Raw genomic sequence first — 68,807 nt, 5'->3', positions numbered from 1 at the left:
ATTCACCAGTGCTGAAAAGGATAAAAATTCAGAATCCAAGGTATCATTCATTCTTTATTCGTACCACTTTTGCACCATTCTCAAGTCAAAGGATTTTAATGAATCACTGAAAGAGACCAATTTGCAAATAAAGATTATTTAAGGCTGTACTAAGTATATTCAGACATAGGAGTACTGACTTTGGTCTGCCTTCAGTTAAAAGTCTTAGTACAGTTGTTGGGTTGGAGTGGGGAATGAAGAGACTGACGGCACTAATGCTTGTTCGGTCCCCAAGCCTGCTAAAGTTAGGCCAGTGGCCTGAAGTCTCCGGGGACCATTTTTCTGAGTCATCTTAGGGACACATTCTAGAACCTTCTTGGGACTAGTGAGATAACTCCGTGGATAAAGGTGCTTGTGGCCAAGCCTGATGACCTGAGCATGATCCCAGGGACCCACTTGGTGAAAGGAGGGAACTGACGACCACAAGTTGTCCTCTGACATCCACATGTGTGTGCACACACACACAAATGGAGTTGAATGAATGAATGAATGAATGAGTAGAGTGAAAATAAATAAAACCTCCACCGAGCCTTTGTAAACACTGTTACCTCTTAGAATCTCCCCTGTTCCCTGGATTTTTGTCTGCTCTCTGCAGTTCCACATCCAGTGAGACTGTTAACTGCTCCCTACAGCTTGGGGCTGTGTCTTTTCAGCATTTACAGTCATGTTAACACTGCCAGGTCCAATTCCCTGCTGGCGTCTGGGGAAGCACCTTCAGTCCCTCAAGGCTGCTTGGAGTTGGTGGAGACTTGAAAAGCTCACAGCGAGCATGCTCCAGAGTTAGCAGGACCCCTTCTTACAGTCCTTCAAGCTAGGAACTGCAGAGTCCCAGGTGGTGGGACTCAAGCTGGGGCGCTCTCCATGCAGCGGCATCCCTGGCAGCTATGAACATAGTGTGCCATTATTTTCCTTGGTTTGGACTTCCTCGGGAGTACAGCAGCCGGCACTCCGCATGCTACATGTGATTGAAACAGGGAGGTTTGGCAAGACTCTAGTGTGAAAATCAGCCTCTGAAAATGGCTCGTATGTAGCTCACTCTACACCATATGTAAGAGCCAGCAGCCCTTAAAGCATCTATTGGTTTTCCAGCCAAGGGCCGGGATAACCACTGAATGAAGACTGGTCTCCTGCAGAAACCAAGCAGCTGCAGAATGGACAGAGCACTCTGCAGGTACTTGCAAACTGACATGAGGTGTCATAATTGCAGATTGCTGGGTACTCCCCAGAACTACTGACCAAAATTGTGATGGGGCTTGGATTATGCAATTTTTCTGAAGTTTTAAAAATTTGTTATTTGAAAAAGGATTTCATACATGTATACAATGTATGTTAATTATATCCACCCCTCATTCCCCCCCTCCAACTCCACTCTTATCTACTACTTCCCAACTTCATGTCCTTTTCTTTCTTTTTCTTTTTTTTAAACAAGGTTTCTCAGTGTAGCCCTGATTGGAACTCGCTATGTAGACCAGGCTGGCCTTGAACTTATACAGATCCACTCGCCTCTCTTTTTCTTTTAAAAATATTTATTTATATGTATGTGCGCATGCCTACATGTGCACGTGTGTGTGCAGGGATCTGAAGAGGTGCTGGATCCTCTGGAATTAGAGCTACAGTCAGTTGTGAGCCATCTGATGTGAGTGCTGGGAACCACCCAAGGGCCTCTGCGAGAGCAGTAATTCTTAATGAGCAGGATGGAAGAAGAGCTAGCTCTGAGGAGTCAGGCACACGGGGCCAAAACAGGCAGAACAAGCTGCAAAAACACTTTCATAAGATTGGCCTATAGGTAAGTCCATGGGAATATTGTCTTAATTAGTGATTGATGTGGGATGGTCCTGCCCAGTGTGAGTGGTACCATACCTAGGCAAGTGGTCCTGGGGTGTACAAGGAAGCAGACTGAGCAAGCCATGAGGAACAAGCCAGTGAGCAGCATTCTACCACAGCCTCTGCATCAGCTCCTGTCTCCAGGTTTGTGCCTTGAGTTCCTGCCCTGATTTCCTTGATGACGGACTGTGGTGTGGAAATGTAGTCAAAATAAACACTTTCTTCTCCAGGTTGTTTTTGGTCATCGTGTTTTCTCATAGCGTTGGCAACCCTAAGATACATGGCTTTCTCTCTTTTGTCTCTGTTCTTCTGTCTCCTCTTAAAGGAACATCAGTCGGTGGAGGAAGACCCACCCCGATCCCGTAGGCCCTCATATTAAATCCCTCACTTCTGTAAAGATCGTGTTCTGAGATAATGTCACACAGTTTGAGTGAATGTGAATTTGAAGGAACACTATTCAACCAAGGACAGAGGAGCGCCCAGGAACCAGGGAGGAGAGCCCTATATTAGCTAGTTTTCTCACTCTGAGACCAAATGCCTAACAGAAATGACTTGAGGAAGAAGAGATTTTCTGGCTCACAGTTTTCTGGTTCACAGGGTTTCAATTCAGCATGGCAGGTAAGGCATGACCACTAAAACACTCCCATATTGGTGGGAGCATGTTTGGAGGTGGGAATAACTCTTCAAAGGCCTTCCCCTCATGGCCTGTGTCTTCTGGCTAGGCATCACTTTCCAAAGGATTCACACCTTCTCAAACAGCACCCCCAACTGGGGACCTTGTTTTCAAACATGTGTAGCTAGAGTTTTCCTGCCTGGCCCACAGTCAGGACGAATCTCTGTCACCCGCCTGTCCCACAGCTGCTCAGACCCAACCAAGTAAACACAGAGACTTATATTGCTTAAACTGTTTGGCCTAATGGCTCAGGCTTCTAGCTATCTAGTTCTTACATCTTAAATTAATCCATTTCTATAAATCTATACCTTGCCACATGGCTCGTGGCTTACTGGCATCTTCACATGCTGCTTGTCATGGTGGCAGCTGGCAGTGTCTCCCTCACTCAGCCTTCCGCTTCCCAGAATTCTCCTCTCTCCTTGTCCTGCCTACTTCCTGCCTGGCCACTGGCCAATCAGTGTTTTATTTATTGACCAATCAGAGCAATTTAACATACAGACCATCCCACAGCACCATGAACCTCTGTTGGTCGGGACATTTCACATTTGAACTTTAACAAGTCTCTTCTTCTCTACTAATGATGCTCCAATCCTAGGCCAGGCAGCAGGAAGAACTACTGAAGTGTGCACACAGGACAGTGAACGGTGGCTTTGGAACTGAGAGGCAAGGGGGTTGAGTTGGCACAGCCCAGCCCTTGGTCAGTTGACATCTGCACCCTCTACATCTGCACCCTCTACACACAGTCATGTTTATGTAGAGCAGTACTTCTCTGCTTCCACCTGGAGAGACATAAGAATCTTTTGTGTAACTGGTCGAGTTCTCATCATTTCTGCATGAATGAAATGAAATGAAATTCCAAAACTTGGTCTCCTGTAATGACTTCCCAGTGCAGTCATAATCCTACTGGAGAATCTGTTAACTAAAACCTAAATTGCAGAAGTAACCCCCAGGACACACACAGTGGTTATCATCCACAGATAGGCTCACACATATAACAAGCAGAGAACACAGGTTAGGCTGGAGCATTCATTCCCGCCATTGGCTGTGAAACCAGAGTCTACATTTATGGCTGCTTATTCTGCTGTCCTGTCCATGTTTCCCTTGCCTTTAGCCAAGAACCTTGGCATCCTGGTTTCTTTTATTAGCAGAGTGACCCAGATCCTCATTCCTAAAGATGCAAGCTATTAATTATTCTGTGTTGTCGCTGGTACTGGTGCTGTTGTTTCCTGGTACCACTTACTGTGGGCACGAAGAACTAAGAGGCACCTGAAGCAATGCCCTTGGTTCTGGACACAGTTATTGCCTCCATTATATACCAGCTACTCAAATAATTCTCTAATAATTGGGATCAATCACCTCAGATGAAAGAACCGAGCTTTTTCTCTCAGTTCAGTGACATAGAGAACCCAAGAGGGCCAGGTGGCAGTCTTCTATCCCAACTCAATGGGAATACTGTTTTACTGCCCCACACCACCTTCTTACAGATAGGCCAGCTGTTTCCAGGTGGTGGGGATTTAATTCCATGGGCTTGAGTCCACTGGTGTATTCCCTTTGCTATGAAGTCATTTCCTTGATCAGGAGCTGTAAATACCCTTGGGGATGCCATTGGTGAATAAGACATTTGGGAGTTCACAGATGGTCTCCCTGGCCAAAGCAGTATGGGCCAGGAAAGTATCCAGAGTGTGTTTACACTCCAGGGAGAATGAGGAGTCTCTGCCCTCGCCAGGATGGAAAGGGGCCATGTAATCATTCTGTCACCAAGTGACATGGTGACTGCCTGAGGCATGGTGACATATGGAGGACTCCATAATGGGTTACAACATTTGCAGATTAGGTTTGAAGTAGTAGCAGTAGCCAGTTCAGCTTTGGCAGGGGGAATTCATGTCATTGAGCTCATACATACCCTCCATCCTTGTGATAGTAGCTATGTTTTGACAACTAATTGGGCAGGCAGACCCTGATAAGAGGCTGGCATTGATAGAGCATGTCACTGCATCGAGTGATTATAAAACCCTCCTCTACAGGGGGTGGGAATGCCTTCATACTGTACACAGACATCTTTATTATTTGTCTACCTGCTTCACTTTCTCCCAGACCTCGTGGTCACAAGCTTTCCCATTCTTGATCAAGGGTCTTTTGACTATCCAGGGAACCCAATACCCACTCCTCATGACTCAGTCTAGCGATCTCTCACCACAGAGTGGTCAGTCAATATTGATTTAAATGGGAATGAGTTAGGCATCATCATCCAATTCTTCCAAGTCTTTGATGGTAGCTAAATCGAATTATGAACCATCTGAGCCCATTGTAAGTCAAACTTGAGCTACGATTCCAGTTCTCACATGAGCACCACAACCTCTCACTTTCACTAACTTTTATTAATGGACCACAGTGATATTTTAGGTTTTGAGGAAATAGCTTTTGTTTTTTTGTTTTTAAAGTCCTGTGTGAATGTGTGTGTGATGTGAGTGCATGTGGAGGTATGTGTATGGAGATCAGAAGACAATTTTGTGGCAATTGTTCTGTCTTCCACCTTTATGTTGGTTCTGGGGATCAAACTCAGGTCATCAATCTTGCACAGCAAGTACTTTAAGAACCAAAGAAACTAGATATCAAGAAAACAAGCCAATTTTTAAAATGGGGATACAGATCTAAACAGAATTCTCAATAGAGGAAACTCAAATGGCTGAAAAACAAATAAATGTTTAACATTCTTAGCTATAAGGGAAATGCAAATTAAAACTACTTTGAGATTTCATCTTATACCTGTCAGAATGGCTAAGATCAATGAAACAAGTGATAGTTCATGCTGTTGAAGATATGGAGTAAGAGGGACAGTCATCCATTGCTGGTGGGAATGCAAACTCATACAACCACTATGTAAATCAGTGTGGCGACGCCTTAGGAAGATTGGAATTGATCTATCTCAAGACCCAGCTGGGGCTGGAGAGATGGCTCAGAGGTTAAGAGCACTGACTGCTCTTCCAGAGGTCCTGAGTTCAATTCCCAGCAACTACATGGTGGCTCACAACCATCTGTGATGAGATCTGGTGCCCTCTTCTGGCCTGCTGTCATACATGCTGTATGCATAATAAATAAATCTTTTTTTTTAAAAAAAAAAAAAAAAAAAAAAAAGAACACCCACAAGATGGATCATTGCTTGAGTGGTCAAGAACCTGAGACTAGGTAGCCCGGGGACCTCTGGTGAAACCAGACAATACTGGTCTAAGAGAACAAAATAAATGTAGTGATAAAATGACTCCTTATGATATTCTGCTGACTCATAGATCAGTGCCTTGGTCAGCCATCACCAGAGAAGCTTCCTCCTGCAGCAGATGGGAACAAATATGGAGACCCACAGACAGACATTGTGAAGAGAGTGAGGGACTTTGGAACACTCAACTCTAAATGGGATATCTCCATCAAATCCCTCCCTTGAATACCTCAGGGAACCCTGTGGAAGAGGAGATGGAAAGAGAGTAATAGCCAGAGGGAATGGAGGACACCAAGAAAACAAGGCCCTCTAAGTCAGCAATAGCAAAGCTCATCTGAACCCAGAGAGACTGAAGCAGCATGCACAGGGACTGTCTGGGTCTGCACCAGGTCCTCTGTGTACATATTATGGCTTCCAGTTTAGTGTTACGGGATTCCTGAGTAGGTGAATGATTCTTGTGCCTTCTTTTAGGCCCCTTTCCTTCTGTTGGTTTGTCTTGTCCAACTTCCATGTGATAGTTTTGGTTTTATTATATTTTATTTTGTTATATGTCTCAACCCCCCCCCAAGAAAAGAATGAATGAATGAATGAATGAAACCTAACCACTAGGATAAAGGTTAACAACTGAACTATCAATTATATTTGCTAGGAGAGAGAAAGCCAATTTTCTCCATGGGTATATCAAAGACTCCAGGGCAGGCCTCATGTTCAGGAATAGTCGACCAATATATAATGGCCCCACAGGTTTTTTTGTTTGCTTTTATTTGGTTACAGTTGGGTGGTTTTAGTTTTTGTTTTGTTTTGTTAGTGTTGCTTTATTTTTGTTTTTGTTTTGTTGTATTGGGTTTTTTTTTTTGTGGTTTTTCGAGACAGGGTTTCTTTGTGTAGCTTTGTGCCTTTCCTGGAACTCGCTTTGGAGACCAGGCTGGCCTTGAACTCACAGATATCCGCCTGGCTCTGCCTCCCGAGTGCTGGGATTAAAGGCGTGCGCCACCACCGCCCGGCCTGTATTGGGTTTTTTGAGAGAGAACTTAAAGCTGGATGGGTAGAGATGGGGAAAGGGTCTGGAAGGACTTGGGAGAGGGGAAGAATATGATCATAATACATTTAAAATTTAAATTTAAATATTGTCTTAAATAAAAAATACTATAAAAAAAGAAAAGAAAGTGCTGTGGTTTCAGGCTGATTTTTTTGAAGCCTTCTATTGAGGCTGACTAGGTGTTAATCACTACTTTTAGGAACACTTCACTCCAGGCATCTCTATTGCTGTTTCAAACTATAGTCATCAAAAAGAAAGAAATAACACCCTTTAGGAGATGTATCAAATGTTCCTGAGCCAGAAGCAGACATTGAACAATTACTAGGTGGTAAAGAAAAAAAGGTAAAAATTACAATTCAGCTGTCTCTCTTTTCAGTTCTGGGATAAATCATTTTCCCTTCAATGTCACAAAGTATAACAAAAAATAGATGCCGTGAAAATTGGACTTGAAAGTGGCAGCAATATCAGAACATTGGTCAGGAACATTGAGCTCGCTACAGCCGAGCACTATTCAGTCTCAATACCAGGGAAATTGGGGTTGCTGCCTGGTGGTCTTAGTCTCATTAAGAACGGACTCAAATAGAAGTTCAAGGGCAATTTTATTAGTTAAAAAAAAAAAAAAAACCCCAAACATCCGAAGGCAGGTAAGCTGTAAATCTCAGCAGCTGCTCAGAGGAAGAGAATGGAGAAGTAGGGGAAAGCTATGCTGTTTAAGTGGGCATGGAGGTCAGACACAGGGTGGACAAGCAGCCACATGGCAGGCAGGGAAGCACTAGAGAAAGAGTAAAGAAGCAGAGAATGTTGGGGGAAGCCTGAAGTGTTAGGGGAAGCATGCTTAGAGCAGAGATGGCAAGAAAAGAAAAGCTGTGTCTGTTTGTTTTTTCTGTATCTTTCAGAAAAGCAGGAAAACTTAGGAACCAGTTATGGCCATGTTCCATAAGAGACTGTGGTAGAGAGTGGGAATTCAGAGAAGGAAAGTACAGTATCTCATTAAAGGACTAATTAGTCTGCTTATCTCTTTAGTGCTGCTTAAGGTAAGCCTGCCTTCTAGGGGTAGTACTTTGGCCAGGTGATTTACACAGACCAACAGCGATGCTATGTCTCCCCAGGACAGAGATTCTATCCTCTTAAGGAGAAAAGGATTTTTCTTAAAAGGTCTTTATTGCTACTCTTACAGTATCAGGCTTATTTGAAAGATTTCACAATAATCATGTTTGGGTAAATTTTAGAGAATAACTTGCAGAAAAATATTTGATTCAGTGCTACATTTAGAACAGTCATAGTGTAAGATACATAGGCTTAACCTGGTCACTTTAAAGATGGTTCTCAAGAGGTCGGATGGGTGAGAAGACACTTTGGGCTATCTTGAATTATTAAATTTATATAGTGTTCCAGACATTGTGATCTCATTTAATTCTGCTAACAGGATTTTAAAAGATCATTTAAAAAGAAAACGGAGCACTTGCCGTGAATGGTGGCACTAGATGAAATTTAGACAGGTCTGTGGACTCAAGAAAAATTTACCTTGCACTGGGGAACCCAGACAAATAAGACATGATCCCATGCTCCGCCTTAAATGCTATGAACCAAAGTTGAGCAGGCTACAGTGGAAGCAAGGCACATCCTAGGCTCCTCATGGTTTTCAAGACAACAAGCGAATTTTATGGCTGAACACACCATGACCTTCCAACTCCCCGATCGGTCCACCAAGTTCCGGGGTACTGCGGTTGCCCTTTGCACAACAGACCAAAGATGCCAGCACTAGTTTCGGGGAGCTTACATCTTGGGGAATCTAGGCCTAGAAGACTCATCTTCATTCCCATCTCCGCCTCACCAGAGCGACCTTAGCCCCCTGCCCCTGTCCACAGTTCTGATCCTGTTCCCTCCAGCTTCTCGACCCGGCCCTTTAGGCACCGGGGATGTGGGGCGACCCGGACTCCGGGGTACACACCGGAAGCGGTGTCGGTCTGTGACGTAGGAGGAAGTGACGGCCTGTGGTTGGGCGGCACAGGAGTTGGTGCCCCACTCTGAAGGTTCCCCAGCGTCCGGAGAGCTGAGCTGTTTCGGAGCGCCGGCAACTTTCCTCAAGTCCAGCCAGGTGGGTGCAGCTCGCTCAGCGTCTGGCTTGCGGGCGTGTGGGGAAGCCAGCTCTGCCCATCACAGCAGCAGGCTGCTCCCCGCTTTATTTACCTCAACCCTGAGGGCAGCACTGACTCCTCTGCTTGTGAGGGAGAGGCTGGGACTCAGCCAGCGTTGCAGGTGGGACAGGGACAGATCTGCATTCCGAGCAAGTTCCCGCTACCGCCAGAGCCCTTGTTCTTTTTAAGGTTTTCAAGCTTTGAGTGTCAGGGTGGCGGGGACCTTGGTTAGTAGATAAATTCTAGGACTCCACAAACTAAGTCTCAGACGGCACTCTAGAGTTTTTATTTTCATTAGTTGTCCTAGACGAGGGACATCGCTCCGGGGTGAATGAGCACCAAGGTGAGCGGGTCGGAGGCCTTCGGGAACTACCGCCAGCCCTCGTCTTAGGCCTTTAAGACCTCCCACACTTTAAGACTTCTGTCACACATCTCGTAATGCTGGATTTGATTGTTTCATTAACTCTTTGGGGCAGGTGACAGCCTCTGCATGTCCCTACCTGATAAATGATAAGCACGGGGTGGGTTGCTGTTGGTGAGACAGGGTCTCAATATTTAGCTCAGGCTTCCTGAACGCTGGGATTACAGGTGCGTGCTGGTAACCCATAATTCTTACCACCTAAGGAAATTTAAGATAGGAAATTTAAGCATAGAGTCCTGAGCCCAGAGCTGTTGGACCAGAAGGTCTAGGAGATGGGGCCTGGGAATCTGTAGGCTGAGTGTCCTCTCTTTGTAAGTGTGCTCACTTTGGGAACTTGAAGATTTCCTAGACCCCAAAATTCAGAACATATGGCCCAACCCTCCCGGATTCTGTATTTGCTATAGGGTATAATTTATGGCCAGAAATGTAGGGGGTTTGATTAGCTTAAGGCTGGGACTTGATAAAAGTTGAACTTTCAGTTGATATTGACTTCCTGAGTGACTTTGTAAGTCGCTAACCCTACTGATCCCCATCCATATTCACATATCTTACCTTTCACTGCTTGTTATAAGCATAGAAATGGAATCGTTCCTGTCATAGTTTTGAAAGTGGTATGTGAATATTTTAGATTTTCATTTTAAATTTAATTTTAGATGACAAATTATTGTATGTATTTATGGGATACTGTGATGTTTTCATATATACTTGTGATGTATAATGAGTGCATCAAATTAATACATCTATTACTTCACATACCTTATTTAAAATCGACTCTTAGTAACTTTGAAATATCCAGGGATTTGGTATTTATGGTCATTGTTCTGTGCAGGAGAACAGTAAAGCTTATCTTTGTCCAAGTGAAACTTTGTACTTTGGTCCTATTCCCCATCTAGCCCCCTTCCCTAACCACAAGCAATCACATTCTACTCTGAGGGGTTCAGCTTTCTGAAGTCTTTATGTGTGAGGTCATGTAGCATTTGTCTCTCTGTGCTTTTTCTACACATGGCCAAAGTCCTTCAGGTTCCTCTGTCGTGGTGCTTTTAAAGCTTCTGGGGAAATTCACTACATCCAGTGGGAAGCAGCAATGCACTTGCATAGATCCTCCTGCCTTTGCCTCTCGAGTGCTGGGACTAAAGGCGTGCACCACCGCTCCTGGCTTGGCCTGTTTTTCAATGTTCGTGTTGCAGACTATGGGGATGTTACAGTTGCTCGTGTTCTACTCTTGAGACTAATATGAATAACACAGTCTGGGACAGACTGATAGATTGCCTATTGAGAAAGTGCTGTGATTGCCAGCAGTCCGGGTGAAGTCAGCCCTTGACAGAGACGTCGTACAGACAGTTGCCTTTATGACTATGTGCTGGTGGGCTGTCTCTTCTGACCAAAAGGGCCATCTATCATTGCCCTTTGATGGGCCAGGCCCTCGCAGCCTTTAACAAAGCACTCGTTTCTTTTTGAAAACAGGTAACCAACCATTCCATGGTCTGAATCGGGAATGAGATCTTCTGGAATCTCAGAACAGAAAGCTTTTTGTTCAACATGGAGGACAAAAGACGGCGAGCCCGAGTGCAGGGAGCCTGGTCTGCTCCTGCCAAGAGCCAGGCTCCTGCCCAGCCAGGCAAGAACCTGCGGGGACTGTGTGTGTGGATGTGGACGGCTGCCACCATCTCGTTTATATCCTTTGCTCTGTAATGAACTCCCGCTTGAGTTGGTAACGGTTTTCTTTAACTGTGACTGGCATTTTGTCTGATCATATTGATGGTGAGCTAAGGACTTGAACTCAGTTCCTCCTGTGTAGTCAGTACCCTCAGAGTGTGTTGATTCTGTTCGTTGCCTCTGCCCATTACATTTGAGATCATACGTCATCTTCAAGGAGGTTTATTGGCTCATGTTTGAGACTCTTCTCTGCCATTTCAGCTACTGCTGCTCGGAGCCATCTTTCCCAAACACCGGGGCAGGCCTGGAAGAACAAGGAGCAGCAGCTGCCTGACAGAGAGTTTGTGTTCCAAGAACCTCAGCTGGTAAATTGTTGTTTACCCTTCAGTAGTAACAGAGGTGTGCTTATAAAAAGCTGTTTCTGTAGCAGGTACTCCAACAGGGGCTGAATAAATTTACTTAGGAGTAGCCGAACAAAAGGATTCTAATAATAATGAAATATGAACTATTTTAGTGTTCTTGTATGTCTGAAGATTCTTTGTATTCTGCCTTTTTTGGGGGGTGGGGGCAGGGAAGCTGTACCATCACAACCACCTTAAGGCTATACTGTGACTAGTGGGCTAGCTAAGACCTAACAGTTCTGTAATGATGCTCTCTTCAGAACTGTTACAGAAAATCCTTCTGAAAGTTCAGTGATTGTAGCAAAATGCCTGATTTTTAGCCCCCTACCTCCCATGGGAAGTAAGTATAAAAACCATAGACGATTCAGTTTTGGGGGGACAAGGGTGTTGCAGGACTGGGGGTCAAGCTCAGAGTCTTATATATGCTAGACAAGTTGAGCTTGAGCTCAACTCCCAGTTCTTTTTTTATTTTCATGTGTGTGTTATGCAAATGCACGTTCATATAAATGGGTGTGCATGTCTATGTGCCTGTAGATGTGTGTGCAGAGGCCAAAGGTTGACATCACGTATCTTCCTCAATTGCTCCTGACCTTATATCGAGTCAGGGTCTCTCAGATGAATATAGAACTTTCTGATTCAGCTGGTCTAACCAGCCAGTTTGCCCTGGGAGTTCCCTGTCTCCACCTCCCGAGCTCTGGCTTTGCAGAGAAGCCTCTGCACCCTCTCAGCATTCACACGGTGTGGAGGATTTGGACTGAGCCTCTCATGCTTTTGTAGCAAGTGCTTTATCAACTGAGCCAGCTCCTCAACTCCTTCACTTACAAAATTAATAATAAAATGGAAAAAATACAGTTTGAAAATTAGGCATCTTAGTATAATAACAACCTTATAAATCAGTGGTTCTCAACCTTCCTAATGCTGCAGCCCTTTAATACAGTTCATGTATGAGGACCTCAACCATAAAATTATTTCATTGCTACTTCATAATTTGCTACTGTTATGAATCATAATGTAAATGTATGTGTTTTCCAATGGTCTTAGGCGACTCCTATGAAAGGGTCGTTCAACTCCCAAAGAAGTTGTGGCCCACAGGTGATATAAATAATTATCAAAACTCCTCTTAGAATGTATCTTCTACTTAAAAAAAAAAAGTCTTCCTTATCAATAAAAGGTTTCTTCAGTTTCTGGGCAACAGGAAAGTTGATGAGTTCTAATTGTGTCACGTTTTCTGTCAGCTGGCCAGTGTGACAGAGTTGTAGGAATTGCAGGAACAATGCTCTGTTGGGGTAGTGGGCATGGGGCTGGAAAAAGGCTAGCTGTAAACCTGCCTTGGTTTTGGCTAGAAATGAGAGGTATGGGGTTTTTCTTGACCCTGGGGAACCATCCCAGAACTCAGATCTGCCTGTTTCCTTGCAGGTTGTACGTACAGCCCCAGAACCCAGAGTGATTGAGTAAGTAAGCATTGTCGACGGTGAAGTGGGTGGCCAGGATCTTTCCCTCCATGATTTTCCCATTAAAAAGAGAATGGCTCAATATCTCTAAATTTTTAGCTGGAAGGAATAGTTCTACCTCAATCTTTGAACTTGATCTTTCGAGGAGACTTTCTGGGGTTGCTGATGGTATAGAAAACACAGCAAGATCTCTGCACATTGAATTCTGCCTCTGGGGTAGATTTCCTGGCCCTGTTTCATTGGTGTCTGTTAGAGTAGGCTGGAGACAGAAAAGGCTTTTTCCTGAATCCTGGGAGCTTGGTTTGTTGAGAAGCCTGTAAGTACCATTTTACTAGCAGTCCTTCTAACTGCTAACATCTAGGTTAGCTTCTCTAACCTAGATGAACCTACAGCCCATTTATTAAAGCCACGTTTTTTGGTTGTTCCTGAGCGATTTAAGCAATGCTAAATGTTCCTCTTGTATTGATCAGTGTCTGAAATGTTCTCCAAAGCTGATAGATATTTTGGCTTCTTTTCTCCTGCCTCCTACTTTCTACCTGATGTAAATAAATTATCAGTACGAACAATCCTTTTATGTTAGCAGTTAGCATCAGATGGATGTTCTTGCCCATGAGCAGTCTATTATGCTATATAGATATTTTAGATTGGATTTGAAACTAACACAAATGTCAACATAATTTCAAAAAATATCTAGTCACATCTTTGCAACTAGTTAGCTATATAACTTGTCCTGAGTTCTTTCCACATGTGTAGAGTTTGATTTTTTTCTTTGTATGTTAAAGATTAGTATTCCAATTACTTAAGCCCAATCTAGGTCTACTAGTCTTTGACAGTTTGTATAGTAGCTGGGTGCTATCACCTCCATCAGTGATAAAATGAACAAAGCCATGAAACCATGACAGTCAGGCTTAGATGGAAGGGATGCAATTGTAAGTTTGCAAGTCAAGAAAAGTCACAACATCTACCCCTGTTTGTTTGGGGTTCGGCCTTGCTGTATCTAAAGTTAATGCTCCTGGGCTTTGTTTGTCAGTTCCCAGAAATGTGTTTCATGTTTAAGTGAGACAGTGTCTAGATACAGTTCAGTATGCCTCATTAAAACACAGTATTCATGTCTCAGAACCCCTGTAGACACCTTCTGTAGATGTGGTCGTTGTGAAATATATGCCAGCTGCGCTCATTCAGCTGCCTAGAGCCTAGCTCAGAGGTCATGAGAGAGGGGACATGAAAACCTTTAAAGTAGAGAATGACCTGTCTGCTCTGTTGCTCTTCTGCCGTGAACCTTACACCTGCATATCTGTGTTTCACACCTTTCCACATTTGATTAAATTCAGTGAACTTTTCTCACCATCCAGTGTGTGTAAGCTGTGAAAAATAAGCCACTCTAGTGAATAAAATACACGTGTAAACAAGTTGTAATTTTGTACGTAAGATCTAATACTGGCACAGGGTGGGATGGGTGATGTTACTGGCACAAATTAATGGTCAGGGAAGGTTTAGAAGTGGGGCTAAGTGAGATTTCTGTAGGGGAAGTCAGAAGTTTTCACTGGGCCAGACTGGGAGGTAAGGTGGATAGGCGCTGCTTACTGGTAGGGAAGTATTCCAGCATACAGAAACATGGGCTAGAAACACCCACAGTGCTGTGTTAAGGGAATGCAAGCAGTTGATGCTGGAGATGGTGACTCTGGGTAGTCGTCAGAAGAGAGGTCTAGGTCTCAAGGACCGCGGATGCAGTTATGGGAACACTGAAGGCTTTTTACTCAGAGGAAGAACTCACTAGACATTTACTTTACAAGTAACAGAAGCTCTAGGTCTTGAGATGCATGCACTTGCCCCCTGGGTTGTACTCCTCATTCCAAACTTTCCTTGGGTGATAGATTCTTAGATCATACCATAATTACGGGCGAAACCTAGGGGGTAGAATCAGAGGTTACTTTCTCCCACTTTGTCTCCATGGCCTGATCCTATCAGGGTTCTGTTCCCAGCACCATTAATGATGTGCCACCATTTTGCCCCTTGTCCAGCAGTTAAGGAGGGTGTAACTTAGCCTCCCTCATAGTGTTCTCTATTGGTAACCAATCCTAGTGAACCAGGACCTTGGAAAGGCAGAAACAGGGTGGATTCTTTTGCCTCACACTAACACGTGCTTTTCCTCTGCTTCTTTAGCAGGGAAGGTGTGTATGAAATCAGCCTGTCCCCCACAGGTGTGTCTAGGTAGGTGACTCCTCATTGGGACGTGAGTACAGCTGTCATTGTGTTATCATCTCTTGAATTGTCTTCTCCTTGTTAAGGCACAAGACTCGGGTAATACCTCCTTTTTACAAAATGTTTCTAGTATCAAAACATTGGTACAGCTTCTGCCAGTTACAGTAACTATCATGACTACAGTTTAGTGAGGAAGCAAGGCCCAGAGAGACAGTCCTTTTTCTGCACCCCACCACTCCCAGTAACTTAGTGCCAGCACTGGCTTGAGTCTTCTGTGAGTGCTTCAATATTATTGCTGCACTTCATGAACTACGTATCTATTCATTATATAGTGTTATAGTGCCACATCAAGGTGAACTGAAGGTAAAGTTAAATCATATATTAAGTGCAGTCACTATTTTAAAATATTTTGAAAATATCTTAGTGCACAAGTATATTAACTATCACCATAAACCAATGAGATAAACAAATGCATCAGAAATGACAAATGAAAATTGCTTAACAGGAGCCTCTGCTGGATGTGGAGCACCCTGTAAAACTGGCTGGAATGGCTACTGTTTTAATCCCTTTCGGAACCTCCCTGTCTTAGTTTGTTTTCTATTGCTGTGATAAAGACCATGACCAAAAGCAATGTGGGAAGGAAAGGGTTTATTTCATCTTACAACTCTCAGATCACAGTCCATCACCGAGGGAAGTCAGGGCAAGAACGGAAGCAGAGACCATGGAGGAATGCTGCTTACTGGCTTGCTCTTCCTAGGTTAATCTGTGTGCTTAAACATCCCAGGACCATCTGACGAGGGATGGTATTGCCCACAGTAAGCTGGGCCTTCCCACCTCAGTCGTCAGTTAAGGCAAAACTCCTACAGACTTACCAAGAGGCCAGTCTGATAGAGACAGTTCCTCAGTTGAGATTCCTTCTTCCCATATGACCCCTGCTTGTGTCAAGTTGACAAGAAATAAAAACAACAGCAGCAGCAAAACAAAGCAGCCATCAACCCGGACACTCCTTTAAAGCCAAACTTTAACAGCCAGTGTGCGGAACCAGCTGGCTTGTCTTGGTCAGCCACGTCTTGTGTTAACTAGGTAGTTCTAGATGACCTCGGGGTCATCACATGAACCTTCTGAGGCCTGGCTGCTGTCAAGACCGCAAGAGAGTGTACGTCCAGACTTTTCTAAGGAAAGAGATACAAAGTGACCTTTTCAGCTGAGTCTGTAATAGGATGAGAATGTATTTAGTAAAAGGAGACCTCATTTGGGTATGTCTGTTTTGATAGCTATGATAGTCTCTGTCTACTCTAATGGATGTAGTTTTAAAAATAATCTTTTGACCCCCGCGTTTTACTGGTAACTCTTCATAGTGGCCTTATGAAATGGATGTCATCCTTAGGTTACACTTTTGGAAACTGAGGGACATTAAGTGCCTACCCAAGGTTTCGAAACTAAGCCATGCTAGTAATCTGTGTCAGTTATCTCCTGGGCAGTATCTTGAGTGTTGTTTAAATCTAAAAAGACCTCGTGCATCCCTGGTACTTCCTTGGGTCTTTAGTGGTACCGGGAATGGAGTTTATTTTCCATGAAGATCATGTGGGAGGGAAGTGGTGAGACGGTTCCCTCTTCCCTTTCAAGTGAAGGTCTAATCAACTGATCCCCCGGTCGTTACTCTATCCGCCTCTTCTGTGGAGTTCAGCTAATGACAGTTCTTTCTGCATTAAGGGTGCGTTTATATCCTGGCTTTGTGGACTTGAAGGAAGCTGACTGGATATTGGAGCGCCTTTGTCGGGAGGTCCCCTGGAAACAGAGGATGGGCATCAGAGAGGGTAAGTAGGCCTCCATGCTGCATAGTCCCCATTCAGATGTTTTTCAGTTCCCTACATCTGCTTCACACAGCTGGTCTCAAGCAGGTTCAAGCCTAGAACTCCCTAAGGGACAGACAGGAAGGAGTATGCCAGGCAGAAGCCATAGCCAGCAGAGTCCCAGAGGTCAGGGAGAGTGGACAAGAGAGAAGCGAGAGCTCAGAGAGCCAGGAAAGCCTGCCTGGCTGGCCCGTGGCTGACCCGCTCTCCCTTTCGCTTTATCTGCCTCCTCTGTTAGTTCTGATGGGGCTCGGTTCTTCTTCATAGAAGTTTCCAGAGCTTTCTTTGTGCTAATCCATTTGGCACACATTTTTCTAAAGTCCTTCTTACTGACTTTGTGTTCTCTTTCCTGTCACTGGAGTCGGCCAGTCTCTTTCAGTGTCAATGTCGGCTCTCCTGAGCTTGTAAAGATGTGATCTGCCTTTACTCTTGCGCTCCCTACACCAGCATACCACACGTGGCCACTAGGAGGCGTCTGTGCTCTAGCATAGACTCCTGTAGGCTGTGGAGTTTGAATTGCTTGTGAAAAAAGAGACAAAGTGTATGTAAACTGGCTTCTTCTTCTTCTTTTTCTTTTTCTTTAATCTCGGGTGTCAGAATAGGAGCCAGCCTTCTTAGGGAAGCCTTCTCCCTATTCTAGGAGTTTTCATAGTGTGGCTTTTGGTTGTTTGCTTTAACATTCCAAATAATGGTTAATTTTGAGCAAATTACAGTTGTGACTCTATAATTCTAGGTTTTCTTTAAAATTTATCTAATAGTACATAAATTATAAAATTCATGTGTTAATTAAAGGCAGTTCTGGGTTCAAACCTAGGGTCTTAGGCAGGCTTAGAAAAGCTCTACCACTGAGCTACATGTACCCAGCCCTGTGCTTAATCTTGTTGTCGTGGCTGACGTCTGCTGGGGAGAGATGGTAACCCCTAACCTCTCTAACATAGTTCAGATACCATACATTTGTGACAGGCAGGTGTGTGCTATGGTTGCTTACACTTTGTAGATCAGAGGGGCATGTACAGTGTTGCTAGGACACATAGGTTCTCTTGTTTTTCAAATGGATTATTGGTACCACAGATTCCTTTTCCCAAGGTCCAGGCTCATATTCTGCTTTTTGAGACTTTTTTTTTTTTTTTTGCTGTGACTGAAACAAACAGATGATACACATTCCCTCCCCAGAGCCTTTGCCCAGGCTATCGCTCCCTCCCCAGAGCCTTTGCCCAGGCTATCCCTGCCAGCATGTCTTCTTTCCTGTGTAGCCCGTCCAGCTTCTAGCCCCTTCCCACATCCTGTCTGAGGAAGGGACTGGGTCAGCCTTCCTCTTCCTTTGTGTCCCTCACGCTTCTTGCACAGTGCAGGCACGGATTGGCTGGCAGCAGGCCCACCTTACCAGCAGCAACTGTCTCAAGAGCCCTGTATTTTCTTTCTTAGATATAACTTATCCGCAACCAAGACTTACAGCATGGTATGGAGAGCTTCCTTACACTTACTCAAGAATCACTATGGAACCAAATCCTCACGTATGTTGAAATGATGTCACTGGTGTGGTTTGCTGGTCTAAGTGTTGAGTACTAGAAGTAAGTCCTCAGAGAGGCACATGACGGTTCCTACTTCAGAAAGTCCTCTGGGTTCAGAAACCTCCTGCTTCTTGTCCTCTGTGTGCTCATGACTTGTAAATGAGCTCAGAGGATGGGAGGAAACTGGAACAGTGAATTGGGACTGGAGTGTAGGCTCCCAGGGGAAGGAGCTGTCTCTCCCGACTCCTCCTCCGTAAACACTGCTTGTGTTCTGCTGTGTAGCACATCCCTGCAGCTGGCCAGTGAGGGTAGGGCGCCCTTCTGTTTCTCAGCTCTGTTGTTACTTGTGAAAAAACCTGCGTTTTGTTAACTTTATGTTTGTTCTGTGGGTACAGTTTCCAGACTTCCAACTTACTGCCACTTGGGCTTGTTTCTACTGCTTCTTTTGGTAGTACATGCCTATAATGCTACAACTCAGGAAGCTAAGGCAGGGGCATCATAAGTTCAAGGCCAGCCTTAACAGCACAGTAAAACCCTATCTCTTAAAAAAAATTCCATGACAGCAGACAAAGATATTTTGGTATATAAATAAGCTTGTCCAAAGGCTAGAGTTGAGGTCCAAGAAATAGCTCCCTGTTTAGTTCTTGGACTCTTGCCTTTGACAAAAATGTTGTGCTTTCTTGAAAGAGACTTTGAAGAAATGGAGTTTTGCTTATTCATCTGGACACACAGAAGTGTGACATGTTTTAGAGCCCTAGCAAGATGTGAGCACAAAGCCCCTGTGTGCTGAGGTACCCGGGGACAACATGGACACAGTGTGGTTGTCACAGGAGGAGGCTGCTGCTTTTCCTGGGGCTGGATGAAGACTGTGCCTTTAGAGTTGTGGAGACTCCTTTTCTCTGAAGTAGATTTGGAGGCAGTGAGGAACAAAAGCTGTCCCCACTTGGTCACAGTCGTTTACCTGCTTATCCACAGAGGCGAAGCTGGGGCCTAAGCAGGCTTGGGCAGGTCCTTCTTCATTCATTCCAGCTTGTCCTTCAGTTAGCTTTCTCAGCAGACATTGCTGGGCATCGGTTGGGGGCAGTTCCTGGCTGAAAGACCGCCATTTTTAGAGTGCACAGAAGCCACGCCACACAGCCTTGCTACGTATTGTCTTTCACTTAGGAGGCGTATTTAAAACAACTTTCCAAAAGATTTTTTTTTCAATAACAAGCCTTTTTGACTCTTATTGAAATTGTAGTCTCCGCACTTAGGAAGAGGTAAGAGGACTCTAGGTCTGAGATAGTTAGACCCTTCCCTGGAAAATCATAAGTGGCTTGGGCATGTGGCTTAGTTGAACAGCACTTACCTACTGTGCACAAGGCCCTGGGTCTAGTTCCTAGCACCACAAAACATAAACCAACCAAACCAAACAAAACCCCCTTAAATGAATAAGACTGAAAAATTATCTATGTGTTTCTCTTACCTATATATCATTAACAAATCTTAGAATCAGTAAATATACTATATGGATTTAATACCTGTATAATATTTCATAGTCTTTGAAATACATTAATTTATTCAAGCAAGCCTCTTGTTGGACATTAAGATTGTCAAAATAGGGCTAGAGAGATTGCTCAGCCACTAAGTGCCTGCCGCACAGGCGTGAGGACCTGAGTTTGACCAGCACCTTCCAACCCAGGGGAAAGAGCATAGTGGTACATGTTTGGAATCCCAGTTCTGAGAAGTGCTGGCCCATTAGTCTAGCCTACTTGGTGAATTCCAGGCAAGTAAAGATCCTGTATCAAAAGAAAGAGAGAGAGAGAGAGAGAAAGAGAGAGAGAGAGGAGAGAGAGAGAGAGAGAGAGAGGAGAAAGAAAGAAAGAAAGAAAGAAAGAAAGAAAGAAAGAAAGAAAGAAAGAAAGAAAGAAAAAGAAAGGGGGGGAAGAAAGGAAGAAAGAACGAACGAACCAGACTGCACCTGTTGGGATGACATTAGACGTTATCTTCTGGTCTCTAAGCGTTATACATGTGCAAACACATTTACACAAAAGATTCTCAAATTATAAGTCCTATTGTGGAATTTTGTGTGTTTATTGCTAATATGTTTAGTATACACACATTTCTTTTGAGACAAGCCCTCATTACATAGATAGGCTGGCTCCAACTTTCTAGAGCTAAGGATGGCTTTCAACTCAAACTGCTGCTGCTCCAGCCTCCCAGAGAGGTGTCAGAGGCATGTCCACACGTCCAGCTTCAGCCCTAGGTTTTGAAGCTTGTTTGTCTTTGTACAAACTGAATGATAATGGGCCCAGTGAAGAAAATAGATGAAAACTTAGTCAGCTGCAAGCCCCACCAATGTGACCTCATCTTTCTGTAGACCCAGACCCACGTCTGTGGCCCTGAGGTCACTCTGAAAACTGTCGGAAGCCTGTTCTGCGTCTTCTGTGTTCTCACACTTTTCTCAGATGTCCTTTAAGGATAGAATGCCTTCACTGAACAGCAAGATGACGCTGAATTTTAATTTAGACATTCAGTTCTAAAGGATCTCTATTTAGAGAATTGGTTAAAGAGCCTAAATTAATCCTCCATTACCCTCTGCATATCCCCCTTTCTCTATACTTCACTCCCAAAAATAGCCGGGAGAAAACCATATACCACTTAGAAACACAATGCAAACTGAATGTTGCTGCAGTGTTGAGTCCCAAACGAGTCAGGCAAGTGCTAATGAGATTCTCAGGCACATTCTAGAAAAGCCATCTTCTCTCCATTCTGGTCTTCTTGTTAAGTGTGTAATTCTAGCATCTGATCTCTCTGTGAAGGTAGATTACAGCTGGGAGATGGGCAGGAAGCTCAGCTTGCCCATGTGGTAGCTGGGGTTTCATTTTAGAATTTGTTCTCTTGAACGAGGGCCGGCTTAATAACATTTTTGTTTTGCTGTACTGACCTAAGTTCAGTTTGTTGTTGCTGTTCCGTTTCTAAATCCTCTGCTAATGTGATGCTGATAGGCACGGAGAGGCCCAGCTTTCATTCTGGTGTCACCCTGCAGGGCTGCTCCAGCGCTTCTGTGGCAGGAGCGGGGCTGGACTCAGTACTGCACTGTCCCCTCTGAGCACCCATCCTGTCACTACCAGGTGGGACACAGCCATTGCGGAAGCGCAGCTCATGCGTCCAGGAAGCCTCTGTAGGGACTGCGCTATGTTTTCACAACAACGCAAGAGTGTGTGTTTGTAACTGTGTAGCATCTGCCCTGATGCTACAGAAATGCCTGTGGATGACTAGGGAGCACCTCAGCACCAACGAACTGCCAGTGATCACTGTGCTCCCCACCACTGCTCACTCCCACCTACAGCTTTCAAAATGCTGAGTTTAGTGCCCATGAGATGGCTCAGTGGGTAAAGGCACTGGCCCCCAAGCTTGGTGACCTGAGTTCAATCCCATGAACCCACATGGTGAAAGTGGAGAACTGACTCCTGTAAATTGTCCTCTGCATGCCACATATGTGCTGTGTACACGTGGGCACGTGCACACACACTTAAGAAATGTAATTTTAAAAGTTAAAAATGGGGGGCTACAGAGACTGCTCAGGTTAGGAGCACGTGATGCTATTGGTAGATGACTTGGATTCAGTTCCCCACACACAACTGTCTGTAACTCCAGTTACGAGAGATCTGATGCCCTCTTCTGACCTCTGTGAGCACCAGGCACACATACAGTATACATACATACCTGCAGGCAAAACACTTGTGCTCATGAAATAAAAATGCATGCATGTAAAGTAAAAGTAAATGTAATTTTTTCCAATTAAAAATAAAAATGCTAAGCCAGGCGTAAGTGGTGAATGCTTCTACTCAGGGATCTGCCAGCCTGCTCTACAAAGTGAGTTCCAGGCTAGCCAGGGCTGTGTAGAGAGACCGTCTCAAAAAACAAACAAAAAAGCTGACTTCACTGAAGATTAGCCTTTTGAAAACAGTAACCTTAGTTTTGTTAAATCCTAGAATTCAAGTACATCTGAATAGTTAATTGATGATATTGAAAGAATTCATAAAGCATGTCTCCTAAAAACTGAGTGTGATTGAGTTGTAAGCTGTTTTCCCCCCATTGATTACTTTTATATAAAACAACTGGCAAACAGACCTCTTATTCAGATCTGAGAACCTGACTAATATGTCCTCATCAACAAGTGAAATTAGTTTCACTTCAGTGAAAAGAGTGGACAGGGTTTGTTGTCAATGATAAAAGTTGAATTTTCAAGCAAAAAAAACACACTTTGGGGGAAACTAGTGTCCATCACTTTGAGCCTGGCTTCTTCCCATGACCTAGACTTGTCTGATGAGATTAGTGTCAGTATTTACAGTTTCGTTACTGTGTAATGAAATGTGTGAATGTTTAGAAGAACTGTATAACTCAGAGACCAGTGTTTCCCAGGTGACGAAGGGTAGGTCTTACCAAAACCACACAAGGGTAAAGGTTCATTCAAATTGAAATGTAAAAGAACAAGACAAGTTTGAGATAGTGTTAGATTCCGGATTGGGGCTAACTCAAGAAGTCCGCACAGGCTGAGCTTTGGATGCAGTCACAGAACCCGCTCTCCGACAGGACTGTGCACTAATTTTAGCAGAGTAAATGCAGAAGCAGAAGAGCTGGCTGCCTCCTGTGAAGACAGACATTGCATTTGCAAAGCAGGGCCACTCTCGTCCCATTTTTATATTGAAATTACAGACTTTTTTTTTTCATACCAAGTTATACAGATTTGTTGTTGCCTGTTGAATGAACTACCAATGGTGTATTTATCTTGACACAGAGTCTTGCTACAGCCCAGGCTTGTTTTGAACTCTTTGTCCTCCTGCCTCAGTCTCCCTGGCATTATAGCATGTACCACCACTGTCAGTTCAGCTTTAATTTCAATATAGTAAATATCAATAACTGTAACCTAAAAGAACAAAGGTTCAAGCTGGGCATGGTGGTGCACACCTTTAGTTTCAGCACTTGGGAGGAAGAGGCAGGCAGATCTCTGTGAGTTCAAGATCGGCCTGACCTACATAGCAAGTTCCAGGCCAACCAGGGCTACATACTGAGACCCTGTCTCAAACAACAACAGTAAAATTCAACGAAGGATTTTTGAGGACATCAGTAATTTTGGTAGTGTAAAGTTTGAAAACCACTGTCCTAAAGTGTATGCCGGGCTCTTGAGACTTTTAGTGAGACACAGAACTCCAGTGAAAGCCAGTGCACAGCCTGTGACTGATGTGCATAACTCCTTGAGTACATGGCCACATGGGCACAGATAGCAAGTGGTGCTGTGCAGTGTGAGTAAGTCTGTAATTTTATGGCTCTAAGAATGTGCTCTGGGTCCCATTCTATAGAAAAGAAAAAGAGCGCATGTGTTTGTTGACATCGCATAGACCGGGGTGGCCTCAGCCTCAGCCTCCCAAGTGCTAGGATTACTGGCATGCACCACTCTGCCAGGCTTTGGGTTCTGACTGTAGGAAGTTAGCTACGCTAAATATTGCATACTTTTCAGGAAAGCAAATCTGTTGTTGAGAATAAAATAGGGACAGGATGAATGGAAGGCACCCCGTTGAGAGTTCTCTTGCTCTTCACTTGAGCCTGAGTGTGCGGACTGACTGGCTACGTCAGCGTCACTGCTCCACTTAGCACAGCACTGCCTTTCCAGACCACCCTCAGCGGAGTGGCATTGGCTTCTTGGTGGGGATATGCACTGCAGGAGAAACAAGAGATGGTAGACAGACTCCAGCCTTCCCACTTAGTGCTTTCCTAGAGTGGAGGAGGCTGGCTTCAGCACAGAGATGGAGGGAGGAGACGAAGCTACTCCTCTGGCCTTCCGTGTGTTGCAATGCCCTGTTCAGAACTCGGCTGATTTTGCCTTTCCTTCTCTTTTTCCATGGCGGCCTACTGTGTCTTGTGTGCCTGCCCTGCACCTGCTTCGGCTTGCTGGCAGTGGCATCCCGTGCTCTGCACTCTGAAGAGCCGCATTGAGGAGAACACTGGCCACACCTTCAACTCCTTGCTGTGCAATCTGTACCGAGACGAGAAGGACAGCGTAGACTGGCACAGTGACGATGAGCCCTCACTGGGGAGCTGCCCCGTCATTGCGTCACTTAGTTTTGGTGCCACTCGGACTTTTGAGATGAGGAAGAAACCCCCGCCTGTAAGTATTCTCTGCCGTAAACATGTGCTTTCTCTTACCTCCTAATCAGTGAAGAACATGGACCTCCTAAAAGCCGCTGTTTCCAGGAGTCCATGATATTGGTGAAACATTTTCAGCTGATGGCTTCCTCCGTAGGAAACATGTGGCTTCCAAAGTGCCCGCTCATGCATTTGCTTATCCAACAGGAATTGACTTCCCTATGCCAGGTCCCGTGGGCCCATTCCCACTGATGAAAAGGAGTGATAGTCCTTGTCGTATGCAAGGCATCTACTAGGCAAAGCATTGAAATGATTGCAGTTGTGATGCACGCTATGACTGAAGAGTTCCAGAAGGGTGACTCAGAGTTAGGGAGATTCCAGAAACTCGAGAAAGATGCCCCTGAAGTGCCTGTCATTTCCTGTGCTCCTGTGTGGCAGGCCACTGTTCTGTGAGGGAGCATTGTGCAGATCCTCACTGCCTTCTTAGTCTTCTTCTGAAAGATGTGTGAGCCTCTGACTCCTGAGAGGAAGCTCAAGCCAGGTTACCAGGCCATAGTGTGCCTAAGTTGAGGCTGGGGAGCAGTGGGTAAACGGACTTCAAGTTCAGTTTTCACCCCAGCTCTCATGTAGATTACATGCATTTGAAAGATTTGGGACTGTTGACCCCAAGTCCAGCCCTTAGGTTCTGAATCAAAAGTGAACTTTAGAACAAAGATAGAAAGCTAGAAGAAACTTCGAGAGGGAATTCACTAAGTCATCCCGATTTCCGAGTTCCGGTTTTTTCAGCTTGTACCAATAAACCAGGCCCCGTCAGTGTGGAGGGCCAGCAGCTTGTGTTTTGATGATGACCTAATTCATAATTCAGGCCTCCTGACTTGCTCAGAGCTCCTGTCTCTTCTACATCAGATACTTCTGTAAGAATGCAGTAACAGGCCTATGCAGGTTACAGTGCCACTGGGTTTTCATGCGTGCTGATGTTTTGTAGCACGTTGAGTTATTTGACACATAGGACATCAAACTCCATCTGTTGGTATAATTTCCATTGATCAAGTTTGCTTTGGTTTTGTTTCCACCTAAACTTTGGTTGTTGTTGGTAGAGCATTCTCAGTCACCAGTGTAAGAACCATGACCGTATCTCCAGCAGCCTTCCTGGGGACTAGGAAGAAGGAGCTGAGCACCAAACTGCGGGCCTTTGCTGGTGTCTTTTAGGCGTGATCACACTTCTATACCTAGGCTGCACTTGGATCCTAGCCCACACATATGAAGAGCTCTTCTTGCCTTTGTAAGACTCCTGTATTCCTGTATTAGAGATAGTGGAGGAACACTGAGCCTGATGGCTTTTCCGACCCTCTTCTGGAGCAGACAGTGGGACACCAGCCCTTTTCCAGGCGGGTCTTGGGGCTGCAGGTTAGCTGTGAGTGAGCCGGCTGCTCCTCCAGCTCTCGTACTGTCAGCTTGGGTATCACCCTCTCTTTGGTTCTTCACATTGATTTGCTTTGATGCCAAGTGTTTAAGTCTTCAGTGACTGTTTCTTTACCCACGTACATTCAACACCACCCCCTTATGAAAAAATTGGGGGCCTATTTATAGATGGGAACTTAAGAATTCCCCAAATATGCTTTCCGAGTAGATAGTTTCAATTATATGCGGCTCCCAACTGCTAAACATTAGCAGTGCGTTGGTGCCCAGAAACACCCTGACCATCTCCCCTCCCAGCACCCAGCTCTTCATTCTCTCAGAGAAAGACCTGTCTCAGGGACTAGGGCTACAGCTCAGAGCGCATGTTCAAGGCCCTGGTTCTGTCAGCACCACAGACAAACCAAGCAAAAGCCCAGCACGTGGTGGACAAGAACTATTTCTTGGTAATAACTTGTTATGTTGTGGTCAGCAAACACATGCAGCATTGTTTCTGGGTGTGACCGTGTGGAAGAAAGCTCTGTTTAAGGGAGAGACTGCCCACACCAAGGCTGTCTCTCCTCAGGCTTCCTGAAGTCTGTTTTCAGGAACCTGGTGAAGGCATAGGTCATGGAGTAGAGGAAGAGGTCAAGTCCCCTCGGTGGCCCTGGACTACAGCTGTGCCAGCTGAGTTAATGGAAATAATACATCTCCTAAGCGAGAAAATTTATCTGAGGTCTTGAAATAAAGTTGGCTGCGGAAATGAGTTTGAGAAGAAACATAAACAGTCAGTACCCCGGTTACTGGCTCTAGTAAGTTTTGGCTTCTGGCCTCATTTTAACTGGGATTGAATTGGCACAATTCTTGTGCATACTCTCAATTTTGACTTTTGTTTAAGATGGAGAAACTGAATGTTATTGTGTTGGAGATTATAATCACACATTGGTGATTACAGCTTAGAAGTTCCACTCTTGAGTAAACACAGCACATGTTTAAACTTTGGAGGACTCACTCAGACTTCATTAACAGATTCCAAAACTCTGGAGCCCCATAAATATAACCAAATGCAGAAGCCTTTCTTTGAGTTGACAGCCGTGGAACTATTTCTCGGGGCATATATCTTATTGCGAATGGGCCTCTCCTGAAGGATTCAAGGGAATCAGCTGTTCAAATCTTCGTCTGCTTTTCTGTCTAAATTCAGATAGTGGCTCAGAGAACGAGACTCGTGACTCATAACCCAGAGTTAAACAGGATAAGTCACTCTTCTGTGTGGCACTTGGAGGTCTGACTCTCGGTACTCTTAGGACCTGTCTCTGAATGTCACAACTGGCTGTAATTTTCCTGTCTGCCAACAAGACATTTGTGTTAGTTAATGTTGTAGGAGGGAGTCTTCTACATCCCATTAGCTTTGACCTATCAGGTGAGAGCTGTCACCTGTCTGATTGACTTGGTTTCTCAGCTGAAGCAGATAAAGGCCAAGAGATTTCTTGGGTTTCACATAGCTATGGAGTTTTGAGACAGAAGCCTTTGGTGGCTACTTTCAAAGACTTCTTGTTTTTTGAGACAGGATCTCTTGTAGCAAAGCTGGCTTTGAACTTTTGATCCTCCTGCCTCTATCTCCCCAAGTGCTGGAAATGCATTCACTGCCATGCCCAGCAAGAGAGATAGTCTTGCACCACCCCCACACCCCCCCCCACACCCCCCCGCTTTTTGTTTCTTAACAAATTCAGACTCTTCCACCCCTGTAGCAGCTGCTTGCTCTGCAGTCTGGTGCCTCGATCAGTCCGGCTGCTGATCTGAAAGCTGCCCCATGTTCTACACACTATTTCCAGCAGTCTCTCCCTTGCTGACGTGGAAGGAGACCTCCAGTCCCCACACACCCTCTGATTTGGGCAGCCTATGCCATCCGGATTAAACAGGGAACAACAAGGTGCCAACCTTCCTTCACTGTCCTCTGCTCCAAGCCTGTGGAGTCTTGCTCCGTCCGAGTTTGATTTTAGAGTCCAAAGGGCACAGTAGTCTTCTTTGGTCTTGTTCTGCACCCTGTCCCTTCCTTTGTGTGGGTCACATCAGAAACTGGCCAGTGCCAGCCTGTCCTGCCCAAAGACAAGGGAAGGCTTACCAAATACACGTCAACAGACCTTTTGTACCCTGTCAGGGTTCCTGAAAGCTTTTCTGCACTACTTATCCCGAGCCTGGTTGTACTTCCCAAACTACATCGTGTTCCTGTTTGCAAAGATTAGCCTGGTTCTTTCCCCATCTAACTCTAATTCTATACAGAAGAGCAAACTAGAAAAGGAACTACAAAAGCCGCTTGGCAGGCTGCTATTTCTCTGTCGGTTACCGTGGAAACAGTGATGGCTGGGGGGTTATTAGATAATAGCAGGAAGTTTGTGATGCACTGGAGGGTTAGATGCCAAAAGCCTTGTTTTTGTAGCAAATTACCTTGGATGAGCTCTTTTCCTGATCAGCTGAATCGTGCCTGTGGGAGGGGCTTCCCTTCACCTCCAGATGATTGAGTTGAGGCAAAAGAGGCTTCTCTCTGGCTGTTCCTCTCCCTAGCACCTTATGGAGGATGTGCACCACACCAGAGGAGGCGGCTATAAAAGCAAGACTAATGGTAGAGTCTCTGAGAACACACTTCACTAAATGATTTGTTATACACTCCTGGGAATACTGGAGTATTAAAAAGTCATCTTGATCATAAATATTGATTTTTTTTTTCCAGGACTTTAGAAAGAAGGAAAATACTGAGATCTAAAATGTTATGGCACTGAGTGGCTTAACCTTGGAAGCTGGAAAGGCTGGAACTGTGTGGCATTCATAGTTGGTGACTGAGCCTCCACCACAGACAGTGTCCCCTCTGCTGCGGTTTTAAGTTATCATCAGCCGTCCTTTTAATTGTTTTGAAACAGGGTCTTGTTTGTCTTAACCACCCTGGCCTCAGGCTCACAGTTAGCCTCCCCAGGGCTGGCATTACAGTTGACCACCAACCAGGCTCCCTCCTTTTCATTAAGCCATTTGATCACAGCCTATGCCCTGAGAGCTTACAAGAAACACTTGAGAGAAGTTCTTGATGACCCTGTTCTTCTCAGACACCCTCCAGTGAAGGTCGGAAGATCAGCCTTGCTTCCTGATTCTGCCCCTGGACTGGGAAGCAGAAGCAGCACTTACCTATACTCTCTGTGCTTACTCTTTTCTCCTAAAGTGAAATGGTCTTTGTAGTGACTTCAAGGGAATCATTGAAATGCTTATCCAAGACGGTTGTTGGAGTAATCAGTGGATATGCACTATCCCATTGGTGACTTAATCAGGAGCTAAAAAGGAAGTAAATATGAGAGTGTAGTGGGACACCTGGAACAGGGGCAGCCCCGGGTCAGAAATAGTGAGGAGGTTTTGAACCCCTTGGAGGGCAGGGGTGTGAGTGGGAAAATAAACGTACCTGGGGGTGAGTAAATAAAGATACATTGTCCTGTGGGACTTGAATTACCTTCAGACTTGAAACTCTGGAATACCTGGAATTGGCATTTGCTTCCTTGGGACCTTGTCTCAACCAGAATTTGTGCCCTGATATGTTCTGGAAATAACTAGTTCCCAAGTTTGTGTTTTGCTTGTGTATTTGTGAAGAGTCTCACTGTGTAACCCAGGTAGGCCTGGAATTTTGGATCTTCCTGCCTCAGCTTTCTGTAGGTTTGATTATAAGTATGCCACCATGCCCAGTAAAGTGATTTAGGGTTTTTCTTTCCATTTACATTGTGTGTGTGTGTGTGTGTGTGTGTGTGTGTGTGTGTGTGTGTGTAATATGTATATGTATCAGGGTACTCATGTGCCACATCATACATGTGAGATCAGAGGCAACTTGTAGGAGTTTGTTGGTTCTCTCCTTTCCACCACGTGGGTCCTGGGGATCAAGCTCACATCATCAAGATGGATGATAGGAGCCTTTACCTGCTGAGCCATCTTGCCAACCTTAGATTTAGTGGTTTTATTTTGTTTCTAGTGTTGGGGAAGGGTGTATGTGTGTATGTATGTGTGTGGAACTCAGACGTTGACTCTGGATGACTTGAGACAGTGTTTTCCACTGAACACAGAACTCACTGATTTGGCCAGACTGAGTGATTAGCAAGACCTAGGGGAATCCTCCTGTCTCTGCCTCCCCAGTGCTGAGACTGCAGTCACATGGTGCCATGCCCAGCTTTTTATATGGATAATGCAGATCTGAACTCGGGATCTCACGCTTTACCAACCATCTCCTCTTCTCTGCTTCTGGATTTAAGGCCACATTTTCCATATAGGCCACTGTTAAGTATGGGGTTTGCTGGCAAATTTGACCATAAAGCCTCTTCAGAGCAGAAGAGTTTTTCCCTACCCTTTGCGGTTCCTGAGGATTCTGGTGATTCTGTGGTCTTCCTTGGAGGATGGCTGCATAGGTCAGGCAGAAAAGGACTTAGTGTTTTGAAGAGGTCGGAAGTCCCATCGTAGGGCACAGTGAGCCAGCATGAGGAACCCAGCAGGTGAAGATGTGGGAAGATGGGCAAAGCTGGATCCTGCAGACACCTGGGAACTTCAAGGAGGAGCATTTCAGAACATGAAGAAGCCACTGAATGTGTGGAGCAGAAGAGCTTGGCCTGGGTGACTGCTGTAAATGGTCATTGATGCTCCTGTGTGGAGCCTAGGCTAGAAAGGAGCAAGGGCAGAGCCAGGCCAGTGAGGAGCGTATTAGACGTTGTCTACACCTGGGGCCAAGGGACAAGAGGAAAGCAAACTGGATCACCAGAGCTGGAGGGAGCAGGCATTGTCAAGGAGGCATGGCAACAGTGGACCACAGGTGTTGGGTGAGGGGGGCGGATATTCTACCCTTGCTAGATTGAGAGGTGGCCATCTTCTGCATGAGAGGGCTTCAGGGGATGTTCAAGCTTGTGGAGACAACTAGGTTTCAGTTAGGATGAGAAGGAAGAGGGTCCCTTCGGGTTGAGGATGTAGGCAGCCTTTCTCTTTCTGAACAGGAATGCCAAAGGATGTGGTGGAAGGTACAGGAGGCAGTGGGCTATGTGCGGTCAGATCATGTCCAGGAATGGTCTGGGAAGGAGAGCTCTGCTATTGATGGTTCACTTCTGTAGTGAGTGTGGTCAGCTGGATGCCAGGCATGGCTGGATGTGCTTTCCTGCTTGCTCTTAGAGAACGAAGGGTGTTTCTGGTACCGCACTCCTGGAGGAAGCTCTGTCAAGATAGCACTGCCTTTAAGCTACATTTTCAGGAAGTGTGTATAACTGAAAACAGCATCCTCATCACTGACTTCAGATTGCAAGGCGACACCCAATGTAGCTGAAATGGCTACAGCTGTGAGTGAAAAGCTGAGCTTGTTGTTGCTTCGGTTCAGTAACTACCTGCCCCATCCAGGCCCCAGGACTGTACCAACAATAAATCCGAAGTAAACCCCGTCAGCAAGTGCTTCCCTCTGGATTCCGTTCTCTTCTAGCATGTCTGGTTGAGGAGGAAGGCAGGGATCTGTTTAGTGTAGGCCGCAGGGCTCCGCATTGGTGCCTGCAGAGAACCATGCTGCAGCCAACAGTCCTCAGGTCTCCAGACCCCCTTGTGAGCCATCGAGGCAGGTGGTGTCGTCCTGCAGGATCAGTGAGTGCGCCTGGAGGGGGTGACGGGTGGCACCCACCTGCCCTTCCTGCTTACTTTTCTCACTTACTCACCAGAACCTTTCAAACCCAATGAATGCCAAAAAAACAGAAAAAATTTTGCTAAAAGTTGGAAGAGTTGTGTGTGTGGCGGGAGGATTTCAGGCTGTTGGTTTTGAACCACTGAGCTCTGTGGTCCAAAGCTCTGCTTTTCCGGATCTCATTTCAGAGGCAGCTGCTTCTGTTGTTAATGTGCTTCAGATCAATGCCCAGGATGCTGTCACTGCATGGTGGGCTGAGTCAGCAGAGTAACAGCAGAGATGACTTTGTGGGGTCCCTTTTCACCACTGTGCACAAAGCCCCACTGCATTCAGTGCTGTAGTGACCTCCTCAAGCCAGAGGATCTGCAGCTGTGCCTGACCTGTGGAGCAGTGTCGAGCCCAGCCAGGTGCTCCCGGGGAATACAAACACCACAGGGGAAACCAGCAGCCAGGAAATGATACTGTTGACCAAAGGAATGTTATTGGCATAGCCATGCCCTGGGAGGTAGGGCAACAAGGGGACATGTTACCTTAGCACATAGGTAGCTGCATTTATTTTTTAAAATATCATTGCATACTGAAAAAAAAGTAAGTTTTTAGTGTACTTAGGAAGCAATTTAACCAGTTGTCTGATCCCTGGACCAGAGAGCTGGGGAGTCAGGGAGCCTCCATTATATCTGTTATGTTGAGGAAGCTCTACTCACTCCTGCCCATGTTCCAGCATCTTGGCCCTGTTCTTGATTGTGAAGCACAGATTTGGGGATAGGGTGTAGCTGAGTGGTAGGGTACTTCAGGGCCCTGGGGTTAATTCCCCAATATGGCTTCCCTGGTTGGGAGGATGGCTCTTGGGGAGGGGAGCATAAGAGCAAATAAATGTGCAAGTGCAATCAATCAGGGTGATGGCCCAGCAGAGAAAAGCACTTTCTATTCCAACCTGCACTTTCTATGCCAACCCGACAACTTGAGTTTGGTCTCTGGAAAAAATTCAGAATATAGTGATGCACATCTGTAATCTCAAGAGTCCTACTGAGAGGTGGGAGGTAAGCTCATGTGCCAGCTAACATGAGTGAGATGGCAAAAACTACAGACAGAGACGGAGAGACGGAGACTGCCTCAATATGGTGGAAAGCCGAAAGCTGACCTCTGACTTCCATGTATGCCTGTGCGTGCGTCCTTCCATCCGTCCGTCTGAGCGTGCATATGCACACACACTCAAAGAAAATTTTAAAATGAGGAAGTGGGGGAGGGGGTAAAAGGAAGAAGGGAGGGGAAAAAAGAAGTGAGGAGGGTTGGTTGGAATGAGCTGTCTGCATAGTCTCTTTTACGTCTTCGCTCCTCTTGAAACATCTGCTCCGGCCCTAGTCTGTTAGAATGTATGGATGCCATTATCTAAGATCAAAAATACTGCTTTTCCTCAGCCATCATCTCTTCATGCACTATTGCTCACTCGTGTCCACCTTGCAGGTATGAAACTCCATCTCTTCTTTCCCTTAGGTAAGGCTTCTGAAATCCTGTCTTATCTGGATTTTTCATGTGCTTTCCTTGTTACTACTTATCTCTTTTGAGTTTTTTCTTGACATTCAAAGACGGGTTAAATATGGATGCTTATCTTTGGTTCTGTTATCCTTCTCTTATTCTTCAGAAGGTTGTGAGCTCTAGATTGTAAACACCGCATGGGAAGGCCTGTCTTGTTCTGTGTCCCCTTGCACAGCCCTGATTTGATTAGCAGCTAAGCAGACGAATAGGAGCTCCTCAGACCTCACGCCTCCCTGTGCTCTGGTGGATGACTTCTTGGTCTCTTATCCAGCTTCTAGTGTCACTTTCTCTGCATTCATGAGATGTTTCTACTTCATAATAGCACATGGACGTTCCAAACTCAGCTTTCAAGTTTGAGTCATTATTTTTTCCAAAAAATGCCACCATCCCACTGCATATAAATCCATTTCTGTTGATTGTATCACTATTTTCTTGGTCAGGTTAATGCTGTTTTCAGTTCTTTATTCCCTGTTTCTCACCAAATCAGTGTCTAAATGATCTGAATTCTTATATTTCTCTTTTGATAAAATTTTGCCCAAGTTGGCCTTGGACTCTCAACCCCCTTCTTCAGCTTCTTCTGTTAAGATTATAGTTGCTATACCACTGTTCTGGCTCTCTGATTCTTCTCTTTGCCTTCTTTTTTCCATACTTTTCTTCTCACTTTCCCCTTTCTTTTCCTTTTCATAAAACATGCTCTTGCTATGTAGCCCAAGAGAGTCTTGAACTTATGATCTTCTTGTCTCAAGAACATTGGCATGCACCATGCCCTGCCCTGTCTTGCTGCTAGTTCTTCATTGAAATGGCTAAAGATTTCATCTCTCTCTCAGTGACATCTTCATCCCAGGCTCCTTTACCACATAGCCAAATGCCAAACCTGCCTTTCCCCGGGGTGCCCTCAGCCCCATTCTGTGCCACCCGCTGTCCGTTGCCCAGTGCCAAGTAGTACTTTTAGGAGCGGCACTTCCAGCCTTTCTCTTCTCCACCAACCAGATATTAACTTAGTACCTACTGTGCGTCAGATACTGTGCTTAGCTCTGGGGATGGGACATTGAGCGGGAGAAAGATGGAAGTCCCAGGAGCTGTACAATAGGAAGGAAGTGTGGGTTTTACTCTGTGCACAGTGGGGGTCGGTGCAGGCTGGGAGCGTGACCGTTTCCATGTTTAAGGGTAACTGTGGCCCTGTGTGGATAGCAGCGGGACAGGCAAGAGCAGGAGACGACCTGGGGAGCCGCAGACTCAGTGGGAGGCTGCTACCATGAACCAGATGCTGTGGGAGGAAGAGGAGAGAGTAGATCTGAGGTCTGTTTGGAGAGATGAAGCAGCAGAACTTGCCAGTGTTTCAGATGTGGGCGCAGGAATCAGGGATGGCTCCCACACTGCGGGCTTTCTCACTTGGTGGATGGAGATGCTGTTAAACTCATGGTGTAGTAAAGGGATTCCTTTATTTGATTCTGTCCTCTTGTAAAGAGGTCCTTCCTTTCTCTCCAGATTTATTTTTATGTGTTGAACATTTGTCTGCATGTATGTGTGCATACTTCCAGGTGCCCACATAGGCCAGAAGAGGGCATAGGACCAATGAAACTTGAGTTCAGACAGTTATGAGCCACCTTGTGGGTGTGGGGAACCCAACCCAGGTTCTCTGCAAGAGTATCAAGTGCTCTTAACCTCTGAGCCATCTTTCTATCCCCAGGAATTCTTTTCCTGCATGCTAGGTTTAGATGCCTGGAACTTACACGTGTAAAGTGGGCCGTTAACTGTGAAAGCCTTGGCTTCCGTTGCCAGAGACACCATCCAGATTATGAGAGTCCCACCAGGTAAAGCACTGATAACAGACGCCAGTCATAGGGTGTTTCCTGTCACATCCTAAAGGCTTTATCCTTAATCTGTCCTGAATCTTGAGTTAATGCTGTTACTGTCCTCATTGTACAGATAGGGTAATAACAGACATAGTGTCACCTCATTGCAGAGGATGCTTAGAAACTATTTGTTGATCTTTAATAATTTATTAATGAGTACCGTGTAAAGCAGTGGGCTTTGTCTTATCCAGGACAAGAGAACATAGGGAAAGGAGCACAGAACCAACCTTGAGCTGTTTCTGGACTTTTCTGAGCTATTAAACCAATTGACAATAGCTCAGGAAAGTCCATTGCTGCAGCTAGAACAGTGGGCAGGATGGAACCCATAACCAGATTGTCAGGCATGCATGTTATCTCTGCCTGGCCTGCATGGGGTTCCCACTATTCTTTGTGTGGTTGCTCTATTCTCCTGTATTATCTCTGCCTATCGGACATGCTTGACACCTCCTTGTTAAGTACTCTCTGGGCTTCTGTAGCCTGTGAGTCTCCTCTGATGCCTCAGCCTGGAAACTAGCAATTGCCATATGCCCAGTGCTTCCTGTGAGCTGGGGAGATGAGGGGGAGGAGGTAGCGGGCGCTCACTTTGTTTCCTTTCCCTTTCTGCTTATTTGTGTTGTTTTTATTAGGATCCTAGTAACAAGATGGGAGTTTTCTTAAATCGCTCTTCGGAGGCTCAAAGAGATGTAGAAGACCAAATGCTCTGCTGTTAACCCAGCCCACACTGGGAAGCATAGTTTGTTTGAACAGCCTTTTCTGCTGTGGGGAGACAGAGATACGCTGTCTGAAGCTAGAGTGGCTTCATCTGGTGCAGTGGACGGGGTCGAGGAAGAGCAGCGATGACCGCTGGCCCCGGGAGGTTACAGGCCAGCTGGGGCGGCTGCTGTAGGAGCAGGACAGTTATGTTGGGGTCCTGCAGCCGCACTGCTGAGAAGCCCTGCAGCTAGGTGTGGCCTCCGGAGTTCTTAAAGAGACTAAATTAGCTGCCCACACTTATAACTGGAGATTTCATATGAAAGCCCCACTTAGCTTCTTCCCCAGAAAAGCCAGGGGATGAGACGACACTGGGCAGCAGTGAGAGGCTGCTCCTCAGCAGCATTCACCCCTCTGTGCAGACACTTGGTCCTCAGGATCCCCACTGCCGGCCTGTTGTTCCTGCTGCATCTCTGTCCTTGGAGGTGCCTGGTTCCTTCAGTAAGGTGAATGTGCCATGTCACAAGGGGGCAGAGTGACGGGACTTGAGGATTGGAGTTCACCTTGCCCTGGAAGCCGTGTGGGGAAATGATGGTGGGCTTGAGCACTCGTAGGTCTGTGCTCGCCTGCTGCCCTGCCTCCTGCCAGCTTTTCATCCTAGTTCCCCAAGCTTGTGAGAAATGGATAGCATTTCCTGTGGGTTTGTGGTGAGGGTTAGTGATGCTGTGTGTGATGTATGGAGTGCCCAACATGCCCACCTCCACCATGGTAGCAGCATGGTTAAGCCTGTCTACAAGTCTAGCAGGAAACCTTCCATTCAGTACTTGGATATTGTTATGAGAGAAACATTGGATCTAGTGGGTAACTCAGTCTTAGTTTGCTTACCTACCATGCATCAAACCTAGTCCCCCTTCCCCCACCCCTGAAGGCATAGAAAACAAACAGAAGCTCCTAAAACAAAACAAAAATGCAGTGTAGACTAAAGAGTTAAATCTGAAAAATGTGAGCTTTTTTTGTTCTAACTAAAGGAAATGCAGTTGTATATTTAACTTTCCTCAGGATGGGAAAAGCCTTTCTAAGCATAAAACCCATGAAAGAGGTCAAAGAAAGGTCACTGGAATCACGTCCAGAAATTCTTGAGCTATCCAACATCAAACAACAGTTAAAGGGCAGATAGAAACAAGAACAGGACCTGCGAGACTTACGCCGAGGTGACTGGCCTGCCAGACCATGTCTGCAGTCACTGATGAGTTAGGAAAGTGTTAATTCCACAGCACAGCGGACGGAGACCACGGACACAGAGATTCCAGCGGAGGACAAACAGCAGCAGATGTGCACGTGGGGAAACGTGGACCTGGACGGTTATGTGTGTTGTCCTTTCTCTCATTTCCCACCACCAGCAATGGCTGGTGTTCAGCCGGATCAGTACTGCCATGTTTTCCTCATGGAAGTACCAATTGCCGGAAGCTTTGTGAGGAAGCAGTTTGGCACTATAATCAAGCACCTTAAAGGTCATACCCTTGCCCAGGAGTTCCATCTTTATTATCTATCCAAGATATATATGTTTAGTAATGCTTTGCCTCAAGTTTACTTTTCTTATTCCTTTAAAAACACCACCACCACACCGGGCGGTGGTGGCGCACGCCTTTAATCCCAGCACTCGGGAGGCAGAGCCAGGCGGATCTCTGTGAGTTTGAGGCCAGCCTGGGCTACCAAGTGAGTCCCAGGAAAGGCACAAAGCTACACAGAGAAACCCTGTCTCAAAAAAACAAAAAAAAAAAAAAAAAAAACCACCACCACCAGCAAATCAATGACACTGGTGTATTAAAATCTCAGTCTCACAATGTACTTACTCTTCACTGTACCCCAGCACTGGTACAATGCCTGACACACAGTTAGTCAAACGTATCTGTGAGCTTAAAGAAAAAAGAATATGCTTGTGCAAAGCAATGTTTTTTTAAAGATTTATTTATTTATTATATGTACAGTGTTCTGCCTGTATGTATGCCTGAAAGCCAGAAGAGGGCGCCAGATCTCATTATGGATGGTTGTGAGCCACCATGTGGTTGCTGGGAATTGAACTCAGGACCTCTGGAAGAGCAGCTAATGCTCTTAACCATTAAGCCATCTCTCCAGCCCCACAAAGCAATACTACATTACAATATTTTTGAACTATTATATATTTAAAGACAGTTCATACATTAAAAATGGAAATGATTATGTAGATGGAATACTGCATGTGAACTCTGGAAGGGAGGAAGAGGGGGCTTCTCTGTATTACTGGAACTTTCCTCTGTCACTTAGCATCTGTCTGCTAATGTGCCCTAGTCACGAGTGCTTCTGACCGAGCAGCAACATACAGCCCTTCCCCCAACTGAGCGGCAAAGCTGACACGAAGAGTTAGAACTGCATCCCTAACACGAGTTATGATGGGTTCTAGAAAGAAAATAGGAAGATTTTGAAGTAATGATGGCTGAAACTTCTAACAACCTTTTAGGACAAGAAAGAAGGGATTACCTGAAAAATTCATATTTCATAGTATGCATTACCTTTTTAATGGGAAGGAAATTGCCTAGTTTCTTGTCTATGGTGGTCAATAATGACATAAATACACCCAGGATTTCCCCCAAGTACCATCTTTCTATGGAAACTAAATAGAGCAATGCCTTGGTGGGCTTGAGGCAAGAGTGTACAGAGCCCCAGCATTCCTTAGGAAAGAGTACCTAAGCATCCAGATGGACTGCTGTACTTGGAGAATGAGGGTTCTCTTCAGCACAGATAGAAAAATAGGCCATTTGTGGGTTTTTTTTTTTTCAGATTTCAATATGTGGAAAACTCTAGAACATCTATAATCATCACTCACTCCTCAGAGGTTGACTGTTAGTCTAGAAGCTTATTTTAGCTGATAGCAGGCATAGACAGTTTTATCTTAAGCTCTCTCTGTGTGAGTGTGTGTGTGTGTGTGTGTGTGTGTGTGTGTGTGTGTGTGTGTGTGTGTGTTGCCTTGCCTGGGTACAGCAGATGGTCACAGAGGTAGTGTACCCATTGGTAGCCATGAACGAGCTTCTCTGACATTGTGGCCCCTGCTCCCCACATCACCCAGTGTTTGCACATAGCATGAGTTTCCCCTGGCCTTTCATCTACTTCCCCCGAGTTGTTCTGCCTTGAGAGCCACTGATGAGCTCTGCCAGTCAGGAGGCTCCCTTGCTGTCTTATTTAGGATTCTCTGTTGCTGTGAACAGACACCATGACCCTAACAACTCTTACAAGAAAACATTTAAGTGGGGTGGCTCGCTTACAGTTTCAGAGGTTCAGTCCATTATCATCATGGTGGGGAGCTTGGAGGCGTGCATGCAGGCAGGCATGGTGCTGGAGCTGAGAGTGCTACATCTTGCAGGCAATAGGAAGCTGACTGACTGTCACATTGAGAGAAGCTTGAGCAGAAGAGACCTCAGTGACACACTTCTCTGACAAGGCCATACCTTCTAATAGTGCCTCTCCCTTTAGGGCCATTTTCTTTCAAACCACCACATTTGCCTTCATTACTGTCCATCTCCTGCAATTAGGAATGTGTTTTCTAAGTCACTGGTGTTAGGAGAAATAAATTACAAGAGGGAAGAAACAGTAATCACCTCTCATACCACATGCTGAAGTGAGCAGTACTAATACTCTCCCTAGGGACCACATGAACCTCGAGTTGGTGTGGCTAGTGGCTATGCTGAATATTATGTGTTCAAACTACGCCTGAAATTTTCTTCCACTTGAAAAATTGAGAACCTAAGAGTATCAAGTGGAGAGTGCATCTGTTAAACTTTGTTTCTGTCAATGCTGACGCTAGCCTCTTGCATGTGGAATTCTCTTTTGCCCCTCAGATACATTCCTGCTTCATGGTTCCAGATGGAATTATAGTGCTCCCCCACCCCCCACCTCATCCACCCTCCACCCCCCGCTTTCAGCACCTCTACCTCCCCACAGTGTTGTGGATGTTCTAGAAGATCTCAGAATTGCCTTTGTGTGGTAGTGGAGACTTTGCTCTGAGCATCATTTCACTCTCACTAGAGTGTCTGTACAATTTACAGACTCATGTTGTCCTCCATGACTCTGGAGAGAGTAGGAGAGCTCCTTCTGCCTCCAGCCAGGTTTTCACTTGAGCCGACCTGCCTTTCAGTCTGTGTCAAGCTTTGACAGCCCTCTGATGGCATGGAGGATGGACACGCTCTTTTGCTGTCTTTCTTCTAGCAAGGCATTCATCAGGGGTCCGGCATACTTTTTCCAAGCACCAGCTTTTGCCTTCTGAAGTGCAGGTAGGTGGGGGTGAGCATGGGCCCCCATGACCCTCCAGGGTCACTTCCCAGCGTGCTCTCTGGTCGGCCGAGCAGCCAGAGGTCAGGGTTTGCTGCTTACTTATTCCTGGAAGAGGAAAGGTGACAGACACAAAACAAAACCAGCCAACCAATCAAAAGCTGTTTCAAACATTGCTTATGTCTTCTGTCTGTAAAAATTCTGGCTGTCCTTGACAAAGTCACTGCCAAGGGTTAGGCCCTGGAACGTAGACTGTTTATACAAGTTCAGTATTGTTTTGATTTTAGATTTTCCTGGGGAAATCATTGTAAACAGTTAGGTTCTCAGAAAGACCCCTGCAGTAATAAACATAAACAGACTTGCACTACAGTAAATCCTGCAGTCACCCAAAGGTAACCGTTGCATGGGAAGGGCCAGATGAACGGATGGGCCCATTGTCTCTGCCCACAGTGGAAGAGAAGAAATCAGGAAGCTCAGGTCTGTCCCATTCTCACCCAGGGAGCTCTTTGTGGCTGAGCCAGGAAGCCAAGAGGCTGTTCCCTGTAGCAGCGGCTTCGAAGGGGAGCGAACCACCTGTTGACTTCTTTGTAGTGTGCTGTGGGGACTGCCAGGCCCTGAAGCTGAGAGCTAGCCAGCAGCTCCCTCCCGATGTTCGGGATTTTTGATCCATTCTCAAAAGCACCACCGTCAGACAGACAGGCTTCCTTGACAACACTGATCTAGTCAAGCCAGAGCTGCTTTCTTTGAGAAATTCCTGCTATTGAGAGAATTCCTGTTTGGAACGAGCAGGAATACATCTCCCAAACACCTAGAGCAGCCAAGGGGAGAGCTGGGGTTAGTTCTAAAGCAGCAGCTCTCCCCCTGTGGGTCATGACCCTTTGGGAGTCCAATGACCCTTTCATGGGGTTGCCTAAGGCCATCAGAAAACACGGATATTTATTTTATTATTCATAACAGTAGCAAAATGACAGTTAAGAAATAGCAACAAAAGTAATTTTGTGGTTGGGGGTCACCACAACATGAGGTCACAGCATGAGGAAGGTTGAGAAACGTTGTTTTAAAGCAGTTACCATGCCTTGGTCAAAGGCCATTTCCCTCCCATTATGTTGGATCATAGCACTGGGTAGCAGAGGTAGGCGAATCTTAACCTCCCTCTTAGGTCAGGGTGGACCTCTCTAAAGAACAGTGACCATAACTAACTCTTAGACAGTTCTTCCTGTTGCTGGTCCCCAAGTCATTTACACACATCATTTGAGGCACAGATTGGCCCTGTGTAGCAGATACTACTTTATCTTTATCCCCATGTCACAAATAAGTATATTAAGGAATAGAGAGGGAAAACGGCTGGCTTTAGGCCAAGGAGCTGCCAAGGGAGAGAGCATTGTGCAAGCGCCCACAGCCTGGCTGAGGAGTCACGGCCTGGCTGAGGAGTCACGGCCTGGCTGAGGAGTCACGGCCTGCAGGCTCTCTTGCTTCTTGGCCATATGAACAAAAGCTTCAGTGGGATGACTACTGTCTTCTAGGAAGAGAATGGAGACTATACGTACGTGGAAAGAGTGAAGATACCACTTGATCACGGGACCTTGCTAATCATGGAAGGAGCCACACAAGCTGACTGGCAGGTGAGGACTTGAGTACCAGCAGTTCACTCTCTGGAGACAGCTTCTGCCCGGGCTGAGGGGTAGTCCTTTCAAAGTGCACAGAAGGAGAGGAGCAAATGCTTATACTGAGTGAGCAGCAATAAAGTGATGTCATACCCAGAGTCAGTCAAAACAGACCTCTCAGCAGAGGCTTCTGGTTGAAGTTTCTGTAGTGATGGAGGTGTCCATGTCTGTGTGGCCGTGGCAGCCACTAGCCACTGTGCCCACTGACCACTTCAGCCATGACTCACACTAATTTACTTGTGAAAATCTCAGTGGCTGCCATCTTGGGCCTCACAACCCCACAGCTCTTCTAGGTCACTGTGGGTGCGGTCACGTTAGATACAGACATTCAGAGTAGAAGCAACAGCTGGAAAAAGTAAGGTGCCTCGCTGCCAGGGCATTGCCACAGCCTGCTGAGATCAGGGAGTTTTGTTTCAGAGGAGGAGACCATTTTCTACAGGACTGTAGAACACCTAGTGCTGCTCATTTAGACAGGGATAAAATGGGACTGTTTCCATATCTTCAGAAGTAAGTTGTAAATCACAGTGAACTAAAAAATGCATGTATATTTATGCCGACAACTATTAATATTTCCATTTAGCACCGAGTGCCCAAGGAATACCATTCCAGAGAACGGAGAGTAAACCTAACCTTTCGGACCATTTATCCAGAGCCCAGAGGAGCACCCTGGTGATGGGCAATGTCTGCAAAGTTGCCACTGAGGTGGGGGCTGTGACCTCCCTCCCTCGCTCCTGGAAGCACTTTCAGAAGCAGCTCTGCACTCGCCGTGTGGCTGTTGGGAGACTCTGGTGTTTGCCTCCCAGGTCCTTGTCCTTCTGAAGGAGAGCCACCAGTGCTTCCTGTTGCCAGCATGTCTACTAAGGGAACCGTTACTTCGAGACAGATCTCTAAATCAAGGGTTATCATTAGGCAAATTAAACACTGCTATGACTGTGCTCACAGATGATTCCGTCCATCGGCTCTTTTCCTCCTGCCCTCCCCCCTTTAATTTGAAGAAATACAAATGGCCTTGTGCCTCTGAGGAAGATCTGAACATGTTTGTTCCTTATGACGTTAGCAAAATGGAGATGTAAATACATGTCAGTGACTCTGGAGCCTTCCACAGGCAGACAGCTGCTGAAACCCAAACAGAGGTGGCTTCTCTGGGCTTTGTTGAAGTCTTCCTTGACTCCTTAACATCTTGGTTTGTGTGTTATTGTAATGGAAAGCTGCATGTTCAGGGACACTGTTTATTCAGCTGAACCTCCCAGCTGTCAGTCTTCCTGGGGCACACTGGGGCTACAGGCCTCTGAATAAAGAGAAGCCAGCGTGCTCCTGTCTCCACCCAGGCAGTCCTACCTGGAAAGACAGTGTTGTCTCCTGGAAGCAAGAAATAACTGGATGTCAGGAAAACAGGCTGAAATTTTGGTTGAAGAACAGCAAATGCCCTGTTGGTAACAGCTGTTCCAATAGATTAGCTTCCTCTAGAGAATTCCTTGAGTCATTTAAACCCAAGCCAGATAGAATCAGATCAGCCCTGCAGGGAATAGTCTGGATGACCTCATGGCTCTTCTACCTTAGATTTCAGAAGCCTGTGACTAAGGCTCTTCTGACTCAGTGTTCCCTTTTACTGGGTGTCCAAGATCAGGGGTTAGCTGTGATGTCACCAAGGTTTCCAAAACAGAGTGGGGTAGCTGCCCCTTGTTGCATCATAAAAACACATGACTCCTTGACCTTGGCTCAGGAGCAATGTACCCGATTAACCCAACCCAGAGGAAGAGTGAGTGTTAATGGATGAAAGTAGGACACGGTTTAGAGTTTCTCTTTCTCGTCCTTTGGAGGAAAATTTACTGTCTTGGTTATTATCCTGTTTCCATTCCATGGATGATCCCCATGACATGGAAAGGTGCCAGAGGCTGGGCAAGCTTACTCAGGGCTCAGATGGAACTAGCCTGGCCAGACTCTGCTCCCACAAGCTCCCTGGTTCCTTGTATCAGAGTCTGGTTTTTTGTTTTTGTTTTTGTTTTTGTTTTTTTAATGTATATAGATCCATTTGTAAGAAATTCTAAATACTGTATTAGAAATTGAACATCGTAGTAAGCCTTCCTAGGAAGAAGGTATGAATCACCAGGAGCATAAGCCCTCTGTTTAATTCCCAGCTGTTGACCAGTTCAAGCCAAGAAAACCTGGTATGGTCAGCTTGGATTAGGAGTTTAGTGACTGATGCTGGAAATTCCTCCCTGCTTCCTTATAAATAAAAAGACTGGTCGGCGGCTCCAGGTCACCCAGCACCCCATCCTCACTGCTGGGGCTTATCTCTTCCCTCTCTGCACTCAACACAGCCCTGTCTGACCACACGGCTGGCCGGGGCTCCCCCTGGGTTTCCTGGGCAAAGAGCACAAGTCACTGGTGCTGTTTCCTGCCCTTCCTGGAGACTCCCATGTGTGACCGGTACCAGCTCTTTCCACCATTAGGACCCATGCCTTCCGAAGTGTCAAGCAGGTTCTTGCCATAGACCAGAACTAGAGAGGTTTGGTGTGGATAGGAATGGTGATGTGCAGTCACCACACCAGCCTTTTGCAGCTCCTGCCCTACCCAGGAACTGAGACAAAGCTGTTTGCTGGCACAAAGCACACCAGACAGCCTGTCTGCAGCTGAGCATGAGAAGCAGGTTTCGTTTTAGTTGCCTTCTATGAGCTTTGGTTGCCTGCAGGCCCTGTCCTGTGAGTTTCTAGTCACCATCTCGTCTTCCTCATACTGATTTTGCTGTGGAGACAAGAAGCTGAGTCCCTAAGAAGTATTTTAGTAGCACTTGTGCAGGCAGAGACAAACTTCAAAGGCTAATTCCAAAGCTGGTTTCCCCTTTCTCATCCATGCTGAACTGAGGTGGAATCCTCTGAGGCCCTCGCTCCAGCAGAGCTGACCAGAGCCAGCTGCAGGCGGCCTTTGTGTCCCCTGATTTCTTTGTGCATCAGGGCAGATGCTGGCATCACATTTCTCCTTAGCCAACACGAGCATCTTGTCAGAAGCTGTGGCTCACTAAACTCACAGTGCCATTAAACTGGGGAAACTCATTTTGGCGGGGGTTGGGTGCGGTGAATTTAGAAACAGTCTTGGGCAACCTCCCTAGCAAGTGGTTCCTAACCATATCTAAGCAGATGTGCCTCAGAACTTCACAGATGGGTGAATTTTCCCTTACTGTTTGTCCTGTCATCTCTGAGGACATGTGGGAACCCTGATGATGTCCAAATAAGTGTGAGGCATCCTAATAGCATCACTGCTCCAGTCAGCAGACTGGTACACCAGGCTTTACCCCAGAAATGGAACTAGCCTCCAGGCACATGAGGGAACAGTGTGACACTCAGTGCAGAAATGGGAGTCTGCTCTGGTCCAGGTCCACTAGCCCAGCTGGTGGTCTCTAGCACATTTGGGTCACAGCTCCTTCAGGAATGTCCCTTAGACTCCTTTTTGCTACCTCAGCTGCCTTGGCTCTGCTGTGGTGCACAGCAGGTCTGTCTGGATCCCCTCAGTAAAGCGCCCAGGCTGCTGAGCCACGTCATAGCAACCCTGAAAGAGTTAAGTCAGCCTGCAGTGAGCAGAATGCTCGCCAGTGAGGGTTTCAGGGGAAAGCCTGACAGATGATGGGTTCCTGCTCTGCTGGGAATATTTCTTCCTTGAGTTCTGGCAGCTTTTTCTTGGCTGCAGAGTATCTAAGACCCACTTTGCCTTTTCTGGTCATAAACACTTGGAGTGTTGAATCTGAAGTCTTGATTACTTTATTTTTTAACGGTTCCTTTGAAAAAACTGGTTGTTTCCATAGTGATGCATTCTGTTTGTTTAAATCCTTATACATGATTCCACCCACAAGCTCCCACCAAAGGACTAGTTCACAACTGCCCTTTTCCCCTAGGTTCCCATTTTCTCTTCTGAAACACACACACACACACACACACACACACACACACACACACACACACACACCGTCAGATTTGAGCTACTAGAATCCATTATTAGATAATAGCCCTGGATCTGGTAGGCAAATGACTCTGATGTTTATCAGGGCAGAACGCTAATTGTGCTGCCCCAGCTGGGTTAGTAGTCCCACGCCTGGGCTGTTACAAAAGCATTTCCCTGCCTGTGATCAGAACCCCAGAGTTGGGCTAGGCTGTTCTTGTATAATTTGGGGGTTGGGCAGTTTGAGAAAAGCCAACTAGGAAGCAGGTAAGGCAGGAGCACTTGTAGCCAGCACAGCAGAAAGCAGACTTCTCCAGTCAGCCCCCTGTGAGCTTGCAGAACGTGGGTGTGCCTGTGTGTGGCATCATTACAAGGATGACTTTTGTGCTGTCACTCCCCCTCAGGGGAATGATGATGTCACTCAGCCTAGGGACGGTCCCGTTCTCATGTGTCCTCTGGGAGTATGCATTTGTCACTGTTCAAGCAGGGCTTTGGTCCTCAGTCTGACCCATTGGTTTGGATCTGTAGACAAATCCTGTAGTCTGAAGGGGGAAGGGAGCCCAGAGAGGGAGTGTGCTGCTGGCACATTCCATCAGACTTGAGGAAAAGCAATCCCATGAGCTGTTCATTCGTGGTAAATGCCCTGGGAAAGTGAGGCACAGAGGAGGCAGCACGCCTGTGCAACGGCAGAGGGAGGTGACAGCCGAGCTCCTGGGGTCACTGGTCCTTGCCATTGGCATGCTGTGAAGACTCTGGGCGCAGGCAGGAGGAAGCGGTGGGCCACGCGAGTGCTGGAGGGCCGCGTGACCGGGGATGCAATTAGCCTCCCACCGCAGGAAGGCCGTGGGCGTGCGGGTGACTAGCTCGCCGCCTGCCAGGGTCCCCATCCCGAGCACACAATACCTCGCCCTTCCCAGAGACTGCAGTGGGGAGGTGCTCCACCTTTCCCGGGTTTCATCCGGCCGGCGCCAGCCTCACCACCAGCCCCACACTCGTGCCAGAAGAAAAGCCCCTGCCGGAGCTATTCCTAGAAGAAGGTTGTATTCTCCCTGCCTGAGGAGTGACCTGTGCGATGGTTTGTGGAGAGTATCCTAGGGCTCCGCAAACTCAACCCAGGGATATTCCTACCGCAGGACCACCGAGGCAAGACTGGAGAGGAGCAGAGCCTCACAGAGGCTAGGGGCTTCCTTAGGAGCCTCTTGGGGTGCTGCCACTTGGCCTTCAGCCTCCCCTCACTGCCAGGGAGAGGGACGGAGAAGCTCCAAGCCACAGAGGCTGCTGGGAAGTGAGCCAGAGCTATGAGCTCTTGTGTATGCATTCCCCTGGTGGTGCCCACCTTGCCAGTATAGGTTAGTGACTACTGTCCCCACTGAGTAGACTAGAAGACTGATTCATAAAGCACACCATCTCCAAAGCCACCCAGGGAATGAGGCAGCACAGGATGTGGCGGGTTTCATCCGCCACTCCCAGTAACCTAGTGAAGGCACCCGCCGCAGCCCCTACGGGGCTCTGTGCCTATGGGGCAGCCCAGCAAGGATTGATTGGTACTGATGGTCTGCACACTGCACCAACCAGGTGACGCCACCTCACCTTGCAAGGTAACACGTCTCTCAGCCACAGTGCTGCCTGCAAGGACAGAATTAGGGAGCAACTTGATACCCCAGCCCCACTCCAACATCCGCCTCTTGATAGAAAGAGCTCTTGTGAGGAGTGAGGGACAGAGAGCCTGACTCACCAGCCTGAGCTTGTGTTCCAGCTCAGCCCTTCCAGAGTTTCCTAGGAGCAGCTGGCTAATTGACCTTCATGCCTCAGTCTCCTCAGCTATGAGATGGACACACACGCAGCCTCCTCTTAGGGGTCTTGAAAGGGCCTTGACATCAGACACGTTCCATGCCTAATAGTAGCATGTTTAGTAATACATTCTCTTAAGTACATTTCACATGCCCTCCTAACCCTAGCCTTGACCCTTGCGATGGGTGGGCGGTCCTTTTCTGACTGATCCATGGCCCTCTGACCTGGCCCATTCCCTGGTGTCCCCTGACTCTGCGTGTGCTGCTGTTGGAGGCATCGAGGTTGGGGGTGGGGAGGTTTTCCAGAGAGTGGCCAGAATGAAAATTGTGGGGCTAATCATGTTAAGATCTGACTGCACTTAAACCCCCCATCAGACGGTCAAGCTGAAGACAGCTCTCAGGTGCCAAAGTGGCCTAGCGCTGATGCTCAGCCGGCCCTTGGCCGCCCTACCACATGCTCCCCAGGTAATTGACCTAGGGCACACCTGTGGCTGGAGCCCAGGATCCCACTGCCTTCTCCCCTTGTAAGGTCACTCTTTGTCATCTGCCAGCCTGGCCAGCGGGTCACCCACTGACTAAGTTGTGAACAAATGTTCCCCAACCCCTGTTGTTTTTCTTGCTGGCTGGCCTTTTCTACACCGTATACTGGATGCCTTGGCCTGGCAGATGCCACAAGACCGCCGGGCTGGAGCTCCCTCCGTTCACAATCGGGCTTTTATGTCCAGAGACTTCGTGTCAGACGCAGTGGTGGACAGACAAAAGGGAGACACAATCTTTCCACTCCAAATGGAAGCAAACCAAGGTGGCTTGTGTTTTCTTCTGCAAAAAATTTTTTTTCTGCCTCCTTACCTCAAAAGGAGTGTGTGTTCTTTGTAAGAGATTAAAAAGATAAAAGAAAATCACTTTGTAACTTCATAAGCTGGAGAAGGCAAGCCCGCATTTCACAGGGTTTTTTTTTTTTTTTTTCTGCACGTCTGTGTACTTTACAGTGAATTGAGCCTCGCCCCCTGGTTGTGAGACGTGAGTTCTCCTTTCCAGCATTGTTGAGTGGTCGCACAGTGTGGGGGATGGTAGCATGTGGGATCTGTCGTTCTCAGAGAGTAGCAATGTATGGAATACATAGATCCCGGGAGATATTGGTGCTGTCTTTACGATTGGTCACCTCTGGCTTGGACATGGTGAGGATGGACATCGGGAAGCAGGGTGGTGGCAGAGCCAGCAGCCCGCATGTTGGCCTCATTGAGACCTCATTCAAACACAGTGGCAGGGGACACTTCCACAGAGAGACAGGCACACCAGGCGCCTGTGAAAGTGCCTTACACGTGTTAATGCCTCACAGAGGTGAGGTGCTCTGTCTGTGTGTGTTCATGCGGGTCACGTGCTTTACACACGTTAATCCTTGACTCATCCTTACAGCAGCCATGAGGTGCTGTTATGTGTGTGTGTGTGTGTTCGTGTAGGTGCACTTGAACATACATACATGCAAAGGCTAGAGGTCCACTTCTCTTTTCATTCCTCATGAGTCCTTGATTTTTTTTTTTTTAACAAGGTCTGTCATTGGTTGCCCTGAAGCTTGCTGATTAGACCAGGCTGGGTGCTCTTTGCCTAATGAACCCCCATGTCTCTGTCTCCCCAGCACCGAGCCATCTCCCCAGAACCCAAGGTGCTATTTTTATCACCACTTCACAACTGAAGAAATCTGACACAGCCGTTATCCTTAGTATCATGGTTGTGCAGCCTGTCTGCAACCAAACCTTTGAGCATATCTGTAATCGCTTCTTAGAATGAAATTTTTATTATTTATTTGTTTGTTTGTTTGTTTATTGGTTTTTCGAGACAGGGTTTCTCTGTGTAGTTTTAGTGCCTGTCCTGGATCTCGCTCTGTAGACCAAGCTGGCCTCGAACTCATAGAGATCCACCTGGCTCTGCCTCCCGAGTGCTGGGATTAAAGGCGTGCACCACCACCGCCCGGATGAATGAATTTTTTTTTTTTTAATGGGGTCGCTGCCTAGACATGGAAGGCTGTGTATTTCTAAGGCTCTGAATATGTAATGCAAGTAGTTCCCAGAAAGGTTTACCCACCTGCTTGTCCTCTACCCCAGGACTTGAGCCTGTCTGAGGAAGTAACTTCCAGCTGTGGGGTGGTGGTCATGGGGAGCTTTCTGGTGGAGGAGGCGCTTGGAGAATGGGGAGGTAGCGACCGCAAAGCACGGTAGCTCAAAGCTCCTGAGCAGGCAAGAGCTCTAGGTAGCTTGTGTCATGTTTGGGGAGTGTCACGCTGGGTGAGATGATGAGAGAGAGCATGATGGGCCTGGAGAGGGCAGAGGGCTGACTTGGGTAGGCGCTTGCTGATGGGGAGCCTCTGGGGACTTGGGGGGCATTTTAGGAATGCATTCTTATCAGGATTGATGTGATTTGGCTCTAAGAGCCCCCCACAGGCTATGTTTTGAATGCTTGTTTGCTAGCTGTCCAGCATTGTCTTGGGAGGCTGTGGAACACCCAGGAGGTGGGTCAAGCGGAAGGAAGCTACTGGGGTCAACCTGCTAAGGCTCTACCCGCCCCTGCTTCCCTTCTTTGTGCTTCCTGGTCTGCCGTGACGTAAGCTGTTTCTACCACACCCTCCAGCCACCAAGAACTCCACCCTGCCTTCCTCACTGTGATGGACTGCCATCCCTCTGACACCAGGGCCCCAAATAAATCTTTCTTCTGAGTTGTTAGGTATTTCAATGGCAGGATAGCAGAGGTCACTAATGTAAAGAAAGATCCAGTGAGGCAGAGAATAGGGCACCGTGTAAGAAGACCTGAGGAGACTGTGCCATGCAGAACTCGGCATCTGTGTGGCCCCCGGGGATGGAGGGAGAGGTGCCAGGCATCCTTTCTATGGAGCAAGAGAAAAAGCAGACATGGGACTCCCACTGTGAGAGAAGAACATCAGTGTTAGCCCTGAAAGCATTTGGGTGGGGACCTCAGAGTCCACCCATGGCCAGGCAAGCTTCATCCTCCCTCACTGAGGCCACTCTGCAATCAAGGGGGTCTACCAGCCACAGGAGGATCAGCGGCCACCCCACCAAGTCCTTGGGTGGGAGGTACCTTAAGGCCTGCTTCTAGAAGGTAGAGGACAGCTCTTTCCAGGCACCTCTCCCTCAGAGGACTTCTGGGAGCCGAGTGGTTCATACTCTCGGTGGTATAGAGGTGGGCAGAGAGGGCAGGTTCCCGATACCCCACAGAATGCCTACTAGCGGGAGTTCTACTAGCAGGTAGAATTCCAATAAAGTCCTGAAAATGAGGGGTCCTTCCTCATTACAGTGTAAGGTAGGAGTTAGGCCCCCCACAAACTGTCCTCTGTAATCACATAGCCTGGGAGGAAACACTGCCAGCAAAGGGCAGGCAGAGTGGCCCTATGGTGAAGAGGTCAGTATTCAGCAGCCTGGGATCTAGTCTCACACTCCTGCCCTTAGGACTTTGTGGCCTCTCTACCTGAGCCAGGCTTGTCCCAAGACCGGAGAGAAACAATGACTTGTCTAGAGCCAGCAGCTCTAGCTTCTGTGGACCAGTGAACGATATGGAGGAAAGGATGCCCCGCCCCCATACCTGGGGCAGGGTGGGCGGAGCCTGTGGGGCTCTGGGAAGGGCTCATCTTCCTAGGAGAGTTGCTATTGTATAGGCAAGTCTAGGAGAGGCCTGGGGGAGCAAGGACCCAGTCTGTTGAAAAGAGATTGGGGTGGCCACAGGAGGGAGGAGGGTACATCACGGACATCAGTAGAGGGAGAGTGAAGAGAAGATTAAACCCAAGTGTTCCCACGAGGAGGAGGAAAAACTGTGGCAGAGATTGGGAAGGAACAGTCCTGATAGGGAAGATGCTCGAGAACATTCTGTCACAGCAGCCAGAGCTCTCTGCCACCTTGTCCTTAATCCAGCCCGAGACTACATTCGTCCCCATGAAGGCCGGGAACAGCACAGTGCCATAGTTAACAGAGCAGATAGTGTCTACAGAACAGACAGAAATCAGGCCTGTGACCCAGCTGCAGAAACTGGCTATGTGATCTCCCATCTCTGGCTCTAAGCATAGCTTTTTCTTATCTTGGGCCTCAGTTTCCCCAGATAGAGTAACTTCAGGTACACTACCCCCCAAGAGCCTACTCTCCCACCTGAATTTGTTGTCTGATGTCCCCAGGGCTATCTACCAGGTGGCTGCTTGCCACTGTTGAGTGAACCCCGTGCCTTTCCTGTTACCGTGGGAAAGCAGGAGTGGGCATGGATGTTGTCTGTATACCCCCTCTCCTCTTAAGAGTCTATAGACTGCACCTGTGAACGCTCGTTCTTGCTATGAGAACATCAGTGTCAGTTGATTGACGGTTGAGATTCTAGACCCTCCCCTAGGCCCAACCCCCTCCTTTTCCTCCTCACCTTCCACTGACACCCACCCTAGGCAGGCCAAGATGTCACCATGTGGATAGGACCTTTGGAACTTAACAGGCCCATTTTCAAACCCCAGCCCCACCTCTGCCTGGCTATGTGGCGTCTGGGAAGTTTGCTCCATCTCTGATTCTGTTTTAACAAAAACCTGGGGGTAATATTCCTCACCTGGGAGGATAGATTTCTGGGGACATGACAGGCACACACTGCTCTGCACTGGCATTGGACCTGAGATCAATACTCAGGAAAACCCCGTTTCTGCTTCCTTCCAAAGGACTGGCTAGAGCATTGGCAGCTGCTCCTGCGTGGGAATGGGAGAAGAATGAAAATGCCTTCTGCTTCAGCAGTGGCCATCTCCAGCTGGGTGTTCTAAGAGTGGCCCCACCCCCAAACACACCCTACATCCTGAAAGTTCAGAGACCTGGCCACAGCAGACTCTTCTGGTGCCCACAGTCTGAGCAGAACACATATGGGCAGGGTAGGGGCGGGGAGCGGGTGCTCTGGGCCCCCAAGATGTGCCAGCAGCTGAGTACAAGGCTGACCAACTGCCTCCTCTCAGGGTCAGTCTAGCACATCATGTAGCAGAGCATCTTTCCAACCCCAGTTTGTGGACTCCATTAAGATGTGCACCCTTGATAAGGGCCCAGGTTTCACTACAGTGTGTTCTTATAAACTACCTATAAATTTGATCCCCATAAATGCCCCCCTCAACAAGGATGGAACAGGCATGAGGTTTTACAATCTCAGGGTAGTGAGAAGAACCTTCTAGCAAGCACCAGAATCAGGACCTGCAGGGAGGTGGTCTTGAGCTGCTGCTGCTTGTCCCTGTGCTGGGACCCAGTACCAAGGCCACATGAAAGTCCTGTTCACTGGTGTCTACAAGGCCCTCTATGCCTCCTTCTCCATGCTAGAGACAGCTGTGGGCCAAGGACACCTCTGTCATCAAGAGACCGTTGGGCCAGGCCTGCCCTCTCCAGACCTTGGAAGGTGGTCTCCTCCTGGGCTCCTGGATTAATAGTCGTATTCGTAAGACATACTTCTGACAGCTGCAGGGCTTGGGCTCTGTGAGCCCAGGTGACTTGCCAAGCCCCACTGTGTGGACGGTGGAGGCCCTTTTCAAGGCTGTCGTGGAAAAGAGGGACTTGATTCTGCCTGGGAGAGCCTCTGACAGTCTGCCTTTGTGGTCCTGGCTCCAGCTGACTTCTGTTTAGTTTGCCGACAGCCAAGGGACTTCCAAAGCAAGGCCTGCTTCTTCTCTCCTATGTCCCTCCTCTCTCCTTTCAGTTGGGTCTCCTCATGTTTCCCAGGTTGTCCCAACCTCATGGATGGGAGTGATTCTTCTGCCTCTGTCTCAGCCTCCTTAGTGGACACTTGTATTTCTTTTCATCTGGGGACATAAAAATGTCACCAGGGCTTGCTTTATTGAGTACGTATTTTGGGCTCACAGTCCAACAGTGGCAGAGAAATGCCTTAGGAGGCTGGGGCATGTCCTAGGGCCCGAGTTTCCCCATCTGTATAGATGGGGTGGAGCTGGATGGACCTAATCCAAAGAGCCTGTGCTCCCAGGAAGCAGTGAGGCTTGGGGTAGGGTCCAGGGTGAAGCTCCATCCTCACTTTGCCCTGCCCGCTGTGTGCTGTTTGGCCTTGGTCTCCTCCTCTCTTGTCTCTGGGCTTCTCCGCTGCATTTCAGAAGATAGCAAAGATTCCCTTGCCCTGCTGAGGTGACTGAGGAGAAACCATGTTGCAAAGTTCAGGAATGTGCAGTACTTCATCCCTGACCCCGATTCTCAGGCCTGTGGAGAGCTGGACCTGAGCTGGGGAATGGGGGGTGAGAAGAGGCCCTTAGCAGGGACATGGACTCTCATTTTTCCCACAAGCGCGGCTGGACCGCAGGCTGGACAGGATTTTCAGGAGGGTCTCCCGGGCTCACTCCCAGGATTCCCAAGAATGTCCAACTCTCAACCCCAGTCTGGTGCTCCTGGGGACTCCTCCTGACGGGAGCAGCCCTGCCAGGCTAGTCCTGCAGCCTGTCAGCAGCTGGGGTCCCCTTGCTCAAGGGACCGTGCAGCCCAGATTAGAGAGTGAGCTCATTGCTGCTTGCAGAGGACCCCTGGAGGCCGAGGGTCGACTTGAGGCCTTCCCTGGGGCCCCCCTAGCTCCTCCCCACTGCTCTGAACCTCTGTGCCTCTCTGCCCTCTCCCTTTTGCCTGTTCCCCACTCAGTGCACACTGACACCCCCTCTTGGAGCTTGCTGAGTATCGTCATGGCAACCCTCTAGCCAAATTATCGAAGCACTTTTTATGCTCCCAATTGTTCCAGACAAGTGCTAATTCTGAGCGAAGAGAGAAGCCGTTGGTGGGATGATGGAGTCATGGGCTTTGTGCCAAGGGCCTGCTGCAGGGTGTAGTGAGCAGCGGTGGGAGAGGAGGGTGTGGCCAGGGGAGGCCCAGCCATCCAAAACAGCCTGTCTGTGGCTTGTCTGCTCCCTTTCCCTCCTCTTATGTCCCATTCATATGATACAGACACACACACATGCACGTGCACACACACACACAAGCACATATACACGGAGACACACAAACACATGCACACACACAAGCACATACACGGACACACACACACACACACACACACACACACACACAGAGTGACTGGGTTAGAAAAATCCCAAAGGACACTGACCCATACAGCCCATCTGAAATACCACCTCTCATTGAGTACCTAGGTCCCTGAGACCCGTTCTGGGAAGATATCAGGGTAAGTTGTGGGGGGATATAGCAGCTTACCAAGGCTATGGCTCACAGTAGGTCTGTGCTAGGGTAGTTCAAGAGTCACTAGGAGGGACCCGACTCTCTTACTCGAACCTGGGGAAACCAGAGGAGGGACCAGGAGCTGTCACCCTGACCCTCCTCCGGCTGCGATGTGTCCTCCAGGAAAGCTTTGGGTTCCTGAGATCCCCTCACCTCCTGCTCTCCACCACCCCGGGGCAGCATGCTAGGGCCTCCTTAGAGGCAGAGAGATGCGCATAGATGGAGCGCTGGTGCCAGCTTTTAAAAGCTTGGCTCTGCCCAAAAGCCAAGTGAGGGTGGGGAGAGTGGAGGAGATGGCGACAGGAGCCTCTCCCTGTGTACTGCCAACGTCTACCTCCATCTGCTCTCTGTAGATGGGTGGGGCCTTCTCCCTCAGCCGCAGCCTGGCCTGTTGGCCACTCAGGCCTGAGACGAGAAAGCACCTACTTCTTGCGAATGGCTCTCCTCATCACTGTACCCTTCCTCAAAGATTCCAAACCTAGAGGGGTCCAGAGAGTCCAGGAGTGGCTGCCTCACCTCACAGATGGGGCACTGCAGCTTAGTGACAGGTGCTAAGAAGTACAACAGGTTCGGCGCCACAGCCCAGACATCTGACTTCTGGTCTGGTGGTGTTTCTGTCAGCAGAGGACGGCAGGATAGGACGGACTGGGGCAAACTGAACGTGTTCCTGAGTCAGGCTGACCTATCTGGCTTTGCGTTCCTGCTTCAGGACTCGGGTGGCCCTGGCAACATACCAAGCTCCCCTGGTCCCGTTTGTAAAGCAGGTATGGTGCTAGGAGCCCTCAGGGGAGTCCAGAAGGTGATTTAGGTGAGGTGATGCTCTGGACACAGCTGGCCCAGAGTCTGCACATGGTAAATGCCCAACTGAGCACATTGCTGTGACCCTCTGTATGCCCAGGGCTGTAGCCCTGACAAGATGACTATCCTGCATCCTCTTTAATGGCTACCCCCCTACCCCAGAGTATCCAAGCAAGGCCATGTGTAAAATTGAACAATGTCCCCTACCAAAGCTCCCAGTGCCCACAAACTTGGCCCAGTGGGCAGCAGGAATCCAGTGCTTGAGCAGCTCCAGTATGCAGCCCCCGCCCCCAGGTTCGCCCACCCCGCCATGTTCATGACAGAACAGAAGGTTTTGCTGGATATGGTGGCACATCCCTGTGATCCCAGCACTTGAGAATCAGAGGCTGGAGGGTCAGGAGTTCAAGGTCATCCTTGGCTGCAGCAGGTTCTGAGCCAGTCTAGGCTGCCTGAGATCCTGTATCAAAAAACCAGAATGGTCTGGAGAGAGAGCTCAGCCAGTGAAGCGCTGGCCACACAAGATGAGAACCTGAGGTTGGTCCCTAGCATCCATGTTAAAAAAAAAAAAAATCCTGGGCACGGAGGTACCTGGTGTAATTCCAGGGCAGGGCAGGTGGAGAAAAAAAGATCCCCGGGGCTTTCTGAGTAGTCAGCCTGAGAAAACACCAGGTCCCAGTAAGAGACCTTGTCTCAAAACTAAGTGGAAGGCTGGAGAAGATGGCTTGGCAGTTAGGATAGCTGTTCTCCCAGAGGTCCTGAGTTCAATTACCAGCAACCACATGGTGGCTCACAACTGTCCCTAGTGAGATCTGGCTTCCTCTTCTGGTCTCCAGGCATACATGCAGGCAGTATAGTTTGGGATATATTAAATAAAGGGTTAATGTCCCCATAGTCCCTTGGTCCCTCCTTTGGGCATGGGCAGTAGCACTCAATGTACAGTCCAACACCAGGATTCCACCTAGAAACCTGACTTCAACTCACCGTGGCTTATGAGTCAGGCAGGGAGATACAGACACTGAGCACTGAGTCCCAGATGTCCTGTGGAGTTGGGGGTTCCCACATCCCTGACATATCTTCCACCAAGTTGAGGGGCTGGAAAGACTCAAGCATGTAATCATAAGGGCAAAGGGGGCTTTAGCTTCATGCTAACCCGTGCTGGGCTCTCTGAGAAGCTGACCACACTTAGACTATTGGCCCCCAGACTTTACTCAGGCTTTCCAGATGAGAAGCCAAGAATCAGGGTGACCAGCTCCAGGTTACAGAACAAGTCTGTGACATAGCGGGAGCTGGAATAAAGCTTCGTGACCTTCAAACCTGACAGTAACCCTTGGCTGGTTTTTGTGGGTGGGCGGAGGTGCGGAAAGGCCACCTATAGTGAGGCTGGTTCTCATGCCATCCTGAGGTGGAGGTAGTTGTGGATGAGTTGGGGTAGTGCAGGACAGATGACCAGGCAGTGTGGGAGCTCAGATGGCTGCTTACCTTGTTGTTACTGTTTGGTTAGAGATGCGCTGGAGCTCAGTAACTCCAGCATGCTGGGCAAAACCTGCCACTGAGCCACGCTCCAGCCCTCATTTTTTGAGGGAAAATTCCATCTCTCACCCTCTCTGTTATTCCTAGAGGCTTGTTTGAGCAGTCCCCAGGCAAGGAGGATGACCTCGTGGCTAATTCGGGCTGCTTACAGTGAAGCACAAATCTCTCTCTCCCTATTTTCACTGTGCGCCAGGCTCAGGAAATCCCCGTCTGAGAGTAGAGGGGGGCAGTCCAGGGCAGCTGCCCCTGACAGGGAATTTGGAACCAGGAGAGCTTCCTGTTAGAAAGGAAGGCTTGGCAGAGACAGTGTGGCCTGCTGGGAGCCACAGGAAATGGTGAGCATGGTGGTTGTCCATTGCAAAAAAAAAAGACCTATATGGCCTTGTGTGTGCCAGCTCCGTCCCGGGTGCTGGAGAAAGGCAGTGACCAGCGCTGAAAGCCCAGTGAGAAAGGGAAGCATCGCAGACAACACACAGGAGGCGTTCCAAGATGGAGACGGGTCCATTGTAAAGTAAAAGGGGGTAGGGTGACTGAAGGGCTGCCTTGAGGAAGGTGAGCAGGGAACACTTGCTTCACACAGTGGAGGTGGCACTGTAGCTGTGAGTAGACCACCAGGTGGCTTGTCTAAGGCCACACAGTGGGTTCTGGTAGGGTCAGGCGAGGATGGGCCTCTGGACTCTCATCCTGTGAGAACCCTTCTCTTAGATTCTGACATTTTCTCTTGGTCTCTCTCATTGGCCTGGAGCTCATCGGTAGCCTAGCCTGGTTGCTCAGGGGCCATCTACTTGTTTTGTTTTAGTTTATTTTTTAAACAGGGTCTCTCCTTGACCTGACAGTCCCCTAGGGCTGACTGGCCAGGGAGCCCCAGGCATCTGCCTGTCTCTGCCTCCCTGGTCCCGAAATTACAGGCATATGCTACCACGTCCAGCCTTTTTACGTGAGTTCTGTGGATCCAACTCAGAGCTTCATGCTTGCCTGACCGACTCGTCACCCCAACCTTTTTCCTGGTAGACCTGTCCCGGCCCTTTGTCTGGAAAGTGGGTCTTTCCCCACACCTCCAGTGTTGATGGCCTTGATGAATCCCAAAACCTCCACCCCAACCCCACAGGCCTCCCCTAAGCTCCATCCCTGCTTGACATCTCCACTTGGACATTTCATGACTCTCTTAGGACAATGCCATGTCCATGTAAAGAGTCCAAATTAGAATAGCTTTAAAACGTGCAGTTATTTCCTTATAGCTCTGAGAAGAGTTGAAGCTAGTAGCCAGCTCAGCTCCACGTGACCCTTGAGGGACCCAGATTGATGGTGGTAGCTGTTGTCTTTAACATGAAGCTCCCATGGTCTCTTCATCGCTGTTCCAGCCAGAGAGAGAGAGAGAGAGAGAGAGAGAGAGAGAGAGAGAGAGAGAGAGAGAGAGAGAGAGGAGAGATCACAGAAGGCATTTCCTCTTGGGCAGATGAGGTAGACTACTGTTACTGCCCACATTGTACAGATGGCAGTTCAGCTGAGTGACCCCCCTGATACTGGGGATTGAGGAATGCGACCTAGCTGTGTGGATAGCTAGAGGGCTCTGCCTAAGCCTACTCCCTGAAACCATTGGAGGAAGCTCTGTGTGGATGACCTCATTGACCTTTGTATCGCTGACCATTGGCCAAACTGGCAGTGGATCGCCTGTGCACTCTGCATACAGAACGATCCATCCTGGGCTCCCAGAGACCAGCCTTGCAACTCTGTTGGTGATACCAACTCCTCCAGAACCTTAGCTGGCTTCAGGGTTATCTGGTTCTAGAAAGTTCCGTGTGACCATTAGCCACACCCAGTTACTGACAGTTACTGACTTTCCTGCCCAACCCATCACTTTTCACTATTTTACAATAAAAGTCACCCCCTGGACATCTGAAATGATAGACTTGGATGACACCTTTAATGTAATACTTGGCCCCAGAGGCAGTTTTGAAACCTTAATCTTTGGCATAGCAGGCAGGCTGTAATAGGTTCTGCGCCATGGCCTGATCACCACCCCTTTGGATATCTAAGTAGCTTTTCCAACCCCAAGGCATCAGTTTTCTGGACTCTATTTCTGCCTGTCTCTTCTTGCAAGCCGGCCAATCTCTTTCTTGTAAGATCTTGCTAAAAGCAGCACCAAGCAGCCAACATACGCAAATGGCTTTTTGCGTGTGTGCTTTTCCCAGCCATCTTTCTAGAACTGCAGTAGACATTTGGCCTGACTTCCAAATTACCACACGTGATGTCAGTGATAAGCACTTCACTCCATCGTAACAAAGGTCCCCAGCTTTCTACTCCCCAGTAGCTGTTTAAGCTAGTACTATGATTTGAACGGATCCATCTGGGACAGCTTTCCCTTCCTGGTACCCATACTGATATTTGAGCATTGCTAAACTGCTGTTAAAAGCAATGCAAAGCACAGCGGCCTCAAGTTCTAAGATTATGCAAACTGATTTTCTTCTTTCACCTGATATAATTCTTATCTAATCTAATCTAATTTCAAGTCTCCCCTTCCCCTGATAGTCAGCAGTAAGTACCCTTGGACGCTTGCTGGAGCCAAATGCTTAGAAGTTAGCCTGGATCCCTGTGGCCTGCCCCATACCCCATCTCCAGACAAACACACATCAAAACATTTTCCTACATCTCTATGGCCTCGGCCCTCATGCAAGGCTTTAGTGGCCTGAGTGAGGTCATGTGGCAGTCATCTAGCTGCCCACACTTCTCTCCTCACAGTAGCCACAGTGAGTTTTGAAAAACATCAGTCAGAGGAAATCCCGTCAATACCTTACTGATGCCCTCATGATGAAATTCCATTCTATGGCTTGGCCTCAAGGCCTTAAGAAACTGTCCCCACTTCTCGTCCTCCTCTCCTATGCAGTCACACAGGCTGCCTTGTGGTCACTGTACTCACCGATCCTACTGCTGCCTTAGTGCCTTGTGCCAAAGGTCCTGACACTCAAACACTTTCTTCCTGCCTTGGCATCCCCCCTGACCAGCAATGTGGTGGGTAACAGTAAGGGCTTGCGAGCCACGGCACCTGGATCTCACCTCTGTCGCTGACCAGCTACAGGACAAGTCGCTCAGCTCTCCTGTGCCTCTGTTTTCCTCGGGTATGCCCAGCGGTAGTATGGTTCTGGCTCCCCAAGGTTGCTGAGAGGATAGCATGGCGTACTTTGCACGAGTTGATGCATAACCCGACTTGCCCCAGTGCATTGGGAGCACTTAGCAGTACTGTCATTGTCTATCAGGTGCCGGCGAAGTGCCACCCCCCCCCCCCCCGAAGCCTCTCCCGGTAACAGCTCTGCCCACCTCTCCCTCTGTATTTCCATCAAGCCACCTGTTCTTGTTGATATTTTTATGTTCCACCCTCTAACTAGAATCAACTTTTATGATAGAAGCTATGGGCTCCTTCTTTTTCTTTCTCCCTCTCTTGACAGGGTCTCATGTAGCCCAGGCTGGCTTTGAACTCCTGATCCTCTGTCCTCCATCTCCCAAGGGCTGAGATTACAGGTGTTTGCCAATACCCTGTACTCAAGGACTCTTTCACCAGGGCTCCCATTTAGTTCTCGAGCTCCCATACAAATTCTTAATAGGCCTCTGGTGAGTGGGTATATATGGAAGCCAAACCCCACTGATAGCCTCTATTGCTAGAGGCCATGAGCATCCTGGTAAGGCAGGACTCACGGAGTTACCTCCTGGGGCCCTGGGGCATGAGCAAGGGCTGCGAACCTTCTTTCCAAGGTCTTGGGTCACTCACTGGTGGGATTTGTCTTGAGAATGCTACCCTTAGTGTTGAGTTCTGGAGTCCACCCCACCCGTTTCCATCAGTTTCTAATGGACTAGTTAATTATTTCTTCCGCGCCTCCGTTTTCTCATGTGAAATTGAAGGAATACTAATTATCCCACCCGGCTGTTAGGAGGATGAACAAGATAATGTATGTACATGGAGCTCTCTGGCTGGCTCTGATAGAGTGCTCCAGATGGGAGCTATTATTATTGTTGTTAGTGCCCTATCCAAGTGCTACTCTGCGGTTCATGAATGGGGGTGCCAGAGGGACTTGGGGTGGAGAGAGTGAGGCGATAAGCATGTAGGGAAGGGAAGAACTGGAATGGAATAATGGGGTGTGTTTGTATTCGTGCGTGAGCGTGTGTGTGTGTGTGTGTGTGTGTGTGTACCTTAAGGCGACTGGGGAGGGATGGCTTCAGAAACCCGCCCATTTCTCTGAGCTCAGGGTCCGGGGAGCTGGGCGCCCTGGCTGTGGAGACCCACAGGAGAGCCAGCAGCTACCCTGTGGTCAGGGCGCCTGGCGCGGTACCCGGCAGAAGAGCCTGCGCCGCCCTAGAATGACTGGAGCTGGGGGCGGGGGAAGCGACCTGAAACCCCGCGTCCACTCCGATCGGTGCAGACTTGGGGCTGAGGGTGTCCCAGGACCGACAGTGGTGGCCCGGTTCTGTGGGTCCGGGTAGCAGGGTCCCGGAGCAGCTGGTACTTTCGCTGGATGGACCGCGGCAGGCGGGGCGAGCCTTCCGGATCGTGGCGGGCGGGGCCGGGGAAGGGGCCGTTACTTTCCCAGAGTGGCGGGGAGGGCGACGTCAGGCGGAAGGGCGCGGGGCGCGCACGCTTTAAATGGCATTCGCTGTCATCCGAGCTTGCAGTCGTGTGGGCAGAGGCGGGCTATATAAGCAGCGAGGCGGGCTGCCGCGGGGCACACGGCGACAGCGACAGCGGCGGCAGGGAGCCTCTCAGAGCGTCGCGGAGCAGCACAGCACAGCCCCGCGCCCCTCGACGGGCCCGCCCGCCCGCCATCCCTCCCCAGCAGCGCCGGCTCGGGCCAACGAGGCCCGCCGCCACCCCGCAGCAGATTTGGATCCCCCGCCCGGAGAGCCTCAGGCTGCCGCCTCCCGGGGGACCCCGGAGCCGCGGCCGCCCCCGGAGAGCCCGGGCGCACCGCCGCCCCCCGGCCCCGCAGCCACCGACGGCGCCATGGCGGCCGCCAAGCCCGGCGAGCTCATGGGCATCTGCTCTAGTTACCAGGCGGTGATGCCGCACTTCGTGTGCCTGGCCGACGAGTTCCCGCAGCCGGTGCGGCCCGCCAAGCTGCCCAAGGGCAAGGGCCGGCTGCGGCGGCCGCGCCAGTCCCGCTTCAAGACGCAGCCGGTGACCTTCGACGAGATCCAGGAGGTGGAGGAGGAGGGGGTGTCCCCGATGGAGGAGGAGAAGGCCAAGAAGTCGTTCCTGCAGAGCTTGGAGTGCCTGCGCCGCAGCACGCAGAGCCTGTCGCTGCAGAGGGAGCCGCTCGGCAGCTGCAAACTGAGGAACAGCCTGGACTCCAGCGACTCCGACTCGGCCCTGTGAGGCAACAGCCAGCTTGGGGACTCGCTCCGCTGCCACGCGCCGGGAAGCCGTGGGCGCACCCGGGGGGGGACCCATGCCCCCGGGCGGCCCCGACCATGGGGGATCGGCACCCCTCGCTCGCTCTGACTCTTGCCGGGCCGCGGACACGCCGGCTCCCTGGAGCCAGGGAGGGGAGCCGCTTTCTTTGCCCTTGTAAATGTTTATTTTTTAACTCTTTCCCAGTACGAACTCTGCTGTGAGTGTGCGCGGGAGGCGGCCCGCGCTGAGTCGGCTCGCCGCGGCCGGGGGTCGCCGCTGCAAGGCCTTTTGGTTTGCAACTCCGATTTTGCACACCGCTCCACTGTGCCCCACCCCCAGCGCACACCCGTTCACACTCACGCCGACACTTTCGCTGAACACTTTTATAATTGTTGGGCTGGCCGAGGGGACTTGGGGCGCAGCGCGCCTGCTGCTGCAGCCGGAGGATTGATATTTATTTTTGCATTGCAATAGCTGAAGGCGTTTTATTTAACGGTCTTTTTACCTGGATGTTGTCTGTGAGGCGTCCGAATGGACACAAATAAAGCCAATATATTTACACAGTGCACTTCTCCGGGCTTTGGACTTCTTGAACCTTAGTGGGTCCGGTTTGGAAGACAGAGGAGGAGGAAATGAGGATGAGGAAGGGGCAGGGAGGGCCAAGTGGGGATAACCCAGAAAACTTCTGTCTCCAGATTGAGGCGACATCTTCGGTGCACCTGCCTTCCCAAGTGGGTCCCCATCCGGACCAGAGTGTCCCTGCCGCTCTGGTCTGCTCTCCACGTGGCCTGGGAGGCGAGGGTGGTGCTCTAAGGATGGAGAGCTCTCTCTTCTGTGCGGTTGACCTCCCAGGGAGGTCCGGGTTACCTAGCACGCAAGATGCCACTCTGCCCTTTCCTGGCGATGGCTTCTTTGTGGGGAGTGCTGGGAGACCGCAGGAGACCAAATCCCGAGCCAACAATGGGAAAGTCGGGCTGGGACGTTTAAGCCGAGGGAGGGTGAGTGTGTGGGTGCGCATTCGCTGTCCCGGCAGGTGAGCGACTCTTCCTCCCTTCCCCGCCCCCTCACTCTGCGCTGACTCAGCTCAGTGCCCAGTGCACCTGTGCTTCGGGTGAATCAAGTCTATTCCTCCCCTCCTTCTCCTAGGCTCCCTCAGGCTACCGCGGAGGGAGGATCAGAGTCAGCAGGGCGACAAGGTCCCACCGCATCCCCACCCTTTCTCAGCACGGGTCTTTGTTTACGAAGTAGAAAACAAGCCCAGCTTCCAGGAAGAAACCACAAGAAGAGCCGAGGGCTGCTGACTCTGGGTCTCCTTTCCCTTCCCAGGGCTCTTCAGCAGCCGCCCCACGTTCTACAGCCGAAATCTCCCGGGCTAGGAATGGAGAAGTGTTGCCTGGCGGCAGGTGGCGTCCGGGGTAACAAACAACATTCTGCTAAGGAAAGCCGGTGCTTATACCCAGTCCCGAACCAAGCCTACAGAATTAGTCCACGGCTCACCTGGGCCAGACTGCTAAACCCGAGAACAAATTCAAACTCTGCTCAGAGGTAGCCAAGTCTCCGTGCTCAGGCGCCCCCTAGTGGTAGGGTTAGACTCTGTGTGTGTGTGTGTGTGTGTGTGTGTGTGTGTGTGTGTGTGTGTGTCTGTCTGTCTGTCCGACTGTCTGTCTTCCTGCACATGACCCACTTAGGATCTGAATTGCTCCTTTTCTCCTCACACTCTGTCTTGTGAAGCCATACTACGTGCAAGACAGTGAGCAGAGGAAACAAACATAAAATACACACACAACACATGAAAGGATGCCTCCCCTACTGGCTCAGAGAAGGGAGGACAGACAGGGTGCTAGTGATTGGGGTCTTTAGCCCCATGCCAGCCCCTGAGAGCACCATGACACTCAAAATGGCTCCACTGTGGCAGGAATCCTAACAGCATGCCCTTAGCTGCCAGGACCTCATTCTTGTGAGGCAACTGTGGTTGATACCAGTCACTGCAGCTGTCAGGCTGGGCTAGCCTGAGCTCCAAGGTTGGGGGCAGACGGCTACAACTTCACTAAGGACTTTCCTGTCCCTTATTCTTGTCTCAGCTCTTCAACTCTGGCTCCTTTTCCTCCCCAAGAGCCAGATGCCCCAGGTTTCTGAACCATCCCTTGACCTTACTGAAGGCCTTCCCGGACAGTCTCCATACAGGGTCCTGGCCCACATGGGGGATTGTTTGAGGAACCATATCCTTTCCTCCAGATCTCAATGCAGCTGAAGACAGCCTTGAACTCCTGTTCTTCCTGCCTCTGCTTCCCAAGTGCTATAGGCAAGTTTCACCATTTCCAACTTGGATTATTCTATATTGATCATTCGGGAAATATTTGTTCACTATAGTGCAAAGCACATCCCTCTTCCTCCCACCGCCCAGGGGTGAACAGGTGGGCATTTTGGAAGCTGTAACTATGTATACATATTTGGTTTGTGCTCTATAAGTTATTTTCATCCTGCATTTTGACTTGAATGGATCTGCATTTAGTGTCAGTACACATGGATCTGCATCATAGTTTTAATAAAATCTGATTGGGTATCTAACCTATTTGTTGAAGCTAAGGCTCCTACCTACAGGCACAGAACTAATATTCAATTTTGTCCCAGGTTCTTAGTTTGGCCTCTAAGTAGCAGTTCTGAGAGATGATGGAAAAAGATGTGCGGTAGAGCCAGTGGTCCAGAGAGAGGCTGGAAGAGAAACAGGTTTCAGTGTGGCCATGCCTGAGAGAGCTAGCCGGGCAGGGGGTGCCTGGGACAGTGGAAGAGGGGGGTAGGCTTGGGGGCAGGGCTCCTCCAAGGTGCCTGGAAAGAGTTCAAGGTCATCCTCCTCAGCTACATAGCAAGTTTGAGGCTAGCCTGGGCTGCATGAGACTTTGCTGTTACACACACACACACACACACACACACACACACACACACACACACACCAAATATAGTTAGTGCATTATGACCTGGTATTATACGTTTTCAATCCCAACCTGTGCTACTTCTAGAATACAGATCCCCAGTTTTCTGCTCTAAGCCTCTGTGGCAGCCGTGAGGATGGATGCCTTTCAGAGTTCTTCCTGTGGGGCATGTAATTGACCAGAGGATGCTCTGCCTTTGAATCCCTTCACCTCCTTCGATGATGCTGACACTAGTGTGTCCAGGGCTAGTGATCTGAGGAGGTGTGAAGAGTTTGTAGCTGGGAATCTTGGGCCCCAGCGCGTGCTAATTCTCTGCGGTAGCTTTCATAGCCACAGTGCCTCTTCGGGGAACCTTCTGCATCTTGTCTCTCAGGATCTGTCACATGTCCCAGCTGGCAGCCACTCCAGTCTTTCCTAGGTCCCTCCCTGTTTCATCCACACAGGCACATCTTGACACTTAAAAAATGTAGTGTGTGTGTGTGTGTGTGTGTGTGTGTGTGTGTAGGCATGTGTATCAAGGTGTGCATGTGTAAGTCAGAGGACAACTTGCAGGAGCTGGTTTTTGTCCTCCTGCTGTGTGCTTCCTGGGGATTAAACTCAGGTTGTCTGGCTTGATGAGAAGTACCTTTACAGCTAAGCCACCATGCCAGCCTTCTCTTGACATAATTTCTTGTTGATACCTGCTTCTTGGATAGCCTGGGCTAGCAGACCCTTTCATTCACAACATCCATTGTGTTCCTAGTATTTCTAAATCTTCCCCTTGGCCCCCACTTGGCACAGGAAGGGTGGTGGACACCATTTTAGGGTGAACTTGGGGAAATGGCAATGATCACCATACTAAGATATATCGTGATAATCCATTGGGCTTGTTTGGGCTTCTGGGTAGGAATGAGAGTGTGTGGCCTGCGTATATGAGGGGGAGGAGGGGGAGGGGGAGGGGCTCCATGCATTGGGTCTCTGACCTATCTATACCCAAAACTACAGGAACCTAATGACTTCTTGCCCATTCACCCTTCCCCAGGCCACGTAACCAGTCCCCATGACCCACTTTCTTGTGTGGCCATAAGATTGTGAGTGAACCTCCTCTCACACTGCAGTCACGTTCTTTCCCTTTTCCACACATGGAGACACATAATAGCAGCAACCCTGTGGCAATGGAGCCAACAAGGACAGTGGCCTTGGAAATGGCCGAGAAACAAAGGGGGAAGAACCCCAGGTCTCCTAATGACCTGTGGAGCTAAACAACTGTCCTTATATCGGGAGGGATCACCACGGAGTTTTACATGTGACAATACATGCTACTGTCTTGTTTGAGCCATTGCGTCTTCATAGTTGGAACATCAGCCTTCCCTGAATGGAAATGTGTGCTGGCGGCAGGTGCTGCCAGCCTGGTCATTTTTTGCTGCACTCAGGGATGGCACACATTTGCCAACTGGGAAGTTGATGACTTGTTGGCAAAGCATTGGAGAAAAATCACTTCTATGACATCTGGGAGGCTGATCAAGTGCTAACAAAGCCAATGACAGGAAAGCTTGACCGGTAGTATGCATTCCTCCTGCTCTCTAGCAGATCCTTTCCAGAAAGGCAGGCAGTGTGTCTTTGTTAGGGTTTCCATTGCTGTGAAGACACCATGCCCACAGCAACTCTTGGAAAGGAAAATATTTAAGTGGGGGTGGCTCACTTACAGTTTCAGAGGTTCAGTCCATTATCCTCATGGTGGGGAGCATGGCGGCGTGCAGGCAGACATGGTGCTGGCTACATCTTGATCAGAAGGCAACAGGAAGTGGACAGTGACACTGAGCAAAACTTAAGCAAAAGAGACCTCAAAGCCTGTCCCCATGGTGACATACTTCCTTCAACAAGGCCACACCCACTTTAAAAGGCCACACTTCCCAGTAGTGCCACTGCCTATGAACTTATGGGGGGCAATTACACTCAAACTACCCACACAGTGTCTGGAAACATGGGTGCTTTTTAACCCACACACTAAGAATTCAGACTTAGTTGTTTAGCGCCTTTCTCAGAGGCCACCCAAGACATCCAACACAGGCTCAGACCTGAGACAGGGTTTAGATTAAGGCTGTTACCTTCAAATATACTGGTTTGGCACCACCCTAAGGTAGCCCAAATTACAAGAAGCCTGGGTGAGGGCAGGAAGCCAAGTTAGATAGCAGACTTCAGAACTCTACCAAAAGGCATTGTTGGGTGTGGTTGCTTAAAAACCTTGCAAACGTCAGAGGAATGTTCTTTTAAGATTGAAAACTTTTAAAACTTGTGCACACGTGTGTGCATGCACATACATACACAGGGGGCACACGTGCATATGCAGCCACACGCATGGAGATCCGAGGACAACTTTGGGTAATCAGCTCTCTCCTTCCACTGTGTCGAGGCAGGCATGCTCCTGTTCTGCCGTGCTGCGTGCCCTAGGCTAGCTGGCCCATGAGCTTCTGGACAGTATCCCTACCCTGCCCCTCCACCATCTCCCCTTAGGAATATTGGGATTATAGATGCTTGCCACTGCCTCTACCCCCCCCCACACACACACAAATATGAGCCTCAGGGATTGGACTCAGGTTATCAGCCTTACAGTGTGGGAAATACTTTTCCTACTGAGCCATTCCATTGACCCCAACTAGTTTTTATTGGTTCACTTTTGTTGTCCAAGAAGGAATAAAGGAATAAGAAGTGGTGAGTATGGTTGCCCACCCTCACCGACTCCTAAAGAGGCCAGGTCCTCTAACATTCTCTTTGCCGATGCTGTGGCCCCAGAAGATGACAGAGAAAGGAGAAAGTCTCAGAATGGAGTTGGCCACATGGGCGACAGTTTCTTTCTCAGAGCAGGAAGCAGCCAAGGTTGGTCTGTGGCTGTGCCAGTGACTCCTCTGGTTTCCTGTTATTCCCTTTTCCAAATGGGAATTTTTCCCGTGGCTTTATTATTCCGGTCCACTGCTGTAACTGGGGTGGGGTGGGAGATAGGGTTGGGGAGAGGGTGGCTGTTGGCATCTCTTGCACTTAATCTCTAGTGAACTGTGAGGGATCACTTGTGACTTCTCTGTTCCTGCTTCCAGGCTTGCCTCAAGTTTTCAGTCCCCCTGCCTCTACCTCTTCAGCTCATCTTCCCAGCGTGCGCCCCCACAATCAGAACTGAAGCAGCAGCCATGAAGGAACTCTGTGCTGACTTACTCCTTGAGGTTTCCTCGACCCGCTTTCTTATACCGCCTAGGGCTACAACCCTAGGACTGACACCACCCACAGTGGGCTGGGCCCTCCACGTCAATCATTATTTGATAAAATGCCTCACAGACTTGCCTATCAGCCATCTGATGCGAACATCTTCTCAGCTGAAGTTCTTTCTTCCCAGATGACCCTGGACTGTGTCAAATTGTCAAAGAAATAGTAATAACAACCAGAACAAGACTGTTATTAATTTCTTTTTCTTCAATTCCATTGGGACCTGATAATGTTTTCTATAACAACTATCTTCCTATAAAGTTGTTGAGATTATTTTCTGTGACCTGGTGAGAGGTCTATGGCCACAAGAAATATGGCATA

The 68,807-nt window shown here is 48.3% G+C and overlaps 2 protein-coding genes across 3 annotated transcripts; both read left to right on the top strand.

Annotated features, from left to right (window-relative positions):
• The first annotated feature begins 8,780 nt into the window (after positions 1–8,780).
• Alkbh3 (alkB homolog 3, alpha-ketoglutarate dependent dioxygenase) lies at positions 8,781–42,608 on the top strand. Of its 2 annotated transcripts, none has more exons than XM_059260989.1 (10): positions 8,781–8,887; positions 10,813–10,966; positions 11,266–11,369; positions 12,822–12,856; positions 15,023–15,067; positions 16,772–16,875; positions 18,337–18,425; positions 24,364–24,573; positions 41,525–41,623; positions 42,246–42,608. In XM_059260989.1, the coding sequence occupies exons 2-10, from the start codon at positions 10,888–10,890 to the stop codon at positions 42,336–42,338; spliced, it is 858 nt and encodes a 285-aa protein (XP_059116972.1). In that variant the 5' UTR covers positions 8,781–8,887; positions 10,813–10,887; the 3' UTR covers positions 42,339–42,608. The 2 variants fall into 2 exon arrangements, with proteins under 2 accessions (XP_059116972.1, XP_059116971.1); XM_059260988.1 differs by having other exon boundaries at positions 15,020–15,067.
• Positions 42,609–61,532: 18,924 nt separating this feature from the next.
• C4H11orf96 (chromosome 4 C11orf96 homolog) lies at positions 61,533–62,424 on the top strand. Its single transcript, XM_059260986.1, has one exon. The coding sequence runs from the start codon at positions 61,576–61,578 to the stop codon at positions 62,302–62,304; it is 729 nt and encodes a 242-aa protein (XP_059116969.1). The 5' UTR covers positions 61,533–61,575; the 3' UTR covers positions 62,305–62,424.
• The last annotated feature ends 6,383 nt before the right edge of the window (positions 62,425–68,807 follow it).

This window comes from Peromyscus eremicus, chromosome 4, assembly GCF_949786415.1.
Source record: "Peromyscus eremicus chromosome 4, PerEre_H2_v1, whole genome shotgun sequence".
Taxonomy (NCBI): domain Eukaryota; kingdom Metazoa; phylum Chordata; class Mammalia; order Rodentia; family Cricetidae; genus Peromyscus; species Peromyscus eremicus.
This window is presented reverse-complemented; position numbering and strand designations above follow the sequence as displayed.

Coding starts and splice junctions, on each gene's coding strand:
- Alkbh3 (XM_059260988.1), top strand. CDS start 10,888: ATGGAGGACAAAAGACGGCGAGCCCGAGTGCAGGGAGCCTGGTCTGCT. Junction 16,876..18,336: donor GAGGATGGGCATCAGAGAGG/GTAAGTAGGCCT, acceptor TTTCTTTCTTAG/ATATAACTTATCCGCAACCA. Junction 24,574..41,524: donor TGAGGAAGAAACCCCCGCCT/GTAAGTATTCTC, acceptor ACTGTCTTCTAG/GAAGAGAATGGAGACTATAC.
- C4H11orf96 (XM_059260986.1), top strand. CDS start 61,576: ATGGCATTCGCTGTCATCCGAGCTTGCAGTCGTGTGGGCAGAGGCGGG.